We start from the raw sequence: 60,948 nt of genomic DNA, 5'->3' as shown, positions 1-60,948 counted from the left end.
CTTGATTTCGCCTGCTGGCACGTTGAAGGAGATCGCCAGACAAACCACGCAGATTACTTTGGTAAAGACTTCCCGGTCGCCCCGCTTCAGTATCTTGTCCCAGCACTGTCGTTCATATTAATAATTGCATTGATTCCTTTTCTCGGAAAGTCGATTGATTCGATCACGTAGGGATAGTGGAGCTTTTGAAAGAAACGCGCTTATTCCGGTCAGGAGTTGTCACTTTTTCAAACAAATGTAGTTAGAACATTTGATAATTGTCCACTTACAGACTTGTCGTAGATATATATGTCTATGTACCCTTACATTTACCTAGAATGCATTAGATATATATGCAGTGGCGTAGCAACAGGGGGGGGCCTGGGGGCCGTGGGCCCCGGGTGCAAGGGGCCAGTGAGGGGGGGGGGGGGTCATATACGTCTGAAGGCACCCCTCTTTCCGCCGGCTACACCCGGAGAGGGGGCTGACAGAAGACCTATGGGCCCCGGGTGCCAGATGACCTAGCTACGCCACTGTATATATGCATTGCTCATCTGCATCTTCGCGCCATGGAGTAAATAAACCTGCTTTATTTCCCTATGATATTGCTTTCCTTGATCAGTGACCCTGATCAATATTCCACCAACAAGAAGCGCTCGTAAAATGACATCATATCAATAAAGTTTTCTTACGTAGCTTCATGTTGCAGATATGCGGCTTCTGTGGCAAAAATAACGTGTTACTTTTAAAAAACCATTTTAAAAGTAGCAGTTTACCTGGCTAAGGTTATCGGTACCGGCCGACCCGAGTCGCGGGCGCACGAAAGCAAGTAAAACGATAAAACATTTTACTGCACAGGGTTTTTGCCAGGAAAACTGGGCGTCCGCCAGCGTTCGCGCAATGAACGCTCGCTCGCTAGCAGACGACGCACTCGACAACGACAGCAAGATTGAGGACGTCATGCTGCATAACCCATGTCTCAAATATTTACACGTAGCGAAAAGGTGTCAATATAAATTTGAAGTGGAAATAAAGCACTATTATAAGAGCGTACGCTCAGCCCGCAGAGCGTACGCTCTTATAAGAGCGTCTCAAGGCCCGCAGCGAAATTACGTTGAATATGCCGCGACGCTCGTCTCCGCCTCAATACAGTTCGCTCGCAGCGCCCTCGCAAAATGTTTCCACATATGGCGCCTCAGCGAAAAGCGCCGTTCGATCCACTCAACCATAGTCTAGTACAGTTCTATGGTTCTAGTTTGCCGTCTCTCCGTGTTGTTTTGGGTTCGGCGCCTTCTGCTGCCGGTTCACGCGTAAATACCTGGGCTGACAGCTGTCGAGTACGTGTTCCGTGCCGACTGCTATACAGCAAACCATTATGTGGGCTTGCAGAACAGCTCAAGTGTACGTACGCATGTGGTGGCGCGTTATTTCCACCCGTGATGATTCCTTCAATGCTTATCGAGGGTTCCTCAAAGCCTATTGCTTGGTTTTCCCGCAAATCACGGCGTTATTCATTTACTTTATGAAGAAATCCGCAAGTCGCTTTAAACGAGAAACGCGACTGTTCGAGTATGTGTGTACAGTGCGCGTCACCCTTGCGTAGAGCACGGGTACGGCGGCCGCCGGGGTGCTCCGGAGGCAGCCAGCGATACATGTGTACAGGTAGCTGGGCTCGAAACAAGAGCACTCTAGGCGCGCTGCGGCCGACGCATCTAATATCGGGCCCCGGCACTACCGTTCGACGTCGCTGGCTAGCTGCGGAACGCTCCGGCGGCTGCCATTCGCGCGCTTACACAAGGGTGAATACAGCGAAGCGAAGTAGTCTCGACTCTCGAAACCAAAACGAAATATTCTGCTCTAGTATCATCAAGCATCGCCAAGTTGTGGGCTAGCATGAGGAGCAATTAGGAGTGCAAAAAGCAGTGCCGGAAATCCAGTGTTCCCCATGCTGTCTGAGCTTGCTTGTCCCTCGTTGCGCTGCCTCTCTCGAACGCAATCGTCGAATGCGTGTTGTTCATTGGAAAAGGACACAGCGCAAAAAAAGGCGAGGGCACGAGATAGCGACACGCACACAGCGCTCTCTCGTGTCCTTGTCCTTTTTGCGCTGTGTCATTTCCCATTGAATCGCCAACAAGCCCAAGCTTCCACGCGATATGTCTTGTTGTTCAGCCAGGTTTCGTTGACTAAGAGTGATGTGAGAAACCGCATGTCGAATGAGACACCGCATTAAGTATGGTCTGGCAGGGAGTGGCGGCTGCTGCAAATATTTTCAGCCAGATGAACAGTTCGTGTCGCGTTTCAACTCTGCAGTTCTATATGGTTCAAGTGGAAGCAGGAGTTAAGTGGGAATAGACTGTATGTTCAATCCATTTGCATAAATCCTCAGTGTGAGAATCGACTGGGACTCAACACAATGTTTTCTGTTTATTCTTTGTTTTAGTCAAGCAGCTTTGTATTACGTAAAAATTTTCATGATACTTTTTGAATGTTGCATATTATTACAATATCAAGCTCTGTAAATATATGAAAATGATGTTCGTTCACAGTGAAAATGGCAAGGCAAACTCACCAAAGGTCAGTGATGCCTTGCCAGCGTCAGGATGAGAACTCTTAGATTTCCATACCATACTCCGGCGGTAATTTTTCCCTTTAAACTATGTGTGTACAAGTAATTGCAATTATGACTTACTTTTTATATGCACTTTCTTATGCACAATTACATGCTTTGTGACCATTGTAAATCGTCTTTGTTTGTCTTACTATTCATTACATTGTTCCTTGCTCACTCATATTTTCGAGCTGTCATGAAAAGAAAAAACTGCATTCGATAAACATAATAGCTGTTTGTGGTGCTGTTACGTCCGTATTACTTTTGCCCACATCACTGTGCTGGTTGGACAAAGAGTTCTTGCCAGTTTGCAAAGGTATATATAGTGTTCTACTGACTTCCTGTTCTGATGTATAGTGCTTGAATTTGTTCGATAAAGGGGTTTAGGCTGTTCTTCATTGCAGCCGTGCAAGACAAATAAAATAAGTTTTGTGTGTTCCATAGTGGAATTAAAATTTCTTTCTTTTAATATCACGCTCAAAGTACGGTACACTGCCCTCCTCGGAAATTTGGCAACATATGCATTCGGGCCTGCATTCACAGAAACTTATGTACATGTTTTTCATGTTGCGCGTATCTTACCAGATAATCCCTGTTTAAATATTGCGCTGTTCAACTCTTTCCGACACTAGTACCACCTGGATTATTGCCAGGGCCGTAATCGAGGTGGCAATTAAAACTGTAAACTTTAATTCACCTCTTCTGTTATGGACCATCTAGTCGTTCTGTTTGTTTCCACTCAAAGGTGAATTGCAGTCACAACTGCTGCCTCTTCAGACGAGGACAATGCGAGAAGGTTTCAAGTTTTCTCCCAAGTTCAGTGTGTCTCCAAGCAGCAGTGTTTGCTAACTCTGCATCGAGCTGCTTCTGAGTAAATTGAAAGAGAAGGTGAGAGAGAGAGAGAATAGGAGGGAAATAACATGTTTATTTTATAAATCAAGCCTATAGAAAAGGCATCCCTATTTTAATGCCTTGAGTTCGGGCTGCTTCTTGAGCACTCGATCGTGACCAGCCAAACCATGATCCTCGAGGTAGGAGCTGGCAATATTTCGCCCGACTCATACAGGAAAGTGTCTCAGGTAAAGCAAGGCGCGATCTAAAGACAGCTCAGAACATAGTTTAGTAGAACTTGTTGTTGGGCGAGTTGGTAGGTATTAGCGAACATTGTTTAACTGCGCGAGCAAACGAACCACAAAGACAGCGAGGGACAAGGACGGGCGCAGACTTGCAACTAAAGTTTATTCCACAAGGTACACATATAAATACACACCCGACATACATCACTGCGCGTGCGCGAAAAAAAGGGGAAGGTAAAAGAAAAGTAAAACCTTGTATATGCGAAACGCGACCTACCTACGCTCGTCAATAAACCTAATCTCACTGGTATGTAAATAAACTGAGGTGTCACTGACACATTGTTGTCCCTTCTTTTTAATATGGTACGCCTCGAGTAGCTCTCTGGCTCGGCTATCTCGGCAGCGGCACAAAATCTTTGTTTCCTTCATGATCGGCTTGCACGTGCACGCCAGGCAGTGGAACACAGCTCAGAACACGGCTCAGTAAATAATGTTATGAGTAAATTGGAAAAGAAATGTTGTATGTTGTAAATGTTGTCATGTTGTATAAACTCGTGTCTGAGTGGCAGCTCTCACTAGAATTCCTTACGCTTATCTTGAGGCCAATGTTGCATTAGTGGCATGAGGCGGAAGTAATTTTAGAGCTGGAAAAATACGCGTAGAAATTTGGACACCATCTATGCCATCTAAAAGACACCTGCACAACATCATCAAACGCTTTGGCTATGTTTTTGGGTACTTTTTGCTCGCAAAAAATTAGAGTTTGGCTATTTTTGGGCTGCACTTTGAGATCATTTGGCCATTTTTTGTTGGGACTATTTGGTAACCCTGCTTTCAGATAGTGACAATACATTTACTTGACTTAAAGCTTGTTAGCAGCACTTATGTGTGAGCTGTAGAGTTGTGTCATGCTTTGTGTATGTGGTGAGTGAGCAGGTAAACAAACTCGCTTCCCTGCTGCTGTCGCTTGGGAGCACCTTCAAAGATAAAAATGGACGCGCGCATGAATCAGCTCATTATACCTATGCCCGCTGCTTTCATTGTTCATGTTGTAATGGCACTTTTGTACACAGAAGAAAAGGAGTGGGGGAAGAGGAGGACTTTGCTTTTGGTTTGGTGGCGTCGCCCCATCCAGTGCTTTAGTACGTTTAAGTAGTGCTTTAGTACGTTTAAGTTTTCTAAATAGACTCCTTGTAACAATATGTCATGTTCGTAACTTTGCATCCGTGATCGCGATTGTAATAACACTAATATGGTAGATTACACAGGTAGTGTGTCTGCCTTAATATTTGTCTGTGCTGTTTTTAGAATATCGGTTACGAACTACCCAGACAAACTCTACACACTCCTGACATTTACAGCTAAAAGAACTTTTTTCCCGGTTGCACGAGGAGCATACATTTCACTCTGTGGCAGTTATGTAGTGAAGTGCTCTAGGCCCGTATACCTGGATGTGTGTACCGTCATTTGTCCAATTTGTTTTACTGTGCTACTGCTGTCTTTACAGTTTGTGCTGATGTTAGTTGTGCCCACCAAGATCTATCCTATCTGCATCGTTGACAACAATTAGCTGCAAGTGCTGATTGCTGCTGGTTGCCTTAGTCCAGGATCTGGTATGTATATCCATTTGCTCAAGGTATGCAGTTGATTCTAAAGCTTGAGCTATTCCAGTAAATGAAGATTGAATTAAAGGTTGCTTGAGTGATGCATGAGATCATATCACTGTTGTGATATACAGGTGGCAAGGCGCCTTCAGATTTAGGTGAGTAAGGCTGGCCAGTTATCAGTTGGAAGTTCCCACAATGCATGAAATGCCCATATAAAACTGTCTAGGCCAAAACACTTATATTAGTGTGTTGCACTTGATGCCCGATACCATCACAGAAGACAAAGTAGAAGAATCCAGGAAATTTGTTTCGAGGTGTTCCGAGAGAATAAATCATAAGAAATAATCGTATTGCTAACTACGACTGATGGTGCTCAGCTGTGGGCAATTTCCCTGTGGGACTACTGTTGCTTTCCAACATCTTTTGTGTCGGGTGCACTATCAATTGCCAGTTGCATCCTCAATGTCTGGCTCATTGCCGTAAATCTCTGTCTATATGTACAATCGCGGTCGAAAATACCCGGCTCCGGGCACAGGAGTCGCTGTGGGGCCACACCACAGCGCTGCTATCTCCATCGGGCACCTGTTTTGAGGGTGCACCGCGTGATGCCAATCTTCGTCCTCACTCTCGTGCGGCCAAGTCACATGCTTGATAAATTTCAAGTGCGGCGTTCGGCTGTTTCGCAGGTGACGGTCGGTTAGAAAGAGCATTGAGCAGTGCACGCTTGCTTTCCTCCCCTTGCCAGCTCGCATCTTTTGCATACACGCACCGGCTCTGGCAGGCGCGAGTTAGGCCGTTCGGCTAAGCACACGGAACGTATCCCTGGTGGTGTCCGGATGATTTGGTTTCACGCTTCATGTTCATGTGTGCCTTGCGCCCGTGTGTGCCATGGCGCACTTACATGCAGGCTCTCAATGAAAAATGCCATGGCAAGGCATTGGTGCATAGCAGCAGCAAGCTAAGAGCCACCGCTATGTTAGTGTCGGTGCCCATCCTGACTAATGTTCTATTCTCGTTTAAGGCAAAAGAGCTACTATGCTCACATTGCAGAAACCATCCGAACCTGCCAGTCGTCCCCAGAAGTCATCTGCCACTGCCGTGCCAAGAACTACAGCAGCACGGCAAATGAAGCAAAATGGAAGTGCCCTCCTGTGCACTGACCATCAGCAGTGAAACAGCTGAGGGCCGTGATGGAAATTTATCAAGTAAAGGGACTCGGCTGTACGAGTGTGAATGTGAAGTTTGTTGTCATTCGATGCACCCTCAAAGCAGGCATCCGATGGAGATAGCATCTCCGCGGTGTGGCCCCGCAGCTGCTCCTGCGCCCGTAGCCATGGGCCACGTATCGTTGACCATGATTGTACAATGCATTTGCTACGCCATGAGCGAAGCCTGTGAACGGTCGCGAAACTGTTAGTATAGATTAGGTCTCAAATGCAGGAAATGCCAGTAGGCCGAAACAACCGCATAAATTTTTTCAACTTCAGAAATAGCTCTGGAGGCCCGCAGGTATTTTATTTATTTATTTTTATTTATTTATTTAGGAATACTGCAGGCCTTAGAAGGCCCAGGCAGGAGGGAAAGGTACATACATAAAGAGAAAACACAATAGATTGACGAAGGAGTAAAAAAAAAAAGCTCTGGAAAAAATGTAATAGAAAGTACAATTGCATAATGAGTAAAGCACCTAAATAATGCATAGAGAGTAGCAGATACAAATTGAAACACTGTTTCACAAGCACAATTTTAAAGCACAGGAAATGTAATAGCAAAATAGGAGGAGTACATAATTCAAAATTACTACAACGCGCAAATCAACAAATATTGCACGACGATACAAACTGAAACGAGATTTGGTAAGAACAAGCTCTAATATTAGATAGTAATAGATGCTATTGAGTCAGTGCTGAGAAGTTTGTTATAGGGTAGTCTGTTCCATTCCGTTACTGTTCGAGGGAAAAAGGAAGACATAAAGACATTGGTTCTACCATTATAAGGCGTGAATGATGCAGCGTGGCGATGTCTTGTTCGGCGGGCAGTAGGGGTGTTATGTAAGTTTCGGGAGAAAGTGATAGTTTATTGTTACTCGGTAAGAAGAGAAATTTAAGCCTGTGAATTTTTCTTAGTTGCAAAGACTGAATATTGTGTTCAGCCATTAACTCAGTTGGGGAATCACTTGAGCGATATTTAGAGAAGATGAACCTTACTGCTTTATGTTGTATCATTTCCAGCGCGTCGATGTTAGTTTTAGTATAGGGGTCCCATACAATAGCTGCATACTCGAGTTTAGGACGGACAAGAGAGGTGTAGGCGATAAGACGGGTTTCAGAAAGAGTGTGTTTTAATTTATGCCTGAGGTAGCAAAGCTTCTTAAAAGCAGAGTCGCAAAGATGGGAGATGTGCGAGTTCCAACTAAGGTTACTGGCTATTGTAACACCGAGGTACTTATATTCATTCACCTCCGTAAGAGGTTTGGATGCTAGGCTATAAGTAAATGACAATTTAATAATTTTTCTAGTGATCTTCATAAATACTGTTTTATCAATGTTAAGCTGCATATCCCAGCGCGCACACCAAGCTAGTATGTCTTGAAGGTTAGAGTTTAGAATAACTTGATCTTGTCGGCAAGTGATCTCATTAAAGAGGAGGCAGTCATCAGCAAATAGTTTTATTTGTACGGGTTGAGTAACAGTGTCTACATTGTCATTAATATATATGTCAAATAATAATGGTCCAAGAACACTACCCTGGGGAACACCAGAAGTGACAGGAAGGGTGCTGAAAGAGCAATTGTCAACTACTACGAATTGCGTACGGTTAGAAATATAAGCGCGAATCCAATTTACCGGATGTGAAGGAATGTTGGAATGTTCAAGTTTTTCTATTAGCTTTGCGTGCGGTACAAGATCAAATGCTTTCCTGAAGTCCAAGAATATGATGTCAGTTTGCCCTGGTTTGTCGATAGTGCTAGCGAGACTGTGAACTACAGTGGTTAATTGGGTTACAGTGGAGAGGCCCTTTCGAAAACCATGCAGCATAGGAGATAGAATGGCTCTATCATCGAGAAATTTATTGATTTCAGAAGCAATAATATGTTCTAAAAGTTTGCAACAAGATGAGGTTAGTGAAATGGGATGATAGTTTGCCACTAGTGATGGATCGCCTGTTTTTAGTATCGGAACAGTAGGAACAGAAAGCCAGTCGTTAAGAAGCACCACCGATGAAAGGGATGCACGAAAGATAATTATGAGAAAGCGAGATAGCATTTCAGCGTACCTGTGAAGAAACACGTTTGGTAGGTTATCAGGCCTAGGAGATGATTTTGTTTTAATATTCAGAAGCATAGAAAAGATGCCAGGCAAAGAACTAAAACTAAAATTATCATTGTGTGCTACGCCATTCACACGAGGGGAAGCGGGCGAGTTCGAAAAGACACTGTTAAAATAAGCATTAAAGTGAACAGTGATATCTCGTTTAGCGACGACAGGATTGCCCTCATGCATAATATGGTCAACTGATTTACTTTTTTTACTAAGATAACCCCAAAACTTGGAAGGAGCAGTACTGATAAAGTTAGGAAGGGTGAATTGGTAAAAGCGAAGTTTAGCAACACTGATAGCCTCACTTAATTTTGCTTGGTAGGGTTCTACCTTGTCAAGAGAAATACCCTGTCGTCTTAGTTGCTTGACCTTTCTCTTTATGTGCACTATGTCACGCGTCATCCAGGGAGTAGCTCTATATGTTTTCTTGGTTTGATTTGGAATAAAGTTGTCAATACAGTGCGTACAAATATTCTTAAATTCATCCCAAAGTTGAACGGTGTCATGTCTCCCAAAACAGCTAAGACGAAAGTCAAGATGCTCTCATCCCTGGTGCGTGAAAAATCTTTTACAGTAATAGTTTTACAATGAGCAGATCTGAGAGGATCAAGGTAGCAAGAAAAAACCACAAGTTCATGATCAGAAATACCATGTTCAACAGAGACAGAATAATTATCTAAAATCCGGCCAATAAACACAAGGTCAAGTATTGAGGCAGAAGTAGTGCTAATTCGTGTTGGCTCAGTAACCACTCGCTGCAAGTTGTGCATCAAGATTATGTTACGCAACTGCTCATTATTTATATTAACATCAGCGCTAGGAATTCTGTGAATCCACTCAACTCCTGGAAGATTGAAATCACCTATGAGAAAAATTTTTTCGTGCACAAAAGACCAACCTCGTTGAAGAATGGACACAGTGGGAGAAAAGGATTCAAAGCCCATTGTTTCAAGACCAACTAAGGGCCGTCCAGAGGGCCCACGATGTCGCTGAAAGGCTTGGCCTTACAGTGCCAACGTGGGAGCGGCCCACCTTGGCTTAAGAAGCCGAGCCTCCGGACCTCATTACAATAAATGTTTTCACACACACACAAAAGACGCCATGTGATGACGCAGATCATTGAGAAATTGTGGAGCGGAATCGGGAGCGCGGTAAACAGCAAAAATCAAAACAGAAGCATTATGTCATAAAATTTATAAAGAGATCACTTCAAGATTATCAGCTTGACGTAGGAGAACTGCCGAAATATCTTGTCTCACCAAAATAGCAACACCGCCAGCTCTAGTAGGTCTATCACGACGGAAAGCACGGTAATTAGAGGGAAAGACATCCGTATCTTCTATTTCGTCGTGCAGCCATGTTTCTGTGATGACGAGAATGTATGGGTTACACGCAAGAATTATCGCGTCAAGCTGATCACTCTTGTTGATAACACTGCGTGCATTGACATTTAAGATTTGGAATTCTTGAGGGGGAGCAAGTCAGTCCTTTTTTGAAGTACTGCGATAGTCGTGGATTTTAATCCTGGTGTTCGTGGCATCATTCCACATAAAGTACTAATTGTTGACCCCCAGTTTCGAGTCTATCAAAGTAACTTTTTTTGCCCTCTTTTTTTTCAGCCTTCACGCTGTCCCAAAGCAATTTACGTTTTCTGAGGGTTTCATGCAAATAATCATTTTGTACAGAAATTCTGGTCCCTTTTAGCTTGTGGGCGTTTTTTAAGATTGCACGTTTTTCATTGAAGTCCTGAAAGAACATAATAACGGGTCTTTGTTTACCAGTCTTCCCTAAACGGTGGATTCTTCCAATCGAGCTGCAATTTATGTTTAGCATATGGGAAAAAATGTCAGTCACAATTTTTGTTAAGCTCGGTTTCTGTTTCAGTGGCTTCCTCCCGAAGGCCAAATAGTATCAAATTGGAACGTCTACTCCTATCTTCCAATTCTACTATCTTGGTTTCTAGAGATTTAACGGTTTGTTTGAGTTCATCAACACGAGTGACACGTTTTTCTAAAACAGTGAAACGATTGCCCCAATCAGTAAAAAGTTTTTCCATATTATTCTGCTGCGTTCTAAGCATCGCCATATCTTCAAGTAACTTAGTTTGTCCTGCCAGTATTTCTTGCAGCACTTCTTCAATATTGGGGCCTGGATTTGTCTCAACGTCACCGCACAGCAAAAGTAAACAGATACAGTACATTTCGTAAGCAATACTAGCACAACGCTGGGGGCACAGCAAGACCAAAAGACAGCGGCAATCGCTCTTAAATGAGGCAGAGTAGTAACTAACCTGCATGAAGCAGAGGAAAGGCTTGTGAGGCTACATGCCCGCAGTTGGTCCGCCGTGCCCACTGAAATTGTGCAGCTGCAGTCGTTCTTTTGTACAGCAGCCCACTGATGTCACATGATGTGTAGGTGGCGCTATGGTTGGATTGCGCGGGACCAGAGCTGGCGTGACGTCGAAGGAAGGTGTTTCGTGATAACTCTCCATCGTTGTTGACGTGTTAAGAAAACACATGGAAGGAACAGGCACATTTTGGCAGCTTGAAGATCCGGTAGAATAACTGTTTCGGTGATACGTCGCGCCGGTCAAACCAAGAACGAGCACCTGCATGAAGCACAGGAAAGGCTTGTGAGGCCACATGCCCGCAGTTGGTCCGCCGTGCCCACTGAGCGTGCCCACTGCCCACCAATGCTTAAATGTTTCAGTGTTTGTCTGAGTTGTTGTCGGAAACTTTCGGCCGTATGGTTCTTAGGGTCATATATTATTGCAACTTTGCCACTTGCTCTGGGCTTTATGTGTAACAGTGTGGTGTACTCTTCATTTCATTCTGGCATGGACGTGTGGCTGCAATGAAATATTCTGAAGTGAATATCTTTCCTTGGCTTTTTCGACTGTTTTCGTTGTTAGTTGATGGTCTGTAATGGCTGGTGGTCAGATTTGGCAAACAAGACATTCGTTCACTCCTTTTTGTTCTTTTATTCGATTGTTCTTTTTCTCATTCACCCGCTCGTTCATTTGGGCTATTCATTTACATTGACAATCACCGTGTATAGTCTCCGCACATTTTTTCTTCACTCAAGTTCACGCTCTAATTGGCTGAACAAGGGGCCAGCAATCTTGCCAACAAGAGCTTAGGGCCTGCACTCTTACTAATGTTGCGCATCTTTGATGAAGTTTTGTCTCACCTCCGTTACTACAGCAACTCATTTCTTGAGGAGTTGTACACCATTGTTCATAACCTACAAACAGGTTGAGCATTGTCATTCCTTGCATCGCATATCACATCGTGGCAGATGTGTTAAACATAAATTAAATTATAGGGTTGTATGTGTCAAAAATACAATCAGATTATGAAGCATGCCGTAGTGGCAGACTATGGATTAGGTTTGACTCCCTGTCCTTTTAAGGGTCCCGAAACAGCATGGGACCCGCTGTGGTTGCTCAGAGGCTATGGTGTTGGGCTGCTAAGCACGAGGTCATTGGATTGAATCCCAGCGACAGCAGCCGCATTTCGACGGGTTCTTTAACGTGCACCTAAATCTAATAAGACCACGGGTGTTTTCACATTTCCATGGGATCGAAATGTGAAAGCACCCATGTTCCTAGATTTAGGTGCACATTAAAGAACTGCAGGTGTTCTAAATTTCCGAAGTCCCCCACTACGGCGTGCCTCGTAATCAGATTGTAGTTTTGGTACGTAAAAACATGTAGTTAAATTTTCTTTTTTGAAATGGTTCGAACAAGTTTTGTGGATGCCTAGGGTACAGCTGCAGTAGAACAGTCGCACCACAATATGTGTGTAGCGTCTCATATCAAGAGAGCTACAGAAAATTATAAGTTACTCTCCTCCATAGCCATTCGTTTTCTCATGAACTCATTCACAGAGTAATTTGGGTTAAGCTCCACTTTCACTGGCTCTGCGTCATGATGGGATGTCATGTCGTCTACTTCTGGTTGTCTTGGAGCCAGTGCGTGAAGTTTCTGCAACCTCTCCGCAGTTGATCATAAGGGCGAGCTATTGAAACAGTGTGCGTTGTGAGCATTCTGTAGCAGCGCTGAGTGTGTCCGGCATCCTGGTACCCACAGGCGAGCTGGGAACTTTGACAGATGGTTGTAGGCGTAAAATAAAGCTCCTCCCCATATTTCTGTTGCTGTGATGAAGGAGCTTCAGCGTAGACATAGTGAGCGTCCTTGTCGGTCTGCATGGTCCAGCCACCTCTTGGCGCAGAGCTTAACCAGCCAAACAAAGAGCTAATATTGCTGCAACCAAGTGTAAAAAAATTTTAAACATTTAGAAAAACATTTGCGATTATGTTCCTACCAAAAATTTATGCCAGCAGCAAAATACAAAACACTTGGTTACTGCTATAGTACTGTGCTTGAGCGCTGTCCCACCAAGTGGCGGCACCGTGCAGGCCATTCACATTGGCCCCTCCACTCATACCGTAAAATGTCCAAGCCTAGTTCGAATGCATTTGCGCTTACCTGAATACGTCACACGGAACACTGTTGTGGTATATAGTAACCTTTCAGCATGAAGTGATGGCCGCAAACACGCAGCTGCTGGTGTCGATCGGATACTATAAACCAGCGTTGTAGCCGCTCCGCTCGCATGTTTGCTCTACAGAGGGACACAGTATCGCAGCTTGACATGTTGCCAATTGCTACATTTGGAGCCCACAACGCAAGGGCGAACCATATTGCTTGTGAAAAGGCAGATCGAGACCAGCACCAACCGCGCAGCTCGCATGGTAACGGAGCATGTTCTAACACAAGCAGACATTTACTGTAGGCTGGAAGTGCATGAATGTAGTAATAAGTTGGCTCTTGTACATTCTCTTTCAGCTGCTTGCTTCTTAATGGAAACAAATTAACATTTCAACTATTACAAACAACATTTGTTCACCATGAAGTTCGAAAAATTATCAATGACGCGCCCTGAGCAGCCTGTCGGATAGCTCGCCCTACTAGCATCATATAGTCACCTCACGTCATTTGGTAAGGGGTGGCTGAATACTGAGGGCCTGACTGGTGTTCTGTGATCAGTAGCGATGTACATTTTTAAAACCTTATAATAAATTACATGCCTTTTGTCACTTAATGATCAGAAGGGTCAACTCTAACGACCTATTGCATTTCTAAAAAATAATCAAAATCGTTTCAGTATCCCTTTAGAATGCACTTATATCTAAATGCACAAGTGTCTTTGCATTTTACTCCCATTGAAATGCGGCTGCTGCAGCCGGGATTGAACCTGCGACCTTGAGCGATACTATAGCCACAAAGCCACCACTGCGAGCACAGAAGGGTTGATTTCACATGCTGCTGCTACTATTGTGTCGCCTAGACCCTACGGTGATAACGCTTATAACGGTGATAATGCTTATAAATAAAGCTAGGAACAAATTACATCAACGGAAACCATAAACCTACTGTCATGTCCTAACAACATGCAAAAATGAAAGTGTGTCATTTCTTTCACATTAGAATACTTCTAATTGCTTCAAAAAAAATTTTGGGATGAAGCAGGCGCCCACTTTACATTGCGCCTCCAGTGCATTTCATGAGCATGCAAACAACTGCCTGCTCAACGTGTAGCTAGATGCACAATTGCGCCCACACAATGTTGCCGACAGCATCGCTCCAGCTTCGGCGGTACAGTCGCGAGTGCTACCACGCGGTGCCCACTCGCAATGCATGGCGGCATACCCGTAATGGCGAAGCAAGCTACGTGCCAGTTTATTTAGAAGAGGCATTGGTCAGTGCTATACGAACACTGAGGCAGACACAAGTGAATCGCGTGCTGGAACACGCTAGAAAATAACTTTGGGCAAGCAATGTAATGTGTAGGGCAGGTAACCGACGGCCTATCTGGGTAACGGAATCGGTACCAGTCAAACTGACATGCAATTGTAGACAGCAGACACGTAGTGTGAGAAAATAGAAAACTTGCAAGCACAGGATGGTATCAGCTGGCATGAGACATGCGGTGATTGGAGATCCTATAGTCTACATTAAATAGGCTGATGGTGGTTACCTCAGGATGCCACAATCACTTTTCATTAGTTGTACTACACCAATAGCTTTACAATGTATCAGATGAAGTGTCTGAGATACGTTCTACTGTGGTAAGCCTTCCACAAAAAAGAGGTTGCCCTGCTTTTGAGTATTCAATGTGGATTGTCCTTTGTAGTCCTTCAGGAATACCGAACCGAAGGGCTTATTTTGTGTCCCTTGGCTATGTGTTGTAAAGTGTCACTTTATTTATTTTCTTGTATTTGCGTTGTGTTTTTGATGCTGTAGCAAGACCGCAATCGCCCAAATTATTTTCTGCAGGCTTCACAAATGCGATGAGCCTAGCTGAAAGCATCGCAGCCAAAAAGGCATGCTACAGCCCTTCCAAGGCTGCCGGTCAGGTCGAGGTTGCCACGCAGTGCAGCTTGCCTCTGGCTGACAAGTCTGTCGGGTGCTCGTTGAAAGCAGGGAGCGAGTCTAGGAGCGTGCAGACTACGGAGGCTGTGGATCAGTTAAGCTACACCTCAGGTGGGCAGTGACCAGCACTTCTCTTAAATTTGCTTACATGTGTGAGTATTGTAAATGGTTAAGTCTGCCTCGCTTGGTACGCCTTGCTAAAGTATGTATGACGTTCCTGCTGAGAACAAATTAGAAGGTCTATGATTCTTGTCTGCATACAGATTGAAACAAAATGCAAAAGTAATGCTCTACTGAGCACATGAAGCACCTTAGATGGCAGAGCTTTATCCAGAGCTCTCTTGTCCTTACATGCCTCTTCTCTTACATACCTTCCCTTACAGCCCTTACATACCTCTACGATAATGTTACATCCAGTAAATCTCTTATTTATGTCTAGATCGGTGTATTAGTGTAAGAACGTGAATATAGATCAATGTGGCACGGCTGTTGACCGCTGTGTTTAGGGTGAATAAAATTGAAACAAAATTCTTTAATGCAGTCAACTACAAAACATGCTTCATTTTATCAATATGCTCATTAATTGAGGGAGGCGGAAACCACATGGGAACTGTCAGGATTCTTGTCCAGGGACAGCTTTGAGTCATGACATCCCACGGCGTATCATCGATGATGACTAAGCAGGACTACGCATGCGCAATGTTGTCGTCAGGCAATGAACAGCATGCAATGGGCATCTGAGGTGCGCGTGCCAGCAATCACTTAAGTACATCTGTAGGTGTCTTGAGATGACTGCTGTCCATACACTTGTTTCGGTCCTCTCCCTTTGATAGCAGCTTCAGGTTTCTTGTGTCATGTCTGCAGGGTGCAGTGGTCAATGAGACTTCTTCTGTACCACCAGTTTGTCCTAGCGGATAGGTATTCTTCCTCAGCACTCTTTTTACATTGTGCTACAAGCTCACCCACCTTTGCTAGTGCGAAAAGTGAAGCCTTTTCCCTTGGAGAAATGAGACACTAGTGAGCACTTCAGTTGCTTTTGCATTGAATTGAATCTGCTGTTATCCGGAGTGCTCGTGCACGGCACTCTCAAAAGAATTCTGCCAGAATGTCTTCAAGTTCACTGTCAACAGGGTAGCGATTACACAACAAAACCTATTGTGAAAATCGAGAGTTGCTCTGTTTTACTTTCTATTCATAGAAACCAAGTAGTGCACTGCTACAATCTTGCTTTGTGCTTCCACCCATCTTGTCACATTGTTTTCAAGTGCAGTTATAAAGTGAAGCCATGACATGTTATTTTTGCACCCCTAGCAGTATTAAGATGTTGTTTGGACAAAGTTTGCAAAATTGGCGTGTTTGCCACAGTAATGAAAAGATTATGCTTTCTCCAGTTTATCAACATGAAACAAGCAAACTTTATTTTGTTTCACAGTATACTACATGGCAAACACAGGAAAGTTGTGTTAGTTATTTTGTGACACCTCATCGAGGCTCAACTTCTCCTTGGTAATTCAGGCGCGTGTGGTTGCAGCATATATAAGATTAGCAAAATGGTTTACAAAATGTTTACTGGTACAAGGTGGAATTTGAATATGTTCTTTTTCACCGCATAATAATGGTACAATCACCGACCAATATTTTTGGACACCTGATTTTAAGGGCCTGCCCTAATATTTTGGCTCTGCCATTGTACAATCACATGCTTCATGTATTTATGTATAACCATGACCAAAATGTTTCATGTTTCGAACAGTTCCCGTTCGATTAAAAAAAAATTTTTCTCACAATCGTAAGTCAGAAGGTACAGCAAAGGAAAACAACATCGCCGTCATTTTGTTTTTCTGCAGTCTCACACCAGCATTGCACACATCTCGCCTGCCAATTCAGAGCTTCCATTTCCAGTACAGTCTCAATAGCAGGCACCGCTTGCTGCACTCTCCCATGAGCCTTTGTGCTGTCATTGTGGTCAGCACACGTCAGTCGCATATGGTCAGCGGTACTGTTTGTACCGCCTCTCGTGTGCATTGTGGTTTTCTTCAGCTACATACCGCGGTGCTAGGCTTAGCAGTTTCGGCAACCAATCTTCTGCTGTAGTTTCACTGCCACCTGTTACCAGTGGTACCGACACCGCCTTCGTCGCCTGTCTCCAAGTCGACGAAGGCTTCGAAGTGAGGAAATTGTAGCAGATTGACAGTGCAAAAGAAGGCCACCATTATCAGGAAAGTGTAAAGTGACCTGTCACAATGGGCCGTCAGAAAAGAATTAGAAATCTCAAAGCAGACATCAGACTACATAAACAACCAGGTGAAGATTTTGGAAGCTGCCGAGAAATCTTCTGGATCTTGACAGAAGAATGTCAGCCAAGGTGCCCACCCAGAACTTTAAGCTATTGTGATGCGACTGAAAGCTATGATCGCTTTGCATGTGCCGGTGTCTGGTGATGCTTTAAATTAAAAGGCAGAAACTGCGGCGCTTCAGATGTACCTTAAGGGTTTTCAACTGAGTGATGGCTGGGTCCGAAATGTGAAAGGGCCTCTCACCAGGTGTGGCCATTTTGACCTGACAAGTGCCATGCATACACTGCGCATTAACGATCGTGGCTGCTAGGTATTACAATACTATGCACCACGGAAAGAACTAAATTTCAAATCGAACGCTGTTTGCCCTTTTCTCGTGGGTGCCGTGCTCCCAGCCGGAGAGCCGATATATATCGCACAGGTGCGCCCATGTACATTGCACTGCTGTGACGTCGCTCCTAGTGACATGTGACTTCGAGAATTATTCAAGACAATATCTGACATTTGTGTAATCTATTTCTTCAGTAGACGAATGATAGTTTAGAGAAATAATAAAACGCACAAACCGAATGTCTGCATTTACTTCACGCAGCAGCAAGAGAGATGTACTTCCGTTTCGTCTGCTTGTTCCCACGTCGTGCAGTTGCACGTGCAGAGAACGAAAGTATGTAATTTTCTCCTGTGTTCCAGTGTCCAAACTTCTGAGCCACTTGTGCCTGCCTTAGTGTTTGCTTAGCACTGACTTATACCTCTAGTCAGGTGTTCTCGTGCACAGCGCAATAAATTATGTGCTGCTTGAAAGGAGACAAACGCAACAGCTCGCACGATGCCTTCAGCGGAAGTGTGGCGTGCAACGAAAAAGAGAGGAAAAAAAACGAAGGCGGGGTCTGTGAAGTATGCATCACGTGATCCTCGAGCTCCTGTATGGGAGAACGCAGGGAAGGAATTTCGCTTGCGGAGGCTAGAAGGGGCAAGTGGAGAGAGTGTCTCTTGGCAATGGCTCATGCCTCCTGAAATCATGGGTTTGCACCACTGAAATGTTTCTGCTTCAGTTATTAATGAACCAATTTGAAAAATTATTCTGCCAGAATGCTCCCTAGAGGGCAAGTAACAACTTCCAGCGTATAACTGAAATTTGCTATGTGGCCTGGTGAGGGGTCCTTTAAGATGAGAAAGAACTTGGGCTTTCAGAAGATGTGTGGTGAAAGTGCTGCTGGTGGACGAGTCGGCTATTGAAAGTTATCCTTGTAGTAGGCTACAGTCATTGTTCCAGCACTTGGTCTTAGAAGACACATTTACTGTATTTACTCAATTCTAACATGCCCTCGAACATGGCACGCAGCCATGTTTCATGACTTAAAAAAGAAAGGGGGAAAAAAACCGCCCTCGATTGTAATGTGCACCCATTTGCCATGACCTAACTAAAAGAAATTCTTGACAGTACCGCACACCTCATTGTTTCACATAGAAATACAACTTTCTCTCACTTGGAAAAACAAAGGTTTACTCGCAATGCGCTGAAGTTATGATAAAAAAAAAATTGTCACAGCTTCGCTCAAAAGGCAACACATAGGTCGTGGTAGCAAATTATTAGACAGCTATATATAAAATAAGGACAGCAGTTTTATCGGCCGTTTGAACTTTTTAACATTCACTTACTAACTAAATTAACAAGCATGATGACACGTGAGCACAAGCAAATATGAACACGTCTCACACAATGACTGTGGAAACTCTTTATCAAAACGCTGGAGTGAGGAATTGCAGTCGCAGGAGCAAGCGAGTTCACCTCTGTGTGACCTCTCGTTTTAACACGAACTAAGTGGCGAGAACACGGCATGGGGCGCCTAGATGCGTAAGCTCTGCCTTCATCGCATATCACTTTCAAGATAGGGGCTGCGTGACCATGCCATACGCTGCCGCCACCAGAGTATAACGCCTCTCCTGTTTGCGCCTGTCCTTCATGCAAGTTTTCGTAACTCCAAGCGCCCTTGATGCGGCCCGATTTACATTCGTCTTCGCATACAGGATCGCTTCCCTATTAATTGAGGCATCGTGTTGAACTTGGCGTGTCTTCGCAGTCTGCACTTCCATGCTGATAGAGCAAACGCAGAAAATGGCAAGACGGGTGGTGGGCTAAGCCAAGCACATGTACTACAGCCCTGAAGGGAGCTACGGCAGCTAGGCTTGAAGGGCATATGAGGTGGCCACCTTGTAATGCTGATGGCAATATGGTAATGCAGGTTTAGGGTCTTACTCTATTCTAATGTGTGCGCAATTTTCGGACCCATTTTATTGGAAGAAAGTGCACATTAGATTCAAGTAAATACGGTAACTGCGACAAAACCGGGCCCTATTATAAGTTTACAAGCTGTTTTATAACAAACTCTTGCGTTCACTGGGGACCCTTGCCATGGTGGCAAGCACTGCAAGGAACCGCTGACCATCCTCGTGGGTTGCAACATCCTGGGAACTGAAAAGCTTTCAATGCTTATAAGTAAATAGAAAAATCCGAGATGCTTGTGGAGAGCGGATGTTCAAGTGCTGTACGAAGCCAACAAGAAGGTGTGGATAAACAACTTCCTTTCAAAGAATGCACTCAGAAGTTGGAAGGGTGTTGGAGTGGCAAGGACCCAAAGTTCTAATGATAATGGTTAACTGCATTGCTCATGGCCATGTTAAAGACGTCAAAAATATGCGAGTGGAATTCCAGCTGCCAAACACCACATCACTCCTACAGCCGATGGACCAAGGGATTGTCCGGACTTCAAGCAGCTGTGTCGGCCACGCATGCCTAGTTGCATAGTACTATGCATGGACAATGGCAAGAGCTACAATGTTGACTTGATCTCAGCAGTCAGTATGCTTTCAGATGCATGGAGCCCGTGGCCGAGAACACAATCCAGAGCCACATGGGTTTCACGATCCAACATGAAATACTGTCATCATGCATTGATTGCAACTCTTTACAACCTGATTAGGCCCATTCATCTGCTGACCTCATCGTTCATTTGCGTACAGAAATGATGCTGGAGCACTTCACCAATGTTGACGAGATATATTTCTGTGCTTAAGTTATCCATTACAAAATAGTTCGTCTGGTGCTGTTAGATGAATCGGGCTTCGGCAATGAGGAGCTAGTGTCTGTGCTGCCAACTCTCTGCTAACACAAACCTGCAAGGTGCTTTCAGCTGTTTACAGTGAGAATGTCAGCTTCGTTGATGTGCAAGCTGATCTATAGGTATGACAACGTAGCACCTCGCTGAAACATATTTACGGGTCTTTAAGCCACTCGGTAAACACAGTGAAATTTTCTTGTGTGAATTTGTTTTTTCGGAATGCCTGACTTTTCGGAGGCAATCTCAACTTAGTAAACGATTGTAAACGAATACAAATATAAAATGTAATGAAGCTGCAATACATTTCAGCAGTGAAAATATTTATAGTAGAATCTCTATATGAACCCCTCGGGATGGTGCAAAAATTCATATCGTCCGGAAAAAAAAAAATGGGGAAATCGTGAAGGGATGTACAATAAAATGGTTGACTTCTTGAAATTTCACATTTTCAAGATATTTTTTTAATACAGTAATAAAGAACTCTATGTCCTTGTTTTGATAGGATAGGATAGTGCTTTGTCTTTTGATTGGCTGGCTTGATCCAATCAAAGGGAGCCTTGTGCAAGAATTTTGCTGCACAAATTGCATTGCAGCTTGCCTTGCCACTGATTTTCATAGACCAGGACTTTGTACGCTCGAACTTTTGTACCCTTGTAACTAACGTCACGCCAGATGCTAGTGTTACAAGATAGTCAACATGGACTTTGTCAACTCTATCGAGAGAAAGGTTTCCTGTTATGTGCCAAGTGCCATATATGTAATAGCATAGATGATATGGCTTCCACTTTGATTAATTAGCATGGGAAAGTACCACTTTGCTTAGCCCTGCAAAAAGTGTGATGCACCGCACACTGTACTCTTAAATTTGATTTGCGTGCAAGGACCTTTTGGATCCTAAAATGCTTTTGTTAACCCCTATTTAACACTTTTCTGTCCATGCTTATGCCTCTCGATAACACATTGCCATTGGTTCAAACTTAAAATCCTGCCGCGCTCGGAGCACTTCTGGACAGCTAGCACCATCCAGTGCCCATAAGAGGAACTATTTTTGTAGTTTCGCTTTTCTTTCTTTTCTTTTTTTTTCACCGGGGCAAGAAAGGAATATGGCACCTGTTCATTTGGTGGCTCGCACGCCAATTTTTATGCTAGTCAAATCTCAATGAAACATAGAAAGATGATATGATCTGTTGTTTCTTCACTACAAGGTTGGAGTGATAAACTTTTTGTAATAGGAAAAGGCAAGCACATTAACGGCACTGTGAAATCTGGAAGGTTCAGTTTTTTTTTTCATGCATGTTACACTAGAATATCAGAAATAGTTAAATAGAATAAAGCCAAGTGCTCGATTTTGAATCTCTTAAGTGCAAGGGTCTGTGATGTACAATTCTTATCCCAAGTGGCAAATACGTATTCTACAGGCTTTCCAGCTCAATTTAATCCAAGCACCAGTCAATTTAATCAGAGTGCCAATTCAATACAAGCACCATTGCCAAACATAGCCAAAATAATCCAATTGCAAGTGAATTTAATCCAAGTATAACATAATACAAGAGCCTTCAGATTTGAAGGGAACTAAAACTTTGTAAAAATATTTGGGTTTGATACCTTTAAAATAAAAGGGCCAGGTGAGAGACCAGTAGCTTTTCTGTCACGTGACCAATGACAGCTTTTGGAGTTTTTTTTTCTTCTTTGTCATGAGAGCGACACAGTAGATGACAATTCTCATAATTAATTGAGAGGAAATGCCAGCATGAGATCATTAAAGAGAGTTATTGATACGCATACTTTGGTCATGGCTATCAAACAGAACAATAAAGAGTGATTCAGTCATAATATCTGGGCACTGGTAGATTTTGGTCAGTGATTCACTATTTTGCTGCGATATCCATAGCCTCCAATCAAACACGTCGTCATTGACGTCGCTAAAAGTCTCATGATATAAGAATTCATTGCATATACACCTAACTGATAAGCTCAAGTCACTAGTGAGCACAAGTGAAATGCAATGTGCAGTTCAGTGCTCTTGCTAGTTTGCTCACCATAACATGATCTATATCAAATGAAGTGGGATAAAATGAGTGACTCAATTATACTTACTGTATACGCGTGTGTTTAAGTCACCAGTGAACATTATTCACTTATTTTACTGTCAGAGAGGCAGCTTTCGCTCGTGAATGCAGTCATTGGTATCAATTCAGTTGTAATAAAGTAAGCACATTTTTGTTACCACTGCTAACTGATAATGGCAAGTCATCAGCAATCACTAGTGATGCACTCACTGTGATGTTCTACTTTCATGCAGAATAGCATCATAGATACCAAATGAAGTGTCATTCAGACGGCGATTCAATAACTATAATATAATAACTAGGAGATGCTAAGATTGAGTCACTAGTGATGACAAATCACTTTGTGTACTGTGGCAGTCACAGCCATCATTCGTGAAAATTGTCGATGGCTCAAATGAAAGTGTCAATTAATGAGTTTGAATCAGTCAACATTCCTAATTTATATCGCAGAGTCATTAATGGTCACTACTGATAAGCTCCATTCGGTGTTCTTGCACTTTATGCGTTATAGCTTCATGGATGTCAAATGAAAACTCTTTTAAACTGATTCAATTATGATAACTAGGAGATGCTAGAACTACTTCGAATAGGCGCAATGAATTTTCTGTTTTACGTATTACAGCTCTGCTTCCATTCTTTACCATGCTGCTGACTATGTACTAGGTAAAAGTAGGAACTCCTTCTATACTTTGGGCTCACAAGAAGCCAGGCTGATTGATACACTAGGCTTCTGACCGTCAGAGCGCTTTTATGTCGTACAGCAAAAGTTCAAGGTTATTTTTATTCTTCAATCTCATAATGTGGGTTAAAGCATTAAGCTGGATCCCCGAACATAAGAAGGAGAAGCGAAGTATAGCTGATATTTGTTTGCAGAAATTGTGCCAAAGGTGCAAGATAGCACAAGGAATTTCTTCTTGCAAGGTGCGAGCAGATTATCGAGGAAGTTGCACTCTTCTGTTGGCTGTTGTTGTAATCGTCTGGACATCGTAATTCAGACACTTCTATATATTGCATAAAAGAAAGATGGTAAAAGATTCCATCTTGAAATTATGTCGGCGGTTTTGTACAAAAGATAAATACTTGAACTGGCTTTCAAGAGGATGGAATACCACTGCAACTACCCGCCGTGATTGCTCAGTGGCTATGGTGTTCGGCTGCTGAGCACGAGGTCGCGGAATCGAATTCCGGCCACGGCGGTCGCATTTCGATGGGGGCGAAATGCAAAAACACCCGTGTACTTAGATTTATGTGCACGTTAAAGAACCCCAGGTGGTCGAAATCTCCGGAGTCCTCCACTGCGGCGTGCCTCATAATCAGAAAGTGGTTTTGGCATGCAAAACCCCATAATTTAATTTTTTTTTTAACCATTCCAACTGAAACAGATGACATGCTGTTGCGTGGGTCAGGGACAATGTTGCATGACACTGTTGGGACACTGTTGCATGACAGGCAGATGACCAGCATTGGGTGTTGTGTGATTGTTGCGAGTGACGTACTGGAACTTTTATATAAAGTGAATATTGTGAAAATTGGTGCTATGGAGGAAGGCAACTTGTGAGCATCTGGGCGACCGAGAAAGATGCCTGATCAAGAGATGACCAAGTAAGCTCGCTTTTCTGCTGTGGATCATTTCTGCATCATCAATGCATGCCAACGTGGTGGTGGGTTGAAGCAGCTGGCCCAAACACTGGGAATAAATATAAAGACGATGCGCTCTATTGCTGTGGCAGATTGAAAAACAGCCAAGAAACATGGTGGTTCATCAAAAAAGTTTGGCCGAGATGTGGCGGAGACGCTGCATGGAATTATACAAAAGAATCCATCCATTAGGCTTATGCAAATTAGGATGTGCTTCATAGTGAAGTTTCTCGGTACCAAAATAAGCAAATTGGTGGCTATGGTTATACGGTTCAGTTAGTAACTCAGAGGCAGGTTCACCGTAACCATCCTGATTTCAAAGAAAAGCACCGCAAGTTTGCTCAATGGCTTCAAAACAAGGGGACCACAGTCAAGCGATACTACATTGACTCAGCGAGCTTCAATGTGGGTGTGCAAGAAGTTTTGGCATAGCAAGACGAGCTGCCCCAGCTATTCATCTTGCAACTAGCACGAAGGGCACAAGTATAAATGTTTTGGCTTGCCTGTCTGCAAATGGCCTTCTGCATTGGACTTTAGTGGAAAAGATCCACTGGACTGTATTCAGCGAATTTCTCGACAATGTGTCCAAGATGGTTCATCATAGAGAACCTGGTGCTGAGGCCCACTGCTGTGCTGAGGAAGTTGTCCTCGGCACTACTGAGCACTCAGTAAAGCGGCTGTTGCTGTACAGCCCATTCTTCAGTCCAATTGAAGAAGCTTATTCGAAGTTCAAGGCTGGTGTTAAGGCTTTTCTAGTGAGATGTTGGAATGATCTTTTCACGACACCACCGGGCATCTCCCAAGAAACAGTATGACCGTGCACTGTTGGTAGAGGCCGCGAAAGAGTTAATGCTGCACATTTTGCGAGTAGAGTGCGCTGCCTATGCCAGGCACAACTACACCTTTATGCAAGCTGCCCTAAAGTGCCATGATACGTGAAACCTGCTCAGCGGTGCATGCAAAAGAAAGTGGATAGTCTTCTAACAAAGAGCTAACAGAGAGTTGATATTATAAAGGTTGGTCTCTCGCAGATCATCTGATAGCTTTTATGGTAAGCATTTGTGTGCTAAGGCATAGCTGTTGCAGCGTGGATCATCAATTCCTTCATAAGAGTCTGAAAGCACTTTTAATGTACTAACCATAGTACTATATGAAGGCTGTAAGACCAAAAAGACAAATTAGCTCTTTTCCCATCAATCTGCTGCAAGCCGATTGATGAAGTGCTGCTTCTGCTAGGTTAACTTTTTTGTTTAGATTTATTTATTCCAGTCAATTGATGCCTCTTGTGCTGCTCATGGGAAAAAAGGCTTAAAAATTCATAAAGTTGCCTACTAAAACCTTCTCCTCGGCTTCTTTTCAGAAATTTGATTGCATTGAATTTCGGTTGCTTTTGAAGTATATCGCATTTAGACAAATTACTGGCACTTTAATTAAGTTGACTGGCTTTGAGGATTGACGGCCGATTTGGATGAATTGAACGGCACTCAGCATTCTTATTCTTGTTTGCTGCAATAATTTGTATGGCACCTAAATTGACTGGCACATGAATCAAAACAAATGGGCTAATCTTAGTCTGCATGGCCACTACTTCCGCTTTCCATCAAGTGGCATTATAAAACTCAAGTATGCCTAAGAAGGCCGAGTCACACTGAGTGTGCTTACTGAAGTGTGCTACAAAGAAGCAATGCTCAGGTCCATGTGCTATACCCTAAACGATGTGTTTGAACTGCGTTTAAAAAAAAAAACTTTGTACTTACACATATTCAGATGTTAGTTGACAAAATACTTTCTGTGCAAAACAGCCAGGCATCTTTTCTATTGAATTGTATTCTGGAGTTTTATGTGCCAGAGCCACGATTTGATTATGAGGCACATCGTAGTGGGGGACGACTTGAGAATAATTTTGGCCACCAGGGGATCTTTAACATAGCCCCAATGCACGAGAGACAGCATTTGTGCATTTTGCCCCGATCAAAATATCTATTGAGAACTTAACTATATGAGAAAGAAGCAGTAGAAAAAAATGTTCTGTTTTGATATACAAAAGGGGTTTAACGAGAGTAACTACAGTAAATGCTTGTTTAGCTTTGCATTAAAAAATACCTTAACAAAATGGACGCTAGTGCTATAGCAAATAGTATTTGAGTGTGATAAGCATGTTACAAATCGCACCAAGTATTTTCAAGCGTTGTAATGGCAAGGAGGAGCTGATAGCTTTTATGGTAAGCATTTGCATTCTAAGGCAAATGCTTGATGGGAAAAGATTGATGGGAAAAGAGCTGATTCGTCTTTTTGGTCTTACAGCCTTCATATAGTAAAAATTCAAACAGCGCATAAACGACGGGACCAGAATGAGGAGGACACAAACACGGCGCTGAACCACGTCTATGCTAAAACCAAAGCACGAAGCCAGGTTGTCCTTCAAGAGAAACTTTACAACTGCTTCCGAGTTAGGCACAACAAACGGGTCAGTCACGGAAAGTGCTGACAAATGCTTATTGAGGTAAGATGATACCACCAATTGCCAAGTTTGACGTTCAGAGACTATTGCTCGAAAAGGAATGCTGGGCTTATGCGTTTTTGCCGAGAAGAAAATTTCAAGCAAAGAGCGCTCCGATTCTTTAACTTTGTTTGCAAAACTTATAAGCCCCATGCCTTTCAATAACGAAACGGCTTCCTTCTTAATCCTTACCGGTTCCTTATTAGTCACTTTAAAATGTTTGCCTATTGCCTCAAGCGCCTTGTTTGAAAACTGATCCTCAGAAAGTACAACAAAGTAACCTTCTTTGTCAGATTGTACGACGCGCAAATGGTTATCAACCAAGTAATCCACCAGCAACCGAAACCTATTGCTGCGCACTTTAGCGCTGCTACTACTAGCCACAGCGTCAGCACACTCCGATACACACCTAGTTCTGTCCTCGGGCTGAGCCTTGGATGACACATTATGGGCGAAGGCCAACTTTTCAACAGTTCTCAGACCCGGGTCGAGGCAGAACTTGGGTCCAAGGCGCAGGGTCTTTTCATACTTTGAATCCAAAACGACGTCTCCAAGGACCAGCAGCTTTCCTTCTGCAGGGATACTTCTTATGCCTTTCGGAAGGGATGCTCGGACCGTGTTCCAAAGGAATTCCGTGAGGTGGTCAATGATCACACACCACTCACGAAACATACGCTGACCTCGGCATCTAGTTCGAAGCAAGTCTTTGAACAGCCTCACCTGGCGCCACCACTCACTCTTGAGAATTTTGCATATTCTTCTGTTGTGTCCCGTAGACGGACGTAGCTAGCCACAAAGCGCTTGTAATTCCAAAGGGCAGGTATCATACCGGCAGTGCCACGACGCGGTGCGAGCTCGGCAGATGCACACGGCGATGATGGACGAGAGTGCAGCCGGATTTGACAGATCAATATTTTGACACATAAAAGAAGCCCATGTACAAGAAATGAACTGCAGAAGCAACACCAACTCGCCCAATCCGCTGCCCTTCTGCACTTCATATAGTACTATGGTTAGTACGTTAAAAGTGCTTTCAGACTCTCATGAAGCAACAGGCTGATATAATGGCAGAGCCTAGACAGACTAGACTTTAGACTTGTCTTCCCACTCGAGAGTTTCCTGGAATATGCCTATGAGCTGAATGTACGTGTTGCATTGTCAGTTGAAGACATTGTCTGGCTTCTGCAATCACTTTGGAACGCGTGGAAGCACTTTATGGACATAAGTGATGGCTACTCTGATGATGACTTCCTGTGATTTACAAGAAGTCGAACAAACTTTGTGCTTGCTGCATTGATGAATCAGAGTGCTGTTCTGCGGTATTGAATTGACATTTCTTTTGACACAGAATGTCGAAGCATCATTTCCATTTGAAATTAAAGTCCCTCACGTGACATCCCGGACATTCTTGTTGCTCATGTAGAGAACAACCACAGTATTGGCTATGTATTCTTGCTGGAGGATACACGCCACACTTCATTTAATTGCTTCTCAGCTGCTTTGCTGTTGTATGCGGGTAGGGATGCTGACGATTGCCACATTTTGCTGCTGACAGTGAAGCACTTCCTTATTGGCTACACGGGTCAATCTACGTAGGTTCCCATGCTTTTGGGTTTTATGTATTTTATGTAGTGTAAATGTGAAGCGTTATGTTTGAAGAGGGAAACAGCGGAATGCGGAGTTCTTGCTGTCAGGTAGCCCGAAGCCTTGAAATTTCCTAGTAACATTAACAAACGATTAACGCAGTACTAACATGGATTAACACAAGATTGACCTTTGGACCATGCAACGAATGTTAGTAAATGTATTAAGCTCTCCCTGAAAGGAATTTACACAAAAACGCTTCAAAACGAAAGAAATACAAATGTTCTTAGCCTTTATGATTCATAGTACATTCATAGTGTGTTATTTTTATGTGACGGAAAACAAAAGACAGATAGTAGCACACACTGCTATGCTTGTTTCTCAAGAGGGGTGATATTTTTTTCTTATTTTATAGCCGTTCCTAGTAATTCCATCTTGAGCACTCATGTCCATCTCAGCCCTTCTTCTGAACTGAAGGAGAAGTGCGACATAACCACGCACACGAGCCAGGGGAAACGGGGTTCCATTAAAGCAGTCGCACCGACAAACCATAACCGACAGACGTGCAGTTGCTTTGTTTCTTCATTATGGTGCCGTGAAACCCGGGAAAGAGACTGCTGTCTGCACAACTGACCATGGACCGACTGCGGCAGCAGTTTGACATAATTCGAAGCACCGCTACCCATGTCATCGCTGCCACAGCCGAAGCCTTGCAAGAAACCAAAACGATGCCTACCATTTTGCAAATACTCCTAATTGAACTCGATGACTAGGACCGTTGCATTACTGAAATTGACACCAAAATTGAAGAGCTCATGACCAACGATGACGAAAAGACAGCAGAGTTCACCAAGGTGCTTGATTACCATGAAAAAAATCTGTTGTGCTGTCAGACAGGTTATTTGTGCTCTTTATTACCGAGCCGGCATTGAATCACTACCTACTGCCGCCATTCCTTCAAGCACAGCATGCAGTGCATCCACTCTGTACACTGGTAAGCAGCCGAATGTCAGCACAAATGCCAGACCGCTGACACCGTGCGTACCCCTGAAGCTCAAGACCGAGGTGAGGATATAGTGTCAGTTCATCCTGAACAAAGAGAAGGTGATCACCAACTCAAACCCTAAGATCACAGTTAGAACAGAGAGCCAGCATAAGGTGCCAATTGCTTGACAGCCCACATTATTTAACAGTTAGTGAGGCCAAATCAGTTGCCATGCAACGCGCAGAGAACAGGTGCTGGTGACTAGCCGAATGATACAACCCAGGTTGGTCGACGATTCGTATACACCTGCTCACTCGCGCTACATTGTGTACACAGTGCCGCAGATTTGGAGCCTATCCTGCGAGCATCGGAAATACAAATGACAAAATTGCTACCGCTCTTGCTCCTCCCACCATTGCCACTGCAGCGAGGAGAACGAACACCACCGGCGAAGCACTGTTCGTAACCACAAGCATGAATACAACATATGAATGACAAGAATCGAGGCTGCCTAAGACTCTGTACAAAAATATATACCGTATTTACACGATTGTAAGTCGACTCGAATGTAAGTCGACCCCCCCATATCGCGTGACCGAAAAAAAAAAATAAGAGTGCATACCCGAGGGCGCATTCGATAACGAAAATTTATTAGTAGCTGACATGGTCACTGGACTACTCGTCTTCACTAGTGCTGCCATCGTCATCGTTGCTGCGGTCCCACAGCGCGTCGTGGTCCAGCGAAATTTCAAATTTGGCAAACATCTTGCAGAACAGCAGCCCACGCCAAATGCACCTAACCACACGCAGCCGTCAGGGAGGCTCTTTTGACAGGTCCGGTTAGCGTAATTTCGCAGTCTTCTGCCGCCAGCCACTCGTTGTACTCACGGCGGAGCAGAACCTTAAAATTAAGGCGAAGGTCCGGGCTTGTTTCATGACCACGTCGCACTTCACTGGCAGGGACCGATCACGCATTTCAGCGACGTACGCCGCGAGCTTAGCATACAGCTCCGGAAAGCGTCCAGACATCGGCACGTGGGAAATTTCTCACTTGCCGTCACAGGTGAAAATTTCGCTTCGCTGCAGTCGCCACTCTCGCACCACCCGTTTAGAAACATCGAAATTGCGGCCCGCTGCGCAGCGATTTGTTTCTTCGGCGTAAAGGACGGCAGCCCTCTTGAACGCTGCTGTGAACGAGTCCCGAACGATTAGTGGGCCTGGAGCACTCATGACTACTGGGGAAGCATAGAAGTAGCACGTAGCCGGCAGTCAAGTGGAACGCGTCTAGCCTTTTAACAGAAAAGAGAAACCCGCAAGCGCTGTCTGCTCTTCCATGAACTACCGATGCTCCCCGCAAGCACCGCCGTTCTGAGGGTGCCGCCGCAAATGGGAACAGCGGCGCTTCCATCAACTATCGACACCCCCTCACCCATCATTGTTGCATGCACTGTAAAACTCTCAAAAATGTTGAAAAACCCTTCCGAAAAGCGAACAAACACGCGGGATAGCGAGAAGATACGGGTAGGGCCATAGAGGAACCATAAAATTGTAACTACATTGTAGCTCCCGTTGGTATCGTTTTTTTTTGCCGGCGCCATGTTTTGGTTTCGATTGTAAGTCGACCCCCCAACTTCAGACTTTCAAATTTAAAAAAAGGGGTCGACTTACAATCGTGTAAATACGGTAAGACACAAGCGGCCGCAACAACAGTCACATGAATGTCTACGTTACCACTGGAAAAGACCGCTACAAGCACCCGCTCTAGTTTAGAACAGACCCATGCGAGCACTACTACTCCGTTGAGGACCTCACAACCGTGCCCCGGTTGTATGTGACTGCACCAATTTCTTTGACCAAAAGGTTCACTTTCATTTACCGGCAGAGCTATTTGCCACCAACTACACCACAAAGCCTGCCACTGCCACAGGTGCCCAACAACTCCATGTTAGACGACTGAAGTCGAATTCGATTGAAAGTGCTGTGGCACCATCACGATGTACAACAGATTGCTGCGCCCGTGTTCCTGCGGACGTCTTCCTGGTGCCTAGGTTGAGAACAAGAATGACATGGACTACCTGCTGTTGATGAACTGGTCCCAGAAGGAATGGAAACAAACCACTCTGACGACTGCTGCAATAGTTCGCGCGCTGTTGGGTGGTTCCTGGGCTTCCGTTTCAGCCTGGTGGTATGCAAGTAGCCACTACGGTCACCACCACAGTGAGCGTGTCAGCCTGTTGCAGATTCGGAAAGTGACAAAGAGAGCAGGTATGACTTTCACCAATTAGACTGCCACCAGCTGAAGAACTTTGTAAGGACGGTGTGCCTAAAAAAGCTACCAAGAAAATCTGGACAATGCCAATGACTTCCTTAATCACAGCGTACTGAAGAACATCAAGTAAAAGGAGCACTGTCATCATCGACTAACTTGTCCCTTTACTCATGCGTGGCAGTGTTTTGTGAACAGAAAAAGAAGTGCGACATAACTGTGCAAAGGCAGGGGAAACGGGGTTCCATTAAAGCAGTGGCACCGAGCAATCGTATCTGATGGACACATGGTTGCTTCATTCCTTACAGATCTGTTGGGCATCTTGTCCTTTGTTGTCAACTTTTTACTGCTTCACACCATACGCCCTTTCAAGAAATTTATAATACCAAATTGTCAAATCAACCACTGTTATCTGAATATACGAGACTTGAGAAATCGTCCTGTATGCATCAGAGCTGCCATCTGCATTGCAAAGCACCATCAACGCTGTGTTCGCTCGTGATCTCTAGGGACTCGAGCATATTTATTTATTTATTTTATTTATTTATTTTCAATACTGCCAGTCCCATCAGGGACCATAGCAGGTGGACATACAGAAATGAAAGACATGGTAATACACGTGCACATACAAATTGCGTGTCAATAAGCCAAACAAGGAACGTAAAGGAACAAGGTAAGAATACATAAAAGAAACAAATATAGATAACACATTTCTAGGTGACATGCGCAGCAATACAGATAATACATCATGAAAAAAAACAGCAAACGGGAACAAAAATAACAGTAAACACCCTCACGATAATCAGCATGACTTACAAGAATTACAAAGCATATTATGTGAATGAGACTGCGTTACTGATTACTAGATGTGGATTCTAACCGTGATGCGAACTGAGATAATGAGTCTGCAGAAATGACTGACGGATCGAGGCGATTCCATTCCCTTATCACGAGGGGGAAATAAGAGTACATGAATGTGTCATTATGGCATGAATATTCTGTTAAAGCGTGTGCATGTTTATGTCTCAATGATCGTGACTGCGAAAAATATATGTATTTTGTTAGGTCAATCTTGTAATAATTGTGAATCAAGTTAAATAAAAATTTTAGCCGTGCTTGCTTCGCCCTTGATGAGAGCGTCCCTGAACCCGATATAGCCGCAAGGTTAGTGGGTGAATCTGTACGCTTATACTTGTTGTGAATAAACCGCAGCGCTTTTCGCTGTACTTTTTCCAGTTTCGTTATGTTAGTTACTGAGTGGGGAAACCAAACTGTGTTAGCGTACTCCAAAACCGGTCTAACGAAAGTAGTATACGCGAGAAGCTTAGTCGACGTTGGTGCAAGGCGGAGACATCTTCGGAGATAAAATAGCTTGCGTAATGCCTTCGAGGTCACGTTGGCAATGTGCGCATCCCATCTCAGGTCAGAAGTTAGAGTGATGCCTAAGTATTTATGCTGGTGAACTTTCGTTAGCATTGTGCCGTTAATAAAGCATGGAAAGCCGTAAGGTTGTTTTTTTCTTGTTACCGTCATGCAAACTGATTTAGTTGTGTTTATCGTCATTTGCCATTTTTTACACCATTCATTTAGCTGGTCTAGTGAGTTGCTAAGCGAAACATGATCTTCGTAGGTGTTAATTGTTTGGTAGAGGATGCAGTCATCAGCAAACAGTTTGGTGTTACAGTCAATATTTCTGGTTATGTCGTTAATGAAAATTAAAAATAACAGTGGCCCCAACACGGATCCTTGGGGGACGCCTGATGTGACAGGCACTGTCGCAGATTCCACATGCTGAAATAGTACGAATTGTGTCCGGTTTGTTAAGAAATCTGTTACCCAGTCTAAAATTTCCCCATCCCCAATAAAACCTCGCAATTTTGTTAATAATTTACTGTGACATACGCGATCAAATGCTTTGGAAAGGTCTAATAATATTATATCAGTCTGGCTACAGTTATTGATGTTAAATGCGAGGTCATGCACAACTTCCGTAAGCTGCGTGACGGTTGACAATCCATGGCGGAATGAGATCCCACACAATCTAATTTAATAATCGTGCTAATGTCTGTTCATGTGAGATCCTTACGCTAAAGCATTGTAAATGCTGACAACACAGAACTGTGCAAAAGCAATACTTGTCGCTACTGACTCACTGATATTCTTTATATTCTTCGACTAACCGCTGGTATGTTGACACGTTATTCTGCTCAACAGCACTGTGTACAAGTAAATGCTATCATGGTAAGAAGGATATTAATATTTACTACTAGCTCAAACTACTCAGTTCATAATTGTCATACTTGAATCACCCTTTAAGAGGCTTTTCACTTTATGTCCATGAAGCTGTGATTCGTGAATAGTCGAGAAAGTTGAAGTGAACATAATCACTAGTGAGAACACCTGTTTCGACCACATGTGCAATCTGAAACAGCAGAAAGTATTTAAAGGAACATACTCATACCTGTGACAAAATGAATGGATGATGGCTACTGAGGTCATACCAAACAAAATGATTCGGGATAACTAGTGACTAATTGTTATCATCTCTTAATTATTAATCTTAAATCGCCATTCGAATTATCATTTGATATCCGTAACACTATGCTTTACAATAGTAAGAGTACACTGAACTGAGCTTATCTCTAGTGATCACTAATAACTCTTCATTATCAGGTAGCAATGGTAACAGAAGTAATGCTTATTCAATGACATTTTGATAGATCTTGTTATAGGGAGACAAGACGCTTGACAACATATTTACACAATCTATACAATGGGCAGAAGAGAAGCATACAGGATGGAGCCCATGCGCATGATTATTGGTACACACGATCTCTAGTGCCCTGGCAGAGCATCACGAAAAGACTGGACACGGTATTAACTGGCATTCGGCTTTTATCATCGAAAGAGAGAAAGAATTATCATCCCGATTGCTCCTTGAATCATTCTGCATACAATCTACTACTAACAGGATAAACCGGACACGGGGACCCCTCCCCGAGTTGTACGCAAGCGCATTATGTCTGACGCGTATATAATGAAGACCACCATGCATTCGTTCATTGTGATCAAGACACCTGTATTGGGTGCCGAAACGTCAATCTGCGTTTAGAATTTTTTCAGTTGGTGAGTGTACGTTTATTCAGCCACGATTATTGGTGATCATCGTCTTCGTCAGTTCTCTCATCATCGTTTGCTACTGCAGCGTCTCATAGCATGACCTCCGGTGGCAAAGGCACTGTCCCAGCGCTTGGTAGGTTGGAGTGATATCATACCAGGCGAGCGACATGAACGATATCAGAGGAGGATCACGTTGGTGAGGTATCGAGAGGCTGTAACTCGTAGGTCATGTCTGTCACTTGACGCAAGACATGGTATGGGCCTGAGTAGGGTGAAATCAGCTTCTGACAAAGACCAACTCACTGTGCTGGTTTTCAAAGAAGCACATTGTCACCATTGTTAAAGTGGGCAGTGGGGTGGCGAGTGTCATATATGCGTCACTGCTTTTCTTGGGAAGTAATCAGATGCAGGCATGCAATCTCACATGCCTCGGTTGCTCTGGATATGGCATCTCGGGCATATTCTGATGTATCAAGAATGGCTGGGAGGATCGCGTCAAATGGCAGTATAAGGTCAGCAGAATCATGGTGGGATATATTGTAGGTGAATATGACAAACGGCAGAGCGGCATCCCAGTCACGGTGGCTGGAGGAAACGTACGTGGCGAGCATTTCAGTGATAGTTCTATTGAGCCGCTCCGTGAGGCCATTGGTCTGAGAGTGGTGCACCGTTGTAAACCTGTGCTTTGTAGTGCAGGTGTGCAAGATGTCCTGGTCAACTTGTGAGAGAAAGTAGCGGCCCCGGTCGTTAAAGAGTTGTCGGAGAGTGCAGTGGTGAAGTATCATTGCGTCGAGAAGGAAGTCAGCAATGTCGGTTGCACAACTGGTCGGGAGAGCCCGCATGATCATGTACCAGTTGGTGTAGTCCATAGTAACTGCTATGCTTCCAATTGCACTTGTTCCCACTAAGCGATAGAGCAAAAGGGTTAAAGAGATCAAGACCAACTCGAAAGAATGGTGAAGATGGTATTTTAATGGGATGAAGATGGCCAGCTCGTAGGGCTGCTGGTTTTTTGCGATGCTGACAGGATTTACAGGAGGCGACGTAACCGCAAACGGAACGGGAAACACCAAGCCAGAAGAAACAATGCCAAACACAATCATACATTTTTTAGACTCTTGGATGACCAATGGTTGGAACATCATGCAACTGTGAATAAAGGGAAAATCAGACATCCACCTGTTCGTAGCAATCGCTACGAAGGAAACCCATACGGGTTCCTCGAAAGAAAAGCCTCATAGCTAAAGAAAAATTAGTCCTGGTCCAGGACTCGAACCCGGGACCACCGCCTTTCCGGGGCAGCCGCTCTACCATCTGAGCTAATGAGGCGGCTAGCAGATGGCAGGGCGAAGTCGAATTTGTCGACAACACGAAGCAAAGGCAAGAGTTTGACGTAGTAGCTCTGTGGAAACCCACAAGGTGGAGAGAAGTAATCAATAAAGGGAAAATCAGACATCCACCCGTTCGTAGCAATCGCTACAAAGGGAACCCATAGGGGTACCTCGAAAGAAAAGCCTCATAGTTGAAGAAAAATTCGTCCTGGTCCGGGACTCGAACCCGGGACCACCGCCTTTCCGGGGCAGCCGCTCTACCATCTGAGCTAACCAGCCGGCTAGCAGATGGCAGGGCGAAGTCGAATTTGTTGACAACTCAGATGCTTGCTTGCTCTCAGCTGAGCCGCCGAGTGGTCCTCCAAGTTGTGAACACCTCGCTGGCAAGCAAGCGTGTAGAGACGCTTGGCACATAAGAACCCAGGCGAAAGCTTGCGCACACAAGGAACATGCAGAGAAAAACATTTTGCCAAAGGAAGCTTAATGCTTTCGCATTCACCCATTCAAGCAGTCCTAAGTGCCACTGGCGCCTTACCACTTCTAGTTATTCAGCTTCACTGCAATATAGCTGTGGTATGCAGTGAAGCATGTGCATAGCATTGCAGTGAAGCACAATAAAGTTGAAAGTGGCCACTTTCATGGAACATTGTACGTGTCCCTTACCTATACACATGTGCGCACTCCATCCCCAGTCATAATGCAAGCACCGAGATGTCTGATAACGGTACTGGCAGCAATTCAGAGCTGTTTCTGACATCGCTGTGGCAATTTGCGGCATTTGTGACTGTTATGTTTTCCCGGCTGTTACTTTTTCTTTTGTCTCGAGAGACGTATCACTGAAGTTTTACTGTACTACAGCAAAGTAAAAAAAAATAGCCATTTTCTTATATCTGATAGAGGTAACAGAACTGGAACTAGGATTCTAAATGTGTCTGCAGTAACTTGTGTGGCATTCTGGGGCGTCAGGGAAATAACTGCGAACCTGTGAACACTGAAATGCATAAAATTCTGCTGTTGTAACAAGGGGCAGTTAGCCAGAGGTGAAAGTAAATATCTGATCTAAGGGACCGACAATGAATATTTACGGTACTAATTTTTTTGTTTTTTGCTACGAAAAGCTTGCTACTCAGAGTGTTTAATACTGCAACAGTGAGACAGAAAATGTCGTGGAGCATTTTTTATCAGAATTCTTCTATTTGAGAGAGATAGAGAGATAAAAAGAAGGCAGGGATGTTAACCAGTCAAAAAATCGATAGGTTATTCTGTGCTGGGGGAAGGGGGAAGCGGAATAGAAAGAAAGGCGAGAAAGAGAAAGCTCGGGGTAGAGCGTCATTGACGAACCGCACTGCAGAGTCAAAGGCGCTCACTTCTATCTGAAGTTGTTATTGTGTTTTTGAATTCCTATGTTGGAAACAATAAGAGTTCAGTGTGATAGCAATTGAACGGAGGCTTTAGGGAAAAGTATATGATTAATGTAGCCCTAGTCATACCAAATTCATCTTTTTTATTGAGGTGATGTTCATGTGGGTGATACTTTCTTCACTGCTGCATTATGTAAACAATAATGACTACACCGTTATTGTGAAAATGTTGTTTGCTCTTCACCTGCTTTAGCATGTCAAGCGAAGTTTTTTTCTTGCCATTCCAGCTGCCATGTACATGCGGTTTTCCTTCATATGGTGTTGCTTCATGTGAAGATGCAACAAAATCTCATGCTCTCATAGGTCATCTAAGCCTTGCAAAAACCAAGCATGGGGGCGGACCGAAATGTAACCAGAAAAAAAGTTTGTCAGTAATGGAAGTGCTGCGTGAATAGCGCTGTGAAGGAAATGCTGCTACATGCTGTGCCAAATTGTCGTTTACCGCAGCCATACCGCCGGGCCTGAGCCAACATGCACAGCTCCAAATTGGGAATATTCTGTGTGCGTGACAAGGCACCGTGCATCAAGCAACCAACCTTCGCTACTCGTCCACACACGGTTTCCATCACAGCTACAGCATCTAGGGTGCATGGGCACCACCTTATCGCACTTAAACATTATGCACAAAATGACGCTGACAATGACTATGCAATTTCTCCTCTAGTGACATATAATTGTTATAGCAATTGTAAATATGTGATGTATTTATGGTGCCACATTATTGCAAGGGCACAGCTTCTCAGTGTACCTTTCTCGCAGTTACTTAGTGGTATATCGACAAGTGCATAAGGCATATTATATTACGACTAGGCTGCTTCGACATGGAAAAAAAAAATTGAAAACGGGACATGGAAATAGTCAAAGGCGCACAAGTCACACAGCGCAGACACTATTCAATCTATTCCTGCGATGACAATTAAAATGGCATCATTGTTGCTGTTCCATCTGTATTTTCACTGCTTAGTCGTGCTTCTGATCAACTACCAACTTGCTCAGCTAGTAATTTCAATTGGAGGAATATGTATTGTGAATATAGTACAGTCACCCAGTTATTTATTAACATTGTGTCAGCGTCAGATAAGTGGTGTGCCAGTGCTTTGCTTGGAACATCCTGGAAGACCATACGCTTTGACTAGCATGAGCTTCAAGTGCATGAGGTTATCGTTACGCAGTATGTTTAATCTGCGAGGATACAGTGCTTGCACCATATTAATAAAGAATTGGGTGGCTATGTGCATTCAGCTTAGTTGTTTAGCAGATGAAATGCTATAATAGAACATTTAGCAGGTGAAATGAATAATGAAGCCAAGGACAGCTTGAGGGTGGCGGAGTTAACTTTTTGTTGAAATGCAGAGTTAACTGTGAATTACTATTAAGTTGGTGCTTATCTTAGTCCTCTTGTATAATAACACAAGAATGGAACAAGTTGGGGAAGAAATACTGGCAGCATTGCGTAATTCACATTGAAAGCATTAATTCAAAAAGTACTAACTTACACAGTGCTTCCTCTTTGCACCGGAGCAGTAAGTTACAGCTCAAAAGCATTCTTTTCTTGCTCCAAACGGCAGATTTTCTGCTCCAGAAGCATATGTTTCTTCTCGAAATTGCAATTTTTGCTGCTCTAAAAGCTGCTCTAAAAAACGAAATGCCGCTTCCATCACTGCATACGCTTGCCTCTATACCCGCCGTGGTTGCTCAGTGGCTATGGTGTTGGGCTGCTGAGCACGAGGTCGCGGGATCGAATCCCGGCCACGGCGGCCGCATTTCGATGGGGGCGAAATGCGAAAACACCCGTGTGCTTAGATTTAGGTGCACGTTAAAGAACCCCAGGTGGTCAAAATTTCCGGAGTCCTCCACTACGGCGTGCCTCATAATCAGAAAGTGGTTTTGGCACGTAAAACCCCAAATATTATTATTATTATTACGCTTGCCTCCCTTGTTTTCATCCAGCTGTGTTTAGGTTATGTTTTGTTATACCTGTTGAAAATTATAGTACTTTGTTCTGTTGGGTGTCCCCAGTGGACACCCCACTATATATGTTTAAACACCCTTATTGCAACCGAGGGGTAATTGGGTGTGGTGTGGAACTAGTGTGTGTGTCATTCCTTCAAAGCCACCGACGATGCTCAGTGCATCCCTTCACAAACACCACGATACCTTCACCTCTTTGTGTGTTAAAATGCATTACGCTTCGTTAAGGGGGCGATTTTTTTTTTACTATTCCTTGTCAGTTCCAGCAATCATTTGCCACTATTTTGAGATGGCAGGGTACTAGGAGCAGAGTGCACTCATAAAGAAATTGTTGTATTTTAGCACCTATAAGCCGCATCAAACATAGTAACAATTTTACAGTAAAGTCAGGATTGGGGTGGAGATTACTGGAATTTATATTTGAAGTGTGGCTCCATGGCAGCACAGCTTGTGCTGCCACAAAGCCACACTTCAAGGCAAGGTTCTCAGCTACTCACACTTTCGTTATCTCCTGGGGTAGCGCACTGTTTTTGCGCCCCTCTGTGTTGAAGCTCCTTTCTCCCCTCCTGCATTGTCGGTCATTCTCCTCCTCTTCATGGGTCGGCATTTTGCATTTAGCAGTTTGCGAATTTAGCGCATGGCGCTGGCAAAGTATAACTTGGATCACAATAAGCCGCACTCAACGGCCCAGCTTCAGTTTCAGAAAACAGTAAAGCAGATTCACTGGCTGAAGATACAGCATGGACAAATCATTTATCCCCAATGGATACTGTTTTTGTAAACTTCTGAGGGTTGTATGCAGTAATTTCTGTGGGTTATACATGCACATTATTTCTTTATTTCTTGGCTGTTCTGAAAGAGGATGCGGGTTGTACTTGTTAGCGGGTTATATGGGCAAAATTACGGTATTTCCCGGCCAGCTCCTTGCAATCTCAACTTATGAAAACGTTGCCGAAGTTCAGCATCTGATCAAGAAAAAAGCCACTGATGAAGTCTCGTATGAGACAAATTTCTTGTTTCAGTGAATCATAACACATTTTGCAAGTGCCAAATATGGCCTCCAAACCTCAAGTGCCCATTGAGCATGAGAGAGCAAGCTTGGTCAAACCATTTTTTAAAGTGTTCTCTGAGGTTCATACAAATTTGAGATTCGTCGTACACTCCATATTCTGCCACTTTATGATTGTTTACTTTTCTGTAAAATACTTATATAAGTATTTTATAAGTGTACTTCACAAACAGGGTTATGACGCATTCAAATACAGAAATATTGATTAAATTCAAAAGGGCTATCAGGAGTTCTTTGTTTCATAATACTTGAAGTCACCGTGAAGATCTCCCAAATAATAAAAAAAGAAAGCTTGTCGCTAAATTTAGCATGTGCATTATTTTTTGGAATTTCATAATAACTTGCCTACTTTCGTTTTATTTGTGCAGCATCAAGACGTTCTATTTCTCCGTCAACTGCCAAATGTGACATCTCAAAGCAAGGTTGCCTCCACCAATGTCATCTATGGGACTATGAGGCTGATGAACTGTTTCATCTGGATGCACATGCCAGCTTTCATACTGGCGAGAGGCCATTTCAGTGTCCTTCATGCCATAGGAGCTTGCCAAACAGACACAAGTTAAGTGTTCACCTGCGCACCCACACAGGCGAGAAGCCATTTGAGTGCCCTTCATGCTCTCGGAGGTTTGCACGACAGGCCTACCTGAAATCCCACCTGCGCACCCACACAGGCGAAAAGCCATTTGAGTGCCCTTCATGCTCTCGGAGGTTCGCACAACAGGGCTACCTAAAATCCCACCTGCGCACCCACACAGGCGAGAAGCCATATCAATGCCCTTCATGCTCTCGGAGCTTCTCACACAAGGGTCACCTAAAAGCCCACGTGCTCATCCACACTGGTGAGAAACCATATGAGTGCCCTTCATGCTCTCGGGGCTTTTCAAACAGATACGACTTAAGCGTTCACCTGCGTGCCCACACAGGCGAGAGACCGTTTGAGTGCCCTTCATGCCCTCAGAGCTTCTCACGAAAGGGCCACCTCAAAGACCACCTGCAAACCCACACAGGCGAGAAACCATTTGAGTGCCCTTCATGCTCTCAGAGCTTCTTACACAAGCGTAATTTGAAAGTCCACCTGCGTACCCACACAGGCGAGAAGCCATATCAATGCCCTTCATGCCCTCAGGCCTTCTCACACAAGTCTCACCTGAAAGTTCACCTGCGCACCCACACAGGTGAGAAGCCATATCAGTGCCCTTCATGCTCTCAGAGCTTCTCATACAAGGGTCACCTGAAAGTCCACCTGCGCACCCACACAGGTGAGAAACCATATCAGTGCCCCTCATGCTCTCGGAGCTTTTCACAAAAGAGCCACCTTAGGCAACACATGAGGCGAGAAGCCATTTCAGTGCCCTTTATGCCTTCAGAGATTCTTGTTGAAGAATGCCCTGAAGATACACCAGCCCATTCATACAGGTGACCGGCCATGTAGTTGCACCATCTGCTCCAAGTCTTAATGCAGTGTCATCGCTATTGCAGACATAAGAGGTCACAGCACCATGGTACTGTAGGATAGGTCGACAACCATGTTGAACGAGAGTCTGAAGTATAAATCTACAAATGTGTAGCATGTTGCATACTGCTCTGCTGCATCATTTAGCACAAGTATCTCCATGTGCTCCTAAGAGGAAGCTTTATCTTGGGCCCAATTTTGATGCTGCCAATTCAAATACATGTAAAATGCAGTAACGCTTTTCTGAGATAACCACTGAGCCAATTATAATGAAATTTGTTGTGTTTCAGAGAAAAAGTTCTATTCTAGTGACTGCTGGAAGCAGAATTTCGATTGAAGGCCTGAATGTAATAACAGGAGTTTACAAAAATTTGAAAAAGTTGGAACAAGAAGTTTATAAATTCGTAGCTCTGCTCTTAGAATAAATATCGTAGTTTTGTAAACAGCATACAGTAGATCATCCAAAGCCGAGAGATTTGATGTATCAGTTTACATTGCAGACTATTCTACGACTATTCTGCAGACTACTTAGACTGAAGACTATTCTACACTCAAATCCCAATAAATTCTGGTACTTTCAGTAAAGACGCGTTCTAGGCAGATTGAACTAGCAGATTCGGATGGCAACCTCATTAACTCTGAGAAATGCGCGTCGGCTCTTGATGACTACTTCACCTCAGTTTTCTCCAACACTAATGACGTTCCCGTTAAACTAATACCACCACTTTCAGTAAAATTGATGCTGGACATCAAGATCAACGTTGATGGGACACATAGCCTCATTAATTCACTAAAACTTAGCTTAATGTGGTAATATATATAATAATAATAATAATAAAGTTTATTTCTGCCTCAAAGATACATGGACAGAGGAGCTGCAGAAAAAGCTGTAAAAAATACAGCTTGACAAAGCCGCAGCCCCCATTTTACAGGCAGCAGCAGAAGACAAACAACGACTCAACTTCAGGTGTCGTATAAACGAAACAAAAGAACAAAAATGTAATGCTATACATCGCAAGAGCACTTCAAGCGTACTGAGTAAACACAGGGATAAAAAGATTGTTGTTACTTATCACACTCTCATACATGAAATATTAGATACAGAAGCAAATACTTATTTTGGCACAATTGAAGATGAAAATTGTTCGGAGCTACCATCTATATACATCCTACGCAATACCTTATGAGTACAGGTGAATAAGTCAAAATGTGCAGATGTATAAGCGTTCAGAAGGGAAGGGAGTGTGAATTGCAAACGTTCTTGCCCGGAGTTTAGGCGTGCTGTTGGCACCATCCATTGTTCGGGTTGTCTGAAAGGGTAATTAGTGGTTTTCTCTTGCAAGTTTGCCAATCGTCGAATATGGTTTGTACCATTTTTTATTTCTGTTTTGTAAGAAATGCTCAACCGGTATAGGTATAATTCATAGATTTGGACCACACCGGCTGTAAGAAAGAGACCTTTGCTGGGTGACCCATAGCTAACATTGAAGGCGTAGCGAAGGACCCTTTTCTGCAGCATGTGTATTTTGCGAAGACAAGAATGTGTTGCAGTTCCCCATACAAGATGACAATAATTTACGTGAGAATAAAAAAAGTGCGTGATAAAGAGTTAGTTTGAGTGACGTCGGAAGAATGTGCCGTGTGCAACCAATCATGCCCACTACTCTAGCCAGTTGTTTGACAACGTGAGTTACTTGGTGTTCCCATGACATGGTTGAAGAAAATATAACTATATGCTAAAATAGTTAACACCAGTAACCTTTCTAACCAGGTACTACACCTAACATTTACGCGATCCTTATGGACGGAAAACTTGCCCGACGACTGGAAAATGGCTCATGTCGTACCAATCTTTTAAGACTTGCGACCACCCCCGTGCTATAAATTATCACCCAATTTCTCTGACCAGCATTCCTTTCAAACTACTAGAACACATAATCTCATCCAACCTAATGGTTCACCTGGAGTCTATCAACATCTTTTACCCTCACCAGCACGGCTTCAGAAAACTATTTTCATACGAGATCCAACTCGCCGAGTTCACCCATGACATTCTGCAATTCATGGACATTCTCTTGCAGATTGATGCAATTTTCTTGGATTACTCGAAAGCGTTTGACCGCATTTGCCACAATCACATGCTTCAATAACTCGCATCGGAGTCCCAAATAGCTTGCTTTACTGGCTCGAACACTTAAAAAGGCGTGCACAGTTTACCTCTGCAAATAACCATAATTCGTCCCTTAGCAGCGTAACATCGGGTCTGCCACAAGGCACTGGCTTATTGCCTCTAGTTTTCCTTAGCTACATCAATGACTAACCTGCTAATGTTAAGAAAAAGTTGCGTCTTTTCGTGGACGATTGTGTCATATTCCCCTATCAAATGCTCAAATGACATCACCACACTGCAACATGATCTCGATTCCATCGCAGTATGTTGTGAGAAATGGTTCATGCTGCTTAACCTTAATAAATGCAAAGCTTTGTCATTCACCCACAACCAAACTTAACCAGTCGCACCTACACAATAAATTCAGCTCCTATCAGTCATGCCCCATCTTACGAATAGCTCGGCCTTCCCATGACATCGACACTGTCATGGTCAACTCATATTGACACCATCTGTTCGAATGCTTCACGTACCCTTGGATATTTAAAATGTAACCTGGAAACTGCATCCCCACAAATAAAAAAGCTAGCATATATAACTTTCATACGTCCGCAGTTAGAATATGTATCATCTAGCTGGCACCCTTCCCAATCATATCTTACCTACGGCATAGAAGCAATACAAAATCGCACCGCTCGGTTTGTAACTTCCAGTGACTAGTGAAACCAGCATAGCTGCATTAAAACGTACACTTGAACTACCTTCACTTGCTTCCCGCCGGATCACCTCTCGTCTCTGCTTGCTTCACAGCTTTTATTACCATCTGTACTCCAGGCATTCCCTGTTAAATCCACCATTACGTACATCCACTTGCTTAAGCCTCAATTGTCCCATAGCTTACATTATCGCCCGATCATCTGCCTTGAACACTTCATTCTTCGCTGACACAATAACCCATTAGAACAACCTCCCAGAAGATATTGCCTTATGCACTGACCGTAAATCATTCCGCGAAATGTTAAAAACCACATTGCCTATTTACCGATCCTACCCAGCCTTACTCCAACACAATGTACCTATTTTTTCACAATTGTTCCTGCCTTGTTTTTGTTTATTGTTGTTTCTTTACTGTTCCTTACATTTGTTCCAACATTGTCGCAAGGATTAAAGCCCTCTCTGACGTAATGCCTCTGGGCCTTTAAGGTGTAAATAAATGAAATATATTTCGTTAACCTGTTACATTGTTTACGAGGGTTCTGCAAAAGTCCTACTCACATATTAGTGATATATTTAAATGCCCACTTAATACATAGATTTTGTCAGCTTTAGATATTGCCACAACCTCGACACAGTTGACAGCCACACGGTGCAATTCGGTGCCACATGCTAGGCATGTTGGGTGGCTGCCAGAAGAACAGAACGACGAAGGTGCCAGGACAGCGATAAATAAAGAGATCTACAGCGTCGACTGAAGTCCTTTGTGGCTTTGCCTGTGACAAACTGGTGGACGTGCTGGGTACGCGTCTATGTACTCTGACCCCCAGAAACTGGAAGTGGACAACCTACGCGAAAGCCGACGGCTTCAAAGACTGCCTCCGGAATACGGCCTGCAAGATCTGCCGAGGATGTCCACCACAACCGCAAGCCAGACACAGGAGACATACGGTACGGGACAGCCTCCTGTGTTGCTGGTTCTCCACACCCCACGCTGGCTGCGGCCGTTCCATGGTGAGCCTTTTGAGGACTTGGAAGACTGGCTCCACGACTTTGATCGTGTGGCTGACGTCAATTATTGGGACGAGCAGAAAAAGTTAAGGAATGTGTACTTCGCCCTAGAGGACTCTGCCCGAACATGGTTCGCTAACCACGAGCCATCCATCACCACCTGGCAAGAATTTCAACAGCAGATACACTATACGTACAGCAGCCCCGCAAGAAAAGAGCGAGCAGAGCAAGCCCTTCAGAACCGGGTTCAAAGGCCGAACGAAAGCGTCGCCATGTTCGTCGAGGACATGTCGCGGCTTTTCAAGCGTGCTGACCCTGGCATGACAGAAGCGAAGAAAGTACGCCTGCTGATGCGTGCAGTGAAAGAGCAGCTGTTTGCTGGACTGATGTGAAGGCCTCCAGCTACAGTAGCTGAGTTTGTCAGTGAGGCTACGACAGTGGAGGAGCGAGCCCTTCAGCAACGTTCCTCAGTCAATTATCGCCAAATCAGCCTGGGATCAGCGTCTTCTCTCTCGTTGCCCTATGACACCAATGCGCTTCGAGAGCTTGTGCGTAGTGTCGTGCGTGAGGAGCTCGATCGACTACAGGGAGCACGATTTCAACCGACCGTAACGTCCCTCACAGATATAGTCCACGAAGAAGTCCGCCAGGCGGCACAGCCATTCGTGCAAACCAGACCTGAAGCCGCCCCCATACTGACTTATGCACAAGCAGTGAGGCTACCATTGCAACCCGGGAACCACTGTAACCCGCCTTCTTCTCAAGAACCGCTGTGCCACTTCCAGGGCCAAGCTTCATGTACAAATATATACATGTCCACGAGCCCCCGAATCAATACGCGAAAGTCAGACGTGTGGCGCACACCGGACTATCAGCCACTCTGCTTCCACTGTGGCGAAGCGGGCCACTTGTACCGTGCCTGTTTACCGAAGAATAGGACTCCAGGGCTATCACCCCGGCACTCGTCGCCCACGTGAGGTAGAGTGCCCGAGAGAAATCCAACAAAATCTGGCCAGTCAACCTTCGTCGCCGTATGCGCAGTTCCCACCGGTTGAACAGTCCCTGCCAACGACCCGATCTCCATCTCCGCAGAGGCGCCAGTCACGATCACCACCTCCTCCACGATCGGCGTCACCTAGCTGCTATACTACGTTCTCCGCTTCCGTGGGCAACCGGGCCACGAGCCCAAGTCGGGGAAACTAAGAACAGCGACCTCCGGGGGTGGGGCCGCTGTCCAACGCACTTCAAGAGATCCTCCGCTGCGACACCCCGACGACGGCGTCAACGACGATAACGATGACGACAACGACGAGTGCGTACCTTCGACACCTTCCTTCGAAAACCGTGAACCTGTTTCAGCCGACATACTTGTTTCTGTAGATAACCACCTGGTAACCGCTCTTGTCGATACTGGTGCCGATTATTCTGTCATGAGTGGACAGCTGGTTACTGCACTTTGCAAGGTGATGACACCATGGCCAGGACTTAAACTCCGTACAGCCGGCGGTCATGTTCTCATGCCGATCGGCAAGTGCACTGCGAGGATACAAATTCATGAGGCCACATTTGTCGGTTCATTTATTATACTGGCAGAGTGCTCTAGGCAGGTCATACTCAGCATGGACTTTCTGCGGGAGTACGGCGCAATCATAAACCTTCGCGAGTTACTTGTCACTTTTTCCAGCAAACACGCAACTCATTCGGACAACTACCACCCACAGTCCACGGTGTTACGCGTTTCGGGTGACTGTGCTACTTTACCACCCAGGAGTACTGCGTTGATCACCGTAGAAACAGACGATGATCCTCCCCGTGTCGGAATCGCTGAAGGCAATCTGTCAGTCTTGTTGGCTCGACAGGTTTGCGTAGCCCGCGGCATCTTGCAGCTGTCGTCACAGACTGCTCAGATTTAGTGACCAATTTCAGTCATGAATACCAGCACTTCGCCCCACGAACTGCCATTGCCTATTTGGAGCCAGTCAGTGACTTTCCCGCTTGTTTAACTGTAGGACACAATGATGGAGATTCTAACTGTGACGTACCAGCCAACAGCAATATTGATGTGAATTCTAAATTATCAATTGAACAACAGGCTAGCATTCGGAGCCTTTTACAGTCTTTTGCGGACTGTTTCGCTTCAACATCGAAGGTCACCCAAACGCCTATTGCGAAACACAGAATTATTACAAATCCCAATGAAAGACCTGTGCGCCAACGTGCCTACCGTGTTTCTCGTAAAGAGCAAGACGCCATTCGAAATCAAGTCCAACAAATGCTTACCGACGATATCATATAGCCCTCCACCAGTCCATGGGCATCACCTGTGGTTCTGGTGAAAAAGAAAGACGGCACACTGCGTTTTTGTGTTGACCATCGCAAGCTTAACAACGTTACGAAGAAGGACGTTTATCCCCTTGCCCGCATCGACGACTCTTTGGATCGCCTTCGACATGCTCGATACTTCTCATCGATGTACCTTCGCAGCGGCTACTGGCAAATAGAGGTTGATGAGCGTGACCGTGAGAAAACCGCATTTATTACTCTTGACGGACTCTACGAATTCAAGGTCCTTCCTTTCGGATTGTGCTCTGCGCCTGCTACTTTTCAGCGCATGATGGACATGGTTCTATCAGGTCTCAAGTGGCAGTCATGCCTTGTCTATTCAGATGATATCGTTGTGTTTTCAGAAACTTTTGAGCAGCACATCCAGCGTTTACAAGCAGTTCTTGACGCAATTCGTACTGCTGGCTTGTCTTTAAAACCTGAAAAATGCCATTTCGGGTATGACGAACTCAAATTTTTAGGCCATGTCATCAGCTACGAGGGCATTCGACCAGACCCCGACAAAACCATTGCTGTTGCTTCGTTTCCAACACCTTCGAACAAACACGAACTCTGCCGTTTTCTAGGGCTTTGCGCATATTATCGACACTTCGTGGCTAACGTTTCACGGATAGCCGAACTTTTGCAACGGTCGACTAAGGATAATGTTCCATTTGTCTGGGAGCAGGACCAACAAGAAGCCTTCTGTGAACTCCAGAAACGTCAGCACACACCTCCTGTTCTAGGACACTTTGACGAAGACAGTGACATCGAGTTGCACACAGATGCCAGCAACGTTGGCCTTGGTGCCGTCCTCGTGCAGTGGCAAGATGGAGCCGAATGCGTGATTGCATACGCAAGCCGCACTTTGTCTCCAGCTGAAAGGAACTATTCCACTATGGAAAAGGAATGCTTGGCTGTTCTGTGGGCAATTGCTAAGTTCTGACTATATTTGTACGGCCGATCGTTTTGAGTTGTGACAGATCACCATTCATTGTGCTGGCTCGCCAATCTGAAGGATCCCTCTGGCCGTCTTGCACCCTGGAGTCTTCGCTTGCAAGAATACGGTATGACGATAGTATTCATATCCGGGTGTAAACACACCGACGCCGACTGCCTGTCACGTGCTCCACTTCAACCGTCGCCAAACGACTTTGATGAAAAGGACGCATTTCTGTCCATTATCACAGCATCAGACATCAGCAAGCAACAGCGCGATGATTCAGAACTCCGGCCTCTCGTCGACTACCTTGAGAACCGTCTACCAGAGCCGCCTCGTATGTTTATGCGCAAGTTATCCTCCTTTTTTCTCCACGATGGTGTTCTCTACAAATTAGGTTTTCACTTGACCACAACCGCCTGCCTCCTTGTAGTGCCGTCTTCACTACGTGACGACATCCTGCGGGCCTCTCACGACGAGCCATCTTTGGGCCACTTGGGATTCGCACGGACGTTTTCACGCATACGCCAAAAGTACTTCTGGCCTAACCTTCGCTGTGACGTAAAGCAATACGAGAAGACATGCCGCAACTGCCAGAGACGCAAGACACCACCCGTGCGTCCTGCTGGACTTCTCCATCCCGTGGATCCTTCGAGGATCCCTTTTCAGCAGGTTGGCATAGATTTGCTTGGACCATTCCCCACGTCGAGGGCTGGTAACCAATGGATTGCTGTTGCCACAGACTACCTTACGCAATACATTGAAACCCGAGCTCTCCCACGAGGCACTGCTAATGATATTGCGACCTTCTTTGTACATGGTATCATACTCCACCACAGTGCTCCAACAGTGGTTATAACCGACCGGGGCACAGCATTTACAGCGCAGCTCACAGAAGATATCATACAGTTCACCGCAAAGCCACTGCTTACCATCCCCAGACGAATGGGCTCACAGAAAGGCTAAACAAAACGATCGCTGATATGATTTCCATGTATGTTGACGTCGACGACAAGAACTGGGACGACATTCTCCCATATGTTACGTTTGCATACAATACTGCCGTTCAAGAAACTACCGGCTTCACCCCTTTTCGCTTGGTGCACGGCCGGGAAGCTGTCACAACGTTGGACGCAATGCTTTTACCCACCTACTGCTTTAATGTTGTCACTGATGCTGCCGAATTCGCTCAATGCGCCGAAGAGGCGCGCCAGCTCGCATGAATGCGTATCCGCTATCAACAACACAATGACGCCGACCGATACAATCTCCATCACCGCGACGTCACTTATCAACCCGGTGACAAAGTATGGGTGTGGACACCGATCCGCCAGTGTGGTCGGTCGGAGAAGCTTTTGCGCTGCTACTTTGGACCTTACAGGATCGTTCAACGACTTGGCGACGTCGCATATGAAGTGATTCCTGAAGGAGAAGGCACCACTCACCGTCCCCGACGCCCACCCCTGTCCGATGTCATTCACGTCTCTAGATTGAAGTTATACAACAGCCACTGAACGCAAAGCTCCGCACCTCTCTGACCATCTACGTCTCTCTTAACAGTATCCCCGTGGCAATCTCCAGTGCATCAATGTTCCACATCGAGACGATGCTCCTAGGGAGGTGGGTAATGCCACGACCTCGACACAGTTGACAGCCACACGGCCACACGGTGCAATTCGGTGCCACGTGCTAGGCATGTTGGGTGGCTGCCAGAAGAAGAGAACGACGAAGGTGCCAGGACAGCGATAAATAAAGAGATCTACAGTGTCGACCGAAGTCCTTTGTGGCTTTGTCTGTGACAATATCCTATTCGATGCATTTTGCAGATATGTGATTTTGTTTTTCATTGCTTTGTTATGGAGTTATAAACCTGATAGTTCTGTTTTCTGAAAAGTTGTGGTTTTCAGCAATATTTATAAAAAGGTCTATGGCCTAAATAAAAAATTCACTAACAACAGCCACTAGATTCCAACTGATTCTTTCAAATGCAATAAACGTCATCAAATTTGGCGGAGTAGTTGTCCAGAAAAACGATTTTTCCTTTCCCATGTATTTAGATAAGAGCCCTCGAGCTAAAGCTTCCTCTTAAAGTGTCCCTGAAACACTTTTTTTCAGGGTCGTCATATTTACTTTAGATCTTTTCTCAACATCTTATATAACACAGAGCAAAAGGAATTACGAGAACTGACCCGCACAAAGCCGTTATAGCTGAGAAAAAAAATTCAAAATGCAGTTAAACCTTGATATAATAATGTCGGTAAAATCAGCAATTTGCTTTGTTATATGTGACTTTTTACTGTTAGAAAAGTATTCAACATTTCTTTCGATCTCAAAAATTCTGTTTGCATGCCCCTAAGAATATATATATTCCCTGTAATACTTATTAATACATTACATAAGTGTGAATGATCTGATTTCTGTAACTACTGTGTTGGTTTTTTTCAAATTTTTTTTCAGTAGTGGTTTTGGGAGATATGAACTTGTTCTGTTAGACCTACTGTTGTGTTGTTGCTTCTAGGTACTGGTATACATGGTTCGCCCTGCAGGCTCTTGATCTTAGTCTATTTGCACGTTTTGTTTTGTTACAGATGGGTTCTTTTTCAGAGCAATTTATTGTTCAGTAAGTTAGCTTTCCACTGTCTGTTTCATCAGAGCACCAAATAAATGCCATTGTTTATTGAGTATTCCTTGTCTGTTCTTGGTATTTTATACTTCAATGGCAGCATGCAATACAGGGATGTTAGCATTTTATTGTATCTGGGGCTGCAAGAGAAGTTAAGTGATGGCAGTTGGAAGTTCATTATTAACACAGAAAGAACTTGCTATAGCTAACATACTGGAGTAATTTAAGCCCTGAGGTAAACGTCAAGCCCACCATGCCTAATTCATTCCTACATTTTATTTCAACTAATTTCTATAAGCACTAATGGGACATGCACCTGTAGAAATATTTCTATAAAATTTACATTTTGAATCGTGCATACAGCTTCGTTGTATAATACATTTGTGTTCAAAAGGCAAGAAATTAAGCCAATCCTGCTGTTCAACATTTGAAAAGATTCTGAATTGCAGTTGTGCCAGTCTCTCGTAAGGAATTTCCTCACCAACAAAGATAATAAATCCAAGAATTCACTGTTTTGATTAAGGGTGTGTGAATGTTTGATGCGTTAAAGTAGGCACTTCGTAAATAGAAATATTTTCTAATTGCCTTCGAACACCTGAAACATTGCCTGTGCACAAGTAAAGCTCAAATGGAAATAAACATGATAAATGTCACCCCCTTGGGCATAGTATAGACATCAAATATGAGAAAGTGCGTAGTAGAGGCTGTATATGTTTCTCAGGGAGCTAGCCGGCTATACAGGGATCATTTGCACTATCTGAAGAGTCCTTTGTATGCCAGCAATTTCATAATTCACTCCTTGTGCTCCATTTGTGCTTTTAGTAAACAATGCTGCATAATGTGCAATGTAACTACGGGAACTTGGCAATGTTATGAACACCAGGATGTGGGTGTTGTTTTAGACATATTTTGATAATAGCTGTTCATTTTTGAAAACTGTTTCAAATGTATTCTACATTTTTTTCACGTCTGGCACTATTTGATTCGTATTCCATTCAGTCCGAAAAATTACTTCTATATTGGGCAACAATGTACCTACATCTAATAAATAAGCGTGAGGCTTTCTTTTGCCAGTTTCTCTCCTAAGGATCACCTCCACATCCACTCAGCCATTTTGGTGGCGCATATGCCTTCAGACTTTGGCACGTTACATTCACGTGAAGAGGCACTTTATCAACATGTGGCTATTTCGGTGCAGGTTCTTCTTTCAAAGCTTCTTTGTAACTTGTGAACTTGGATAGTAACTGTCTATCAACACAGTTATGTCATGTAGGTGTCTGTGTTAAAAGTAAAATATGAATTGGAAAAATGCATACGTGTGCAGTATGCTGCATGACGTTCTGTTACAAAAGTGTTACTGTATGCTTGGATATGTGTAGCTGCTGAGGTAACTCATAGCATGTTCCAGCACAGTGTGACAAGCCATTTCATTTTATTTTAAAAACGCAATGAAACAGTTGGTGAACACTGATACGACGTGACACATGACACTGACAACATCATGATACCAGTGTCAAGTGTTGTATCAGTTATGTAGGCATGCACTGCGAAAATAAATATATTATTACTTAACAGGTTCTTTAGTTATATAAAGATATAGCTAAGGCCAGTTGTGCTGAAGGTTGCAGAGACATTTTTCGTAATCGGTTTAGAGCACCAATATCAGTGGCCATGGCCATGTGATATTCCTTGATGTAACGGCTCAACAACAAACTACTTGCGTATTCACTATGCCTACAGAAGACTCCTGTGTTCAGTAAAATACTCATTAGCAATAAATTGTGAATGTTGCACAGCTAACTAGGACATGTTCTCCATGTAAATGGCTGCCTAATTGAACATCCTTGTGAATAAAAGATTTAGATGTGCACAACAAAAGCTAAGTGCATATTGTTTTTCTTAGTTAATGCCCCGAGTTGGAAAATTCTGTTTGGTCGAGCAGAACCAATATGTGGATGCCTCATTTAGTTTGAGCTAAGCTATACATCCGAGATGCTTAGAACATAAGCAGTGTGAATGCACTCGTGAATAAGCTTACTTATTTGTTTTGTTGGAATCTTCTCATTCTGCCATGAGCGATCCTTTTGTCTACAAGTGTATGGAAGCAAAATGACGTTACCAATTGTATTCTACGTATGCATCTTTTTTGTCATGTACAGACTCTGCTCACAATAAATGGCATAGATCACATCAGATTCTGTTGGAATTTGTGCTAGCGTATATGCCTTTCTTAGAAAAGTGCACAGTTACTCAAAGCAGCTGTTCTCAAACTTTTTGCCCTTAGTGATACCCTGCCAGCTTTTGCATAGTGCTGCACAATCCCTCTCTTCGTTTTCGTACTGACCTGCTTACACGCAGACTCAACATAGAGGCTAAATAATGCTTACGGAGAATGTAATGGTGATAAGAGGGGGTGTTGGTGTACACTCATGTTGTGTGTGCAGAGAAGCGGGCATGTTTCGGGAGAAGTATCGGGGCTGGGGGGGTTTAGGGAGGAGCCTCTGGATTTGCCTTAGCATGGCTGCTGCATCTGGGTTTGGCCTCTAATATATCTATTTTGACGTGTTATCTTTACGGTGGAGGGCCATTTCTGTTGAGGAGTTACGTCTGATGATATATGGACAATTATTTTTCCACTCTCTATAGTGTGCTGGGCAGACAAACCATATGGCTGCCACTCTAGGCATAGTGTGTCATAAATGGCATGTTCATGCAAATCGGAGTAGCAGATGCACAAAAGCCTATAGACAAGAACGGCACCGAGAGCGGCGCTGCTGCGCCGTAAAGCCCCTCAATTTTCCAAAAGTAGCGCCATTCTTAGATCTTTCCGCCACCCCGCTCACCCAGGCGCTTCCTCCTCCACTCCTCCTGTCGCCCCAGCCTCCTCCGCTCCCCCATTGGCCAATCTGTGTCACGTGAAAGCGGGCCCCGCGCTTTTGTATATTTTTTTCTTTCCGGCGCAGAGCAGGCGCCGCGCTTTTGTATATCTTTTCTTTCCAGCGCGCTGCGACCCCCAATCTTGGGCAGCGACCCCCATTTTTGGGCCTCCGCGACGAAGTACGGCAGGCGGTTTGAAGGAGCGCGGTAGTTTTATACAATGTGTTAGGGCCGAGTGCTTGATTGCGATGCCGTGCTGCTGCGCCTACGGTTGCCACAACAGACCCAGTGACGGCAAAAAGCTTTTTGTTTTACCATCCGCCGGGCGCAACGCAAAACGAAGAAAAGTGTGGATTCACAAGATCGGGCGGGCTGACTTCGAGCAAGTGGCAAAGAACGCGCGGCTTTGTTAAGTGACACGGCTCCTCCAACCTCTTCTTTTGACGCCCGTGTCAAAACGGGCCCGTGTCCAGTGCATAGGGGGTGCGTTAAAGAACCCCAGCTGCAAAAAAAATTAATCCAGAGCCCCCATTATGGCGTGCCTTATGAGATCGTGGTGTTGGGATGTAAAACCCAAGAATCAACTTTTCTTCTGTCTTGTGTGCCTTGACTGTTCCAGTTAACGCAACACTGCTTCCTTGTGAAAACTTACAACGCAAAAGAATACAGACGCACGTAGTATACAGAGATAAAATTAGCACTTCAACAAAAGTGTTGCTGGTGCCAATGGGGGAGGGGGATAATTATTTTCTGAACCTCTTTCCAGTTGTCCCATCAAGTTCCTTCTTTCTTTTCTATCAAATTCTAACCATTTGCACTGTAATAAATAAATAACGATTTCATATGCTGGTAAGTTGTTAAAATTATCTATACCGCCTATGTGTGAAAACGTTGCTCATGGCCACCACAACCTGTGCATGAGCTACGTACATCTGTAAAAGGCGCGGAACAGAAACGGCCCTGCTGCCAGGCATTGCTGACCGCAGACAGTCGGAATCTCTCACGCGCCGGCCGAACAAAAGCATCCTGCAGGTACGTAAATTAACCTACGAAACCACGTGCACATACTTTCGCGCTGTCAAAACCTGAAACTCTGGTAATTACTCGCGTGTCTGAGCACACCGCGTGCTTGTGTCGTGTTTCAGCAACACGAACTTTCAACGTGCGCGCGCTTTACGCCTTAAATACGCCTTGAATAATGGTGCTTTTCTCTATTTCTTCCGCAAATCCGACACGACATTCTTAAGGCCAGTTACCGACTGACAAAGCAAGATCTAGATTGAAAAAACTGCTCCGCAGGACTCGAACGAACTTTTCCGCGGATTTCCTCCCGTAGCGTGTTAGCCGTCGTCTGCTACGGCAGGCCCACTGCCGGCGGCGCCACCGTCGAGGCCGCGCCGAGCGGAGGAGGAGAGAAGCGAATGGCGCTACTTTGGGAGATTGAGGGGTTTTACTGCGCCGGCGTTGAGAGCGCCGCATGCGAAGCAAAATTCTATTGCGGGTGGTACCCCTCTCCCATCTCTCGTTCGCGCCGCCTTGATTTCCTCCTGCACTGCGCGTGTTTGGGCACGTTTCGTGCCACGCGCGGTGTGTGCCTACGAGTGTGCGCGTGGACATTTCCTTCGAAAGGCGGTGTATAGTCTGTTTCACATTTAGGGGAAAACTCGAAGCGCATTGCATCGCGATGCGGCGAGCGCTTGAGTCAGGCGGCGGCAGCAGCTCGCGCAGGTGCTCGAGGGGCGGGATCTTGAACGGCGTCGTCTGCTACGGCGGCGCGCGCTGGCCGCATTGTCGGGAAACGTTCTACTGGGCTTCTTCGATTTTCCACTTCTGGCTACCCGCGGGCTGCCAGAGCCAGCCAGAGCGTCTTCGTTTTTCTCGGGTTGCTCCGCCCACCACACTACGCACTTCCGCCGGGCGTTCGTTTTGCTCGCGCTGGACGGTTCTGGCTACCCGCGGGCTGCCAGAACCTGCCAGGACGATTTTGGTCTGGCTGCTCTCTGGAAGTTCTCTGGCTAGCAGACGACTAAAAGAGGCGATGGGCGCTCGCCGCCATCTTTACGGGGACTTCACGGATTTCAACGCGGGCGCTTGAGGACTTAAATTTATCTCGCTCAGCCAACTGTATACGGTCATCTCCGGATTTCCTTACTTCTAGCGTTATCTTTTTAGGTGCTAACGCTCCGTTCCGCATCGCGAAGCGGTGTGATACGAGCCGTGGTGAACCGTTTGAAGCTTTTGTGTGTGTGTGTGTGTGTCCCCTGATTGCTTCTTCGCGGCGGTGAACAGCGCGCCGCGCTCTCATGCGTGCATGTTATCGGCATCGTGTTCCACGCAAGTTGTAGACGCTCATTCACACATTGCGGTACATCTTCGTTTCGTCTTTCTCTGGTGGCGTTCCTTTTCACATATTCCGCGTATGTATATCTCTCCTTCCTCTGCAGTTAGCGAAGGCTTTGCAGTTAGCCCGTTTTCGCTCCGTCTCTCCGTCGTAGCTTAGGTAGCAGCTCGAAACCGATATGTGTTCGAACTGCAGGCCGTTGATCTAAGAATACACTGATTGCACTCGGTACATTTAGACACACGTACATTGGCTTATTGCTCTCATGATTGCGACCGATGTTGTTTTTCGTGTGAAACGTTTCGCTGGTCACAGGCGACGTGCATTTTCGCGCGCCAGCCGCGTCCAGCTCCTTAAATGAGAAGCACCATCAGCCACAACAAACTTTCTGAAATCGAAGCTCAAGCAGGTCGGCGCGAAATTTTATGCGTATGAGACGTACCCGATAACCTGCTTTCTCATGTCTTGTGATGATACAGCGCCAGCTCATCAATGTCGCCGGTGAGCGACGTGATCGCTGCGAACAGGGATCTTCCAGCTATCGCTTTCGAGTATACAATCACGATTTCGCGTCTTGTCATCTGCCGCGTCGGAGGCCATCTGTTGCGCTGCGCAAGGCGAGGTTGGCCCAGTACGCGTCCTGCGCCGAGTCGCGCGAAATCGTGCGAAAGCGATCGTATTCCTGAATGCAACTATACATTTTCAAGGTGGCAACGCATAAATGGGCCGACTACGCCGAGCGCGCGTCGGTCTCGACGGGCGCTGCCATGCTGGTAGCATGTTTACATTTGGCCAGCTGTACCGGCGTTCGATTTTGCAAACTTCGGGCAGGTTCGGGTTGTCTTGGGATCCCAGCCCACGTGACTTCCTGTCAGAACCGGAACTAGCTGGCTGCCGTCTGGCTACCAGCGGGCTGCCAGAACTGCGAAAATCGAAGAGGCCTACTGTCGGGTGCAGGGCGCCGTTCACATCGTGACTACGTGAAATGAGCCGGTATTCTTTGCTAAGCGTTGCGCGACGCCCACTGATACGCCTCGAATGTAAGTTCATCGCTGCAGGGCAGTCATAGACGACGTACTGATTCCATACATTCTTGACGGCCTGTTCCTGGAAGGCGACTATATATTCTAACGCGATAGGACGCCGATCCACACAGCTCGTGCTGTGCAAGAACTGCTAGAAGAGCGCGCAGTCACTCTCTCGGAGCGGCCGACTCAATCCCCGGGCGCCAACATCATTTAAAATGTCTGGGGCTCGTTGAAAGTATCGCTGGCGCAACATCCCCTCTATCAGTCGCCCGAGGATAGGCTTCGATCCACCATCGTCAGCGACTGAGACGTGCTGCGAATGAACACATCCCTGATCAAGTCATTCTACACTTCACTGCCTTCCAGGCTGAGCGCTGTCATCGCTGCCGCTGGGGACATGACGAGATACTAACTGAAGTTCCGAGCGTGACGTGTCCAATTCCCCACCGGCGGGCAGGGTCTGTCTGGTGTAGCGAATGATTGTCGAGAAAAATCACTTCCAGCTCATTGTCTGAACCTAAAACGTTCATTTAATCGTGTCCGTTTGTTTCATCGTGTTCTACTCCTATTGTTGAGTGCCGTTTTCCTTTCGAGACAAACAAAGACTGAGCACGTTGCGCGCACATCTTGATGCGTTTTGTCGCTGCTCATTACGGTAGCGCACACACAGTGAAGAAATATACGTGCACACGCTCAGTACTCCGGCCTTTCGAAAGAACAAATGAACCATGCTGTCAAAAGAAGTTTGTGGAACTCCATTATCGCCAATGAAGGATCAGAGTTTGGCGACGCACAACGTTTAGTAAAGAATATCAGCTCAGTTCCCGCAGTACCGATAAAATCGGTGCACTGCCCCTGACAGTACCACGCTTCCCGAAAATGCGGCCAGCGCGCGCCGCCGTAGCAGACGACGCAGATCACGACACCGCCCCTCAAGCGTGTGCGCCTGCTCGAGCTGCTGCCGCCGCACGACTCCATTGCTTGCCGCATCGCGATGCAATACGTTCTGAGTTTTCCCCTTAGTGTGAAACAAACTGCACACGCTATATTTGCCTTTAAGAATTAAGGTCGGTACGCTTGACGATTATTTTTATGGCTGCAATGCGGCGAAAGGGCAGCGTCTGCTTAACCATGTAAGTGACGCTGAGCAGGTAATTGGAAACGACATCGTATGTGCCGCCGGAAAAATCGTCAGCACATACGATGCGGCACATACATACGGCACCTACGAGCTAAAGTCATTTTTGCAGTTTCTCACATTATGTTTGCTACAAATCCGTGTTGTATCTGATGGCGACAACGGACTTCTATCGACACTGTGCGGAAATAAACAAGATATATCGCTGCATAGCACAAGTACGACATGCGCACACAACTTTAACTAGTACGTCTCCTACAATATTGAATAGAGGCAGCAATGTAGACAGCTTGGCCATTTTTTTAACAGTACTCAAGAGACGGAAGTTGACAGTATTATTAATCATTCCTGCTTCAGCAATGCCGGCGCGACCAAGACGCGGGTGTGTATCGTCCAGTAACCCGATCGATCGGTTCAGTGGTGAAGCGGGAATGAACTCCGGTCATGTTCAATGCATCATGCACATATTCAATTTCTCGGCACGCGTGAACTTCGGCCACTGCTAGCGCATACAACAGACGTGGTTTCCATTCTTGGGCAGCGCACACACAAACGAAACACGAGAAAGAAGACAGGACAAGCGCTCGTTGAACTTAAAGTTTTTATATGAATAAAAGGATTATGTACCGAGTAATTATTAAATTCACGTGGGTTACATATAGAAACCGTCATACACTCAGGAGTGATCAATGAACGAGCTCGCTTCGTTTGCCAGTTGTTTACTTCGCTCGGCGCACCGCAGTAATCCATGTCTGTCGTCTGCTTCTTTTGTACCATTTTCTTGTGAATCGGCAGAATTTCACTGGTGGCATCAACCATATCATGTTTACATTGCTGTCGTGACAGTTAACAACACAATAATAATTTCCGGTTATTCGAAAGGCCCCGTCGCAAACAAGAGACGTTTCGCGCACAGCGCGAACTGAGCGCGGGCGCGACCGCGAAGGGAAGCGGCGACGGAAACCTACACCCGTTGGAGATGAAATCGCTCCGCCAGGGGAGAAACGAGCGCTGGCGTCTAGGTTGAAACTTGGCGTGCGATCGTCTATAGTATTTTTTTGCAAAGGAATGTTACCTGGCACTCGCTTTCCAGGACGGTCTTCAGTGTATCAGTCAAAGTGCTAAGTATAAATTCCCCCGTTGCCTGGAATGTAACAGTGGGCCTTGCCTGCAATGAAACACTTGTTTTTTATTCTGTTGCCAACTGGCGTAACATCATTATGAAACTATATGTGCATGCAGGGTCGTTTCACTGTGATACAGCGACAGACTTGTGTTGTCCATAATCCATTGTTCATAGTCTTCTGCTTGATCACTGTTTAATTTCACACCTTTAAGTACACTTTTGTGAGGTCTCTTTGTCCCAGATGCCCAAGGCATGTCTCAAGTAGATGACGGGCATCAGCTGCAGATGCATGAGTGGAGCACTGCGGACGCTGGACTGGACAATGTGTACATAGCGCTGACTCCAGGTGGAACTGATGGCTGGTTGAATTAGTCTCAAGACAGAGGCTTCCTCCACCAGAGGAAGATTGTGGGCAATGGAGCAGACACGCAGGGGGTTAAGGGCACATGTTTCACACTGGATGATGGATTTTCTGCCACTGAAAACAGAGCAGGGCCAGAGGGAAAGGAAAGAGGAGTTACAGATGTGAAGAAAGAGTAAACAGTGTGGTCCGCAAAGTCATTAAATGTTGCGGTCATGGCCATATGTGCCTGCACCCAGTGGACAGTAATGTTCATGAGCATAGAATCGTGAATTTTCTTTACCTGCTTACAGATATGCATAATTATTTTTGCTTAACTGTGGCGAGTTTGTCGGTGTAGACGTGGGTTATGTTGATGCTAGGCATGTTGGTTAGGGTTTCTGTCGCATCATATATAACCTGAAACTCAAATAATAAGGTATCTGAAAACTTAATTGCATAGCTCCAAGTAGCTTGTATCTCAGGGTGTGTTGTGTTTGAGGAAGGTATTTGTCTTCCTCTTGAGTTA

The 60,948-nt window shown here is 44.9% G+C and overlaps 1 protein-coding gene across 3 annotated transcripts; it reads left to right on the top strand.

Moving 5' to 3' along the window:
- Positions 1 to 1,199: 1,199 nt before the first annotated feature.
- On the top strand, positions 1,200 to 51,630 carry LOC135909722 (gastrula zinc finger protein XlCGF57.1-like). 3 transcript variants are annotated; one of them, XM_065441776.2, is made up of 5 exons: positions 1,200 to 1,380; positions 5,171 to 5,276; positions 14,931 to 15,137; positions 40,765 to 41,655; positions 51,535 to 51,630. In XM_065441776.2, the coding sequence occupies exons 3-5, from the start codon at positions 14,945 to 14,947 to the stop codon at positions 51,573 to 51,575; spliced, it is 1,125 nt and encodes a 374-aa protein (XP_065297848.1). In that variant the 5' UTR covers positions 1,200 to 1,380; positions 5,171 to 5,276; positions 14,931 to 14,944; the 3' UTR covers positions 51,576 to 51,630. The 3 variants fall into 3 exon arrangements, with proteins under 3 accessions (XP_065297848.1, XP_065297847.1, XP_070379421.1); XM_065441775.2 differs by lacking the exon at positions 51,535 to 51,630 and having other exon boundaries at positions 1,201 to 1,380; positions 40,765 to 42,669; XM_070523320.1 differs by lacking the exon at positions 51,535 to 51,630 and having other exon boundaries at positions 1,298 to 1,316; positions 40,765 to 42,669.
- Positions 51,631 to 60,948: the final 9,318 nt, after the last annotated feature.

Source organism: Dermacentor albipictus, chromosome 8, assembly GCF_038994185.2.
Source record: "Dermacentor albipictus isolate Rhodes 1998 colony chromosome 8, USDA_Dalb.pri_finalv2, whole genome shotgun sequence".
NCBI classification, from domain to species: Eukaryota; Metazoa; Arthropoda; class Arachnida; order Ixodida; family Ixodidae; genus Dermacentor; species Dermacentor albipictus.
The sequence above is the reverse complement of the archived record's forward strand: the minus strand, read 5'-3'. Positions and strand labels throughout refer to the sequence as shown.

Bases quoted from the DNA above. Each gene is read 5' to 3' on its own strand.
- LOC135909722 (XM_065441775.2), top strand. From the start codon at position 14,945: ATGAGCCTAGCTGAAAGCATCGCAGCCAAAAAGGCATGCTACAGCCCT. The intron at 15,138-40,764 runs GTGGGCAGTGAC...TTATTTGTGCAG, and splicing joins TCAGTTAAGCTACACCTCAG to CATCAAGACGTTCTATTTCT.